Source organism: Notolepis coatsorum (genome assembly GCF_963971535.1).
Source record: "Notolepis coatsorum genome assembly, chromosome: 1".
NCBI classification, from domain to species: domain Eukaryota; kingdom Metazoa; phylum Chordata; class Actinopteri; order Aulopiformes; family Paralepididae; genus Notolepis; species Notolepis coatsorum.
In genome coordinates this window covers 234,173,333-234,245,421 of record NC_140165.1, presented here as the reverse complement: position 1 = coordinate 234,245,421, position 72,089 = coordinate 234,173,333, and the positions used below count along the sequence as shown (strand labels likewise).

Here is a 72,089-nt window from a genome sequence, read left to right as displayed (position 1 = left end):
ACAAAATAAAATGCTCAGGGAGCCGCACAACCTATTTACCCTTAAAATGAAGATAACAGTGTATAACGTTTTATATATCCCCAAGCATACCCCACATTTAGCATAAAACGCCTGACAATTGCATACCCAAAGTAATTTGCGATTTATTATACTTTATTAGGCCTGCCGCGATAAGCAATAAATCGATTAATTGCCGCGATAATTAAAATTAATGCAATGATTTTGACGGGCGCGATTAATTGCTATTTGCGCGTTTGTTTTAATGAGGCGGAACCAGTGCCCATTGTCAGTCACTGTCCGTGTTGGGAGGCGGGCCGCTGGCTTTACTACAGAGCAGAGAGCACAGCACAGGAGCTCCGTGGGGCAACACCACATAGCTTAACTACATTTCTCAATAGTGTTGCTCCTTTTAACCAAGTAGCGTTATTTGTAGTGTAACGTTAGCGTTTTAACGTTAGTAGCTAACGTTAAAACTAACTTAAAGTTAGTTGTTCACCAACAATCTCAACATTTGTTTTATCATTAGCTCATGTCGATCTACTAGTAGCATCAGCAAGCTAACGTTAGCTGGCCCCAGTCCACTAGCAGCATGTCGATCTACCAGCAGCATCAGCAAGCTAACGTTAGCTGGCCCCAGTCCACTAGCAGCATGTCGATCTACCAGCAGCATCAGCAAGCTAACGTTAGCTGGCCCCAGCCCATTAGCAGCATGTCGAAGTAGTAGTAGCATCAGCAAGCTAACGTTAGCTGGCCCCAGTCCACCAGCAGCATCAGCAAGCTAGGATAATAACAACAATACTTCCGGTCCGGTCGGTGGGCTTCAAAATAAAAGTCTAAAACACCGGAAAAGACGGAGCGGTGGGCTTCAAAATAAAAGTTTGGGGAAATAAATTTCTCAAAAAAAAATTCTCTAACCGGTCGCAATAATATCGCTTATCGCGATATTTTCGGGGGCAATTAATCGCCCAGCAAAATTTGTTATCGTGGCAGGCCTATACTTTATATACTTATAGCACACAGTATGTTGCATTAATGGAATTATAAAGCAACAAAAAGAAAATTTGAGTTTTTACCTGTTATAACAAAGGAAAACCTCAAACTCTTATGAAGAGGAGAAAAAAGACTGGCTGTGTAGACCTATTTTTAAATAAAACACAGAGACAAAACACTGGTGTCTGTAGACCGACTTTGAAATAAAACCCTGAACTATGCAGGTATATTTGAGTCCTTCCCTTATTTGTTGAACATTTATAAAATAAAAAGTAGTCCACTTTGAAAAAAGACTACCATGTGTAGACCTACTTTGAAATAAAACACAGAAAAGGAGAAAAACACTGGCATCTGTACTTTGAAATAAAACCCTGAACTATGCAGCTCTATTTTTGAGTCCTTCCCTTATTTGTGGATAATCTATTAAATAAAAAGTCAATTTTTCGTTGTTCGCAAATTTGGCACCACATATCAGGCATAGAGGTAAGCCTGCATCGTTAGTCGTGAAAGCAAATTAATCTGTCCACGCTGAATTAACCCCTGTATTTTCCTCAGACTTTTTTTTTTTTTTTTTTTTTAATATAAATGTATCCATGGTTAGCTTACTGGGGGGTTGGAAAATCAAGATTAGCCACTTGCAGACAGCAGGGAGAGGCGCGGGGTGTGACGTACTGTAGATTTTAGTTGATGAAATATTTTTGTTGACTAAATATTTTAGTTGATATCTTTTTTCATTTCAGTGTCACAGTATGACATCGATCTCCAAAATAAGAGAACAAAAAAGAAATTAATAAAAAAAAAAAAAAAAAAAAAAGGCTCTGGAGCCGCAGGTTGCCGACCCCTGCTCTAGGTGTTGACGCTCACCCTCTAGCAGCGTTTCCGTTAGCCGGTAATTACCGGTATTTGACCGGCAAAATCTGTTGAAGTCCGACATATTTAATCTCTCCGGTCATAATGTCCGGTGAAAATAATTCCCTCTAAACACAATTAGATTATTTGAATTGTATTAAAATAGGCTAAAATTAAATAGCCTATGCGATGAACGAAACAAACAATCATTACATTTGTTTCATCGTTGCTTCACCAAGCAGCCGGTCTAATAATGACATCCTGTTGTCAGCGCGAGCTGGCTGCTGATATATTTGCGAGAAGCATCCATCTGCCGGCCGGCAGGGTGCAGTACTCCAATTCAGCCATTGGCAATTCAGCTGTTGGGTGGGGGCGCTGCTGAGCGGTTTCCAGACCGGACCTAAAAACACTGCTGCTCCATGCTTCACGTAAATATATCAGCAGCCAGCTCGCACTGACAACAGGATGTCATTATTGGACCGGCTGCTTGGTGAAGCAACGATGAAACAAATGATTGTTTCGTTCATCGCATAGGCTATTTAATTTTAGCCTATTTTAATACAATTCAAATAATCAAATTGTGTTTAGAGGGAATTATTTTCACCGACATTATGACCAGCACCAAGTCGTTGACAACATACATCACGCAAACCCACGATAATGTTGCTGTCTCTCTCTGCCAAATTTCTCAGTTCTTCGCTTGATATAATTAATACAAATGTCCAATATAACGGAATTCGTTAGCTCATAAAAATGTGATTATAACAGACTGCTGTTTATTAAGGTCGGGCAGGCTGCCCACCGACACCTCAAGTCGGCAGCAGCACGAAGTCTCGAGGGACTTATTTTATTCGGAATATATTAATGACTGTATATACGCAAAAGTAGCCTAGTTTTAAGTTAAAATATTATAAATGCCTTGATGATGTCATTCTTTATATAGGCCTATCAATTGTTTTTAAGCTCAATAAACTCTGACCGGAATTTATCCCATTTGTCCGGTAGATTGAAATCTACCGGACACTCAGACCTGCAAAAAAAAATTCTAACGGAAACCCTGCCCTCTAGGTGTTGACGCTCATCCTCTAGGTGTTGACGCTCATCCTCCAGGTGTTGACTCTCACCCTCCAGGTGTTGACGCTCATCCTCCAGGTGTTGACGCTCATCCTCTAGGTGTTGACGCTCATCCTCCAGGTGTTGACTCTCACCCTCCAGGTGTTGACGCTCATCCTCTAGGTGTTGACGCTCATCCTCCAGGTGTTGACGCTCATCCTCTAGGTGTTGACGCTCATCCTCCAGGTGTTGACTCTCACCCTCCAGGTGTTGACGCTCATCCTCTAGGTGTTGACGCTCATCCTCTAGGTGTTGACGCTCATCCTCAAGGTGTTGACGCTCATCCTCTAGGTGTTGACGCTCATCCTCAAGGTGTTGACGCTCATCCTCAAGGTGTTGACGCTGACTCTTCCCTCATCCCTTCATGTTCTCTTCGCGGCCGTTGCTTCCTTCTCAGCGGGGATCCAGGGAGGGGGAGAATCGAGACTGAATCTAAATATTTCCACTGTGATGTTTTGTGAGGGGGAGGCTGGACGAGGAGGGGAGGATACTGAGGAGAGAGACACGGGGCTGCTTTGTTCTAGAACTCCTTTCTAGTTTGAATAACATTTTGAACGGTTAGACGCACAAGTATCAGCCGCAGCTCTGTGCCGATCGTATTTGTATTAAGAGGGACGTCTGCTTTTATTTCATGTGTTGAACTGTATTAGAACTAGGGATGGCCGTCTTCCATGTTTGTTCAGAGGTAGTAATGGTGTGAATTTTAGAATGGAGTCACGTACTTGAACATGACTTAGTGTATTTTTTGGGATGCCCAGTACGGCCTGTAGTAGAATGGGCTGACACCAACATTATACAGACAATAATAGGCTAAGTCTACTAATCATGATCAATCATTTAGGTATAGTTATAGGTATAATAAGTTTCATTAGGCCTATGTTTCGCATTAGAAACAATAACAAGTGCTTTTTGGGATTCTTCTATTAAAACTTTAACACTGTCCCGGCCAACCACGTATATACGTTATTGGGCTCCATGCTTAAAGGGCCAACAACGTATATACGTTATTGACTCGTTTTTGCTTTTATTCCATTTTAATATCCTACTCAATGTCACAGAGCTGTATGTTGGCTGGAAACTGCTTCAACCGATCGCTTGGAATAATTATTGCGACGCCGAATTCAGTATGCAGTAAAGGAATATAGCATCAGCCAATGGACATATCGATCTACCAGATGGCGATCAATAACTGGGAAATTCTTTTTGGAATCCAACCGGCCACAGGTAAGATCGATTTGACGTCAATTTCAGCCTGATCGGGCCTTGTTATCATAGCCAACCCCCCGATCAGCGCATGTTGTTGTAATAACGAATGCCGTTATTGGTAATCAATAATCCGAAACGACTCCCCCCCCCCCCCCCCCTTTGTGGACCATGATACCGATCATATGCATTTAGATTTTTAACTGTAGCTTGTGTAGGGCCGAAACGCCAAATCGATTTAACGTTATTAGCTTAGCGCCCTATAACTAGCTTTGCAGGAATTACCCTAGACCAATGCGGTATAACGTTCATATTCACGACGCTATAAAATGGGAATGTATTGATGTAAAATTTCTTTATGGCATATTGAAGGGAAGGTTTATACTGTCAATTGACAATGGACACATAGCAATAATATAAAATATTGATTTAGCTCTACAAACAACCTCACGCACAGTGAAACGTTGTTATGAGAAGCTGGCCTCATAGAGTGAGATTAGATGGATCCCAATGGCCGGGAATGTGTTAAAGGGATAGTTCAATTATTTTTATTTTTTTTTTCTAAAGTGGTTTGAAATACTTAGCAGACAGTAGAGTAAATGATGCATGGTTAACCTTCTGTATTGTCGCAGTGAAAGGGTTAACCCACTGCCACACTACAACATACAAAAGAAACAGAAAACATACATCCACAGCAGAATACAGAACTCCTTTTGTGTTCCCGATACTTAATTGTTCTCTCAGACCAATGCAATTATTCTTGGAGAAGCCAGTGTATTACTCCACACACTGGGACTATCATGGCTAGATAGTTCCAAGATATGGCGTCGATCTGAGAGATTCCATGCCACTGGCCCTTGTCTGGTGTCAGGTTGTTGGAATCTTTCACCTTGTACTGCCCCTTAGCCTCCTTCACTGCTCTCCGTAGGTCGTAGGATGACGTTTTATCATCAAAGCGAAGCAGGCTATTCTCTGTCCTCGCTCCACAATGGTGGAACAAACTTCCCACCACAGGCAGGACAGCTGAAACTCGCAGAATCTTCTGCCGTCGACTAAAAACACACTTCTTCAATCAATATCTGAAATGAAGTAGAAAGAAAAACGACTAACCTTCGTACTGTCTTTTACTATTATGCTACTAAGTAATCTACCATGCCTATATTACTACCTACTGTGCCAATATGTCTAGACTACTACTCAAGACTGTAGCACTCAAGTTTAACACTGTTTGACGAGCAAGGTTACTTACCCTTAGCCAGAGTTGTACAGCTGCTGACGATGAGCTCTGGAGCGAGGCTTGTTTAGGAGGACTGGACGTTACACTGGGGAGAGGTGGACGGTGAGCTCTGGAGCAAGGCTTGTTTAGGAGGACTGGACGTTACACTGGAGACAGGTGGATGGTGAGCTCTGGAGCGAGGCTTGTTTAGGAGGACTGGACGTTACACTGGAGACAGGTGGATGGTGAGCTCTGGAGCGAGGCTTGTTTAGGAGGACTGGACGTTACACTGGAGACAGGTGGATGGTGAGCTCTGGAGCGAGGCTTGTTTAGGAGGACTGGACGTTACACTGGAGACAGGTGGATGGTGAGCTCTGGAGCGAGGCTTGTTTAGGAGGACTGTACATTGGTTACACTGGGGAGACGAGAGGTGGACGTGAGCTCTGGAGCGAGGCTTGTTTAGGAGGACTGTACATTGGTTACACTGGGGAGAGGTGGACGGTGAGCTCTGGAGCGAGGCTTGTTTAGGAGGACTGGACGTTACACTGGGGACAGGTGGACGATGAGCTCTGGAGCGAGGCTTGTTTAGGAGGACTGTACATTGGTTACACTGGGGAGAGGTGGACGTGAGCTCTGGAGCGAGGCTTGTTTAGGAGGACTGGACGTTACACTGGGGAGAGGTGGACGTGAGCTCTGGAGCGAGGCTTGTTTAGGAGGACTGGACGTTACACTGGGGAGAGGTGGACGTTAGTTCTGGAGCGAGGCTTGTTTAGGAGGACTGGACGTTACACTGGGGACAGGTGGATGATGAGCTCTGGAGCGAGGCTTGTTTAGGAGGACTGGACGTTACACTGGGGAGAGGTGGACGTGAGTTCTGGAGCGAGGCTTGCTTCAGTTGCCTGTGGTTTTCTTCAGTGTTTTTCACTTTAGTATCACAATTCTTCGTTGTGGCGATTTTGATATCGCCATGCTGCCTCCCCAATCGATGTTATACCTTACTAGACCGACACACACACACACACACACCACACACCACACACACACACACACACACACACACACACACACACACACACACACAATCTCCTCCTCCTGTGGAAACCTGTGGCTGCTAGTGAGTGGAGATATTTTTGTGGACCAACCAAATAACCGACAGATCGCAGCTAAACATGTTACAAAACAACAGAAGCTCAGTCCAGTCGGAGCCCACGGAATTTTATTATTTGACAAGTCAAGTCAAGAGTCACGGCATACATGCATACAGTGAAATGCGGGGGGTCTTGCCCGCAACGCAAGGTGTTATTTCACCTCATATCAATCATTTGATTTCAAATGCAAGTTTGATCGGCACAGAGAGGAAAAACAACCCATCTGAATACACTTCAGTGTCTCAACGGTGACTTAAGCCTCTTAACACTTTCATTGCCAGCCATGCGGTGCCACTTACCCCCCTTGAATGCCACTACCCACTTCAATGATAGAGCTCTCATATTTGCAAACGCATAAACTATGTCTTAAATGATGGCTGTGTCTAATCTGGCCATCGCTTATCAATGACTTGTTTGCAGTTGTCATTTTTCTGCCTATTTATGAATCGTTTTCAAATAAACGCTAGATTATCGATAGTATTATGTGTACTTATGCACGCTATAGAAGCTAGCTGAAAAATCAATTATCTCATTTCCTGATCAGCACACACACACACGCACACACACGCATATCTCTGTGAAAAAAGGTCTGATTATCCTAAGACTGGTATAATAGATTCCTTACCTCAGATCAGATGTTCTCCAAAAAGATTATTCCAATTCCTGATTGCCATTCCAAATATCGATTGCGTTTATTGATCCAACGCTGGGTACTGGAAATATGTATTTCACGCTGTTCTGGCCTGGGCTCGGTAATGAATCCGATCCTCTCGGGTGACTTGCCTGAGAAGTAAAATGAGGAAACATGATTTTTTCCCCCCCATGTGTTTCATTCAATCCATTCCAAAGGGGTGCAGTACCACAGGGAGAGACGATAGGGGGCGGTATTTTCCCAATGGAGCTCAGAGAGAGTTTGCAGCACTAACGTGAGGCTAGATTGATGAAATATGAATTAAAATCGCTAATAAAAAAAAACGAGATCTCTCGTCGTTGGCAATAAACGGTCGGCATGAACAAACGAGTATCTCGTCGTTGGCATTGAAAGTGTTAACGTGCAACGGCCCGGCCCCGGGCCCTCTTGAGGACGATTTGTCCGCCGACACCACTTTGGCGACCTCTAGCGGCTCGGGTGTGCATCTTTTTTAATACAATATATATATCGAATTAAAGCCCTATTTGTTGCCTGTCGATTGCCATTCAGCGGTTCTCGAGTTACATGCCGGTATGTGAGGTGTGCGTCTTTGTAGAGCCATATGAAATCCGCGTTCACGGAATCACGGACGGAATTGCGGAATTTACCAATAAAAATGGAATCAACTGCAAAACGTGGAATATTGCAGAATTTGGCCTAATCTGGACTGAAATTCCATTTTTGGGTGGAACGTTTGGTGCAAAGCAAACATGACCGGGGAGGCGGGGACCGCTGCGTGTTACACACAATTTCAGTAGTAGCTGTATCTATTGTTTACACTTGAAATGTGTATTTTTATTTTGTCACAATATTATTTGAAAAATATTGTGTAAAATTGAACTGTATTTCTGAGTTGCAGCACTTAAAAACATTAAATGGACTGTTATATCTTATTCAATTGTGGACATTTATTCATTCCCATTTATTAGACACAATTTCTGATGGTAAAATTAGCATAAAAAACAAAATACAGAATTCTGAAATATTAAAACTGAATTTGGGAAAAAATTTAACTTTTTTTTCGAATACCACTCCCGACTCCCTAACTCTGTCAATCATTTGGCAATCTCAAACATTATTGGATAGGGTTGTAACCAATGAGTGTGGCTTTCCAATAATACCCCACGTGGGGATGAGTGAATCAGGGATCTAGGTGAAAAGTCACGAGCGAAAACAGGAAGTAAAAAATTTGCTGAATGCATTGTAGTCTGAGAAAATGGAAACTTGCAGACCTTTTTTTTGACCAAAATCACTCATCATCACTCATTTCTGAATGAATTTTTATGAAATTTGGACATGTACTATACAAGACTTCAGGCTATGGACCCAGTGTGTTTTTTCGTGAGTACACAAGTTCAACTAAGTTCAGACCTATGTTATATTTCTCTCCGACTGTAAATCTTTCCCTGTGGCCAGATGTTTGATAGTACGGTGAGTGACTTATTGTGATGACTGCCTGTACAGTGGGATAATAACAGGCCCTGCAGCTGGAGCGTCACCTTGGCTTCGGGTTTATTCCACCGTTGCCGTCACCGTGTAATGATGGAGCTGTGGTGCGACCGTGCACCCGTGACCAGGCGGTGATTCATGCGCTCACCTCAGCCTAAATCGCGCGACGTGGTGTCGCTTTGATGTCCTACGTGAGCCTGGTATAAGAAAGGGTTCGTCGTTGTCGTGTTTATTTGACCGAGGCCCAACGTGTTTACTGTTTCGCAGAAGCAAGTGACTCCCGTTGTTGAAGTGCCGTTTGAGTCAGATTGAGCATGTTGTGTACGGCTTCATCATCACAGCAGTAACGTGCTGATGTTGCCACAGTGTGCTGCAAGTCCTCACTCCCCTCCCGTCCATTTCTTTATCTCCAAGAGGGCTGAGGGCTTTGAACTTTATTATCTCTGGCTATTGATTTGCTTCCATTGTGGAAATCCCTCTGGAGACGTCCTTGTCATCCTTGAACTTTTAGAAGATCGTGCCTGCCAGGCCCCTTCACTCCTGTGTGAACTTGGCGTGGAAGTTGGAGAGGGAGAGAGGGAGGGGAAGAGGGAGATAGAGAGAGACTGAGAGTGAATCTTGAAGCTGGATTAAACATACACCTTTTCCTGGAATGATCAAATAAACACTAATCTATAGTTTCACAGTTCAATTCAAATTAATTCAATTAAAATAATTACAATAGAAGTACACTGATAAACATTTCCAAAAACACCAAACCATCAATTATTCAGTCACTATGGCTGTAGATTATTTATATTATCTATATTATTAGACTAGAGAGAAAAAGGGAGAGAGAGATAGACTACTACTCTGCTACTCTGCTCAGTGCTCTCACTGCCTCCTTTATCATTGACCTTTCCACATTCCACAACCTGCTCCTGGAAGTGGGCCCTGATTGGCCCATGGCAGGCTTTGTTTGAACCCAGCCTCAGGATTGGCTACTTTTGCCTCTTTTCCACTGCATAGTACCTACTCGACTCTACTCTACTCGCTTTTGGTACCTGGTACTTGCGTTCGTTTTCCACTGCAGATAGTACCCCCCCCCCCCCCCCCCCCCCGTCAGTGTAGCTGGTCGTCATAGCGAGGGCACGTTAAGTCATATTCAACGCGACACACACACACAGCGAACTTCTTTGCCTCTCCAACGACACACACACACACGCACGCACAGACAATGGAGGATATTGAAGAAGGGATGATGTTATTGATGATTGGAATCTTGCTGTTTGTCACAACAAAGAGACACATTTTGCTTGAAGAGGCGGGAGGCTGCAAGACGAAAGACTGCTGAAAAAAACAGGAGAGTTTGGGAAATTATACAGCAGAACGCAGACGATGAGATGACTCGGAGAAGGTGACGCAAGATGGTAAGCTAACCTTAGTCAATAGTATATATATGAATAGTCCAGTATTATAAAGTATTTAATAAGCTAACAAAATTTGCAATCTTTTTACGAGACTAAACTATTTGTTCTTGGTGGTAACTTGTGTTGCTCAGTGCCTTATTAGCTAATGTACGCTAGCCGCATGCTAACACTTATAATGGGGTTTGCCAGTCACATAAGCTAACAAAATTACCGATCACCAAACTCTGTTATTGGTGGTTTTTTCTTTCATCAATAAATGAGGCAGAATACAGTGTGAATGTATCTTTTTTGTATATTTAATTATAAACTATTTAACTAACGTTAGCTACCAGCCTACCACTATTACATATTTAAATGGTATTCTGTGTGTGTGTATTTCAGATCGTTCACTTTTTGCAATGTCGCCGACTCGCCGCGAAACACCGGATGTTTGGGCATTCAACCGAGCTACCGAATGGTGGGATGTGATTGTTCCCGGCTTCACGAGCACCCATTGGCTGCAGAACTTCAGAATGTCCGAAGAAACATTTATTTACCTTTTGCAACAAACTGCGTCCAGTGATGGTGAGACCGGACACAACCTTCCGCAGGTGTGTACCTCTAAAGAAGCGAGTGGCCATCACACTGTTGAAGCTTGCGACCGGCTCAGAGTACAGAAGTGTTGGCCATCTTTTCGGAGTAAGCATAACCACTGTGTGCCGGTGTGTGCAAGAGTTCTGTGCTGCTGCAGAGACACTATTGGTACCAGAACAAATTATTTTCCCAGGCCGGGATAGGTTTGAAGAAATGGCTGCTTACACTGAGAACAGATGGGGGCTCACACAGTGTATCGGTGCTATTGATGGATCCCACATACCCATCTTGGCACCACCAGAGTACCACAAAGACTTTTTCAATCGTAAAGGTTGGCACTCCATCATCCTTCAAGGTGTTGTAGATGGAAAGGGACTTTTCTGGAATGTTCATGTAGGATCGGCTGGGAGCATGCATGATGCTCGGGTTTTGCCAGCCGTGGCAATCACTTTCCAGGTTACACCAGGAGCATTGGTGGGGTGAATGTTGGCTACTACATCCTAGGAGACTCTGCCTATCCCTTGGCTTCTAAAACCATTCCAGGACACTGGGCGGCTGACGGCAGAACAGCAGAGCTACAAGAAGAAGATCTGCAGAGTACGGGTAGTGGTTGAAAATGCTTTTGGTAGACTGAAGGGAAGATGGCGTTGCCTCATGAAAAGAAATGATTGTGATGTCAAACTGGTAGGATCTATGGTGGTGACTTGCTGTGCTCTGCACAACCTTTGCGAGAGTCATGGAGAGGCCTATGACAATGAGTGGGATGCACCTGCAGCTGCTGCTGCTGCAGAGCCTGTGGTGGCACTGGCAGAGGGTGTAGAAGAGGCGAGCAGGGATGTACGTGCTGGTCTGATGCGCTACTTGAATAGTTAAATATATTCAATTCCATATTAACTCCGACATTATGCTATTCTTACTATATCTAGTATAGTTTAGATATAGTAACAATAGCATAATGTCAAAGTTAAAATTGTATATTGTATAGTAGTGTACATAGGAACCGGTGCCTTCTCAGGAATTTTGCATGTCTATTTTTATCATACACATCTTATGTCTTACCTTTAAAAAAAAAATAAAAAATGTATGCCTATTTTACTACTGTATTATTGCACAATCGATGCGGGCATGGCCGCTTATAGCTTATCCGCAACAGTAAGTGACTTCCGGGGTAGGCCTGATTGGCCCCGACAGGCACGTGACGCGCAACTTTCTCTGCCGCGCGGCACGCTCCGCGGAGCGGAGCGGCAGAGCTTGCGGAATGATGTAACCGTCCAAATCCGCTATGACTTTCATTCGGCGCTTCAGCTCACCTGGCAGAGCAGCGGTCCTGCGGTCCTTTGTTGACGAGTTCGAATCCCATCAAATCTATTTTTTTAACGTGATTTTTTTTTTTAACGTGTATTCATTCGCCGGTTAAGGTTAGGCATGGTTAAGGTTAAGGTTAAGGTTAGGCATTGTTTCGGAGTTGGTTAAGGTTAGAACGGTTAAGTTTAGGCGCTGTTAAGGAGCTGGTTAAGGTTAGAGTTTGTGTTAGAGAATGGCAATAGACAGCCTATTTCCGCGCGACAGCTCTCAGCAGCCTCGTTGCGCGTCCTGAGTTTGCCGCGTCACGTGCCTGTCGGGGCCAATCAGGCCTACCCCGGAAGTCACTTACTGTTGCGGAACAGTTACAGGCGGCATGGCCAACCGCATTTCACTGTATGCCCTGGTATGTATGTGGCAAATAAACCTCTTGAATCTTGCATATTACCTGATCACCTTTAAACTCGCCTCTTCAGCCTGTAATGTAAGATATTGCATAGTAGTGTATATAAAAACCTGTTTCTCAGGAACCTAGCATGTATTATTTTTTACCATGCATATCTTGTGTCTTATCTATTTATTTATTTATTTTTTCGATGCCTATTTTATTCTATTTTATTATTGTATTTTGCACAATCAATGTGACAAATAAACCTCTTGATTCTTGATTATTGAACTAACACATTGTAAATTGTGTTGAACAAATAAATCTTTTGTAACATTTTCCACAAATGTCTCCTTTTCTTTTTACCAAACTTTAAGGTATCAGGATTTACTATTTGGTAAATCGCTAAAGCTCTTGAAATAGGAAAACCATTATGAAAATGCATGTGTAACAAAATTGTTTATTTAATATACAAATGTGCAAATACAGCAAACTGAATGGATGAATATGAGGCATATGTTGTAAAATACAAAAACTTTGGATAAAATCGCTAACTGCAGTCTATTTTCCTATTCTATAACTGCACATACATTATTATTTTTATAAAGTGATTACCAATGGTTACAGGCAGCCGTACTGGAAGAAAGAGTGCAAGGCCTCTATAATTTTGGATGTACCTGACATAAGGCCTAGTCCAGGGGCGGAGGAACTGGGTTATGCCGGCCACTGAATGCATCCACAAGCCGACTCAGCGTGTCAATGAACGCTTGATTGAACGCTCTGTTTTCAGTGTTCTCCTCCCTCCGCAAGGCTGCTTCCTGCTCCCTTGAATGTGCAGCATCTTCAAGGGCCACCCGGAGCTGCCCATCACGATGTGCGCGGTTTATCTCCTGCTGTTCCACATCTGATGCGTGCATGGTGTGCAGGAAAGCCAGACTATCCTCTTCCCTGGATCGCTTCCTCTTCCCTGGATAATGCAGAAAAAACAAAGGTGGTTATTAAACAAACCATTTCCTTTTTTGGTAAATACCTAAATTTGGCGCTTGACACCATTCACATTCAAAGCATTGTTATGCAAGTATATTATGTTCAATACAGTTTCTTACTTTTAGTGCAGAAAATAGATTTACAGACTAGAAGAGTGTACGTTTTTTCTTCCCCTCCTATTAACTGCATTGGAGTTGGGTCTGAGAACAGCCAATTGAGAAATGATGTATGATCACAATATCAATATAGTTTCTAAAGTATACCGTAATTCCTCTAATAGTAACCGGTATTCAAATACAAGCCGGGTCTCTATTAATGGCCGGGTGCGCTCTTGAGCTAAGCAATTATAAGCCGACCTCCTAATACAAGCCGGGTTACTAATATACTGAGCTGCATACTGAGCTAGTTACTTGATTTCACTTTGAAAACGTTGAAATGACCAGTGACCACCTGTAATTGCTCTGTTTACTATTTCATACAGTACTTGGTTTCAATAAATGAACCCAGTACATTTTACTGGGTTCAAACTGACACAAAATGTTGATTTATTCATTATGATCTGTTTGAAAATTAGAAATATAGGCCTCTCTCTTATACATGCCTCCTCCTAATACAAGCCTGGTACCCGCTACAGTTGAAACAAATACAAGCCGGGGTTACTATTAGAGGAATTACGGTAATAATCATATTATATACTATTCTGGTACAGAGTACATAATTATATTGTACAGGGAGGGTATACAGTTATATCTGAGTTTAATAGCTCTTTAATTGACCTTATCGTAAAAGTAAAATGGTACACTTCCAGTTGTTTTGCCATCTACCTGTGGATACACACTGCTGTGTTGAAACGTTGCTGGAGGTTGACTGTAGGGCTGCACGATTTTGGGAAATAATCTAATTGCGATTTTTCTGACAGATATTGCGATTGCGATTAAATTTGCCATTATAATTAAAAAAAAATTAAGCAGCCCCACAGAGGTTTATTGTAAAATGCGGCTTGCATCTGGCCTACGTGGTGGGTCTTTTCGGGACACCAAGCCTGAAAATGTTTCTTTTTACCTGGGAATCGATATCGGTACCCAACGGTATCTTTTTTTCTGTACTTTACTCTCCCTCTCTGACATCTAAACTTCACAACACACAATCTAAAACCCCTTACCTCCCTCTCCCAAACCGATCTTGTATCTCAATGGGACTTCCTGGTTAAACAAATAAAAAAATAAAAGTAAAAAAAAAAATTGTTTTTTTTTGTTGCGATTTGATAATTGCATCATTCCAAATTTTGATTAAAAATCGATTAATCGTGCAGCTACACATAGAATCGCGATCTTGAAAAAAGATATAGAAATGACCACAACTCGAGACATTTTAACGTAACGTGTAATGTTAAATAACACCAGCATCTGCTTGCTTGTGTGTTTGCGTGTTGATAACACGTGTTTTCAGATTCGAAATTCGGCTGAGGCTGGCGAAATACTAGATTTAAACGGTTGTTTGGCACCGGCATATCATTTTAAACCGGCATCTTTACTACAAACATCCCGGAGCAATAGCGATGGGTGAGATTACAGATGGGGGCTAACGTGCACTAGCATCTGCTTGTGTTTGCGTGTTACACGAAACGTGAGCTTTTTCCAATAGCCAGCCAACTAAAGAAAACGAAGCTTTCAAGCAGAGCACAGAGTTAACGTTAAAAAATAATAATAAATAACTTACCCTTACCATCCTCCATCAGGGACTCCAAAAGCGCTGCAGCGGTATCGATACAGCTCTCCCTCGGATTGCTCGCAGGTCTATGGCCATATATTGCATCCATCTGGTCGAACCACTTACAGCTCTTTCTGTTCAAACCACTTCGGCCGTTGTGGTCCTTAATAGTTTTATAATCACTTTTTAGTTTTTTTTTTAAACTTTTCCCTGCACTGCTGGAAAGACCTTTGGAAGCCGTGGTCGGCCATCAGTGTAGCTATTGCCTTAAAAACGTTCTCATTCCGCGTTGCTCCGTCTAGCTCTCGTTGGATCCTCTCCTCGGCAATCAAACCGAGGAACGTCTGCACCTCTTCAAATGACCACGGATTGATTTTGCGAGCTGCCATTTAATCGAGGAACTATACAATATGAAACTTTCAATTGTAGTAACGATAAAGTTCTTCTTCTTCTTCTTCTTCTTTATAGTTAATGCACGATAAGTAGATGCGAGGCAGTTTAAAGATGGCAGGTTTTTGTCCAGAACGCTCCAACGTGTGACTCTTCTCTCTTCTGACCAATCAGTGGTCTGCAGTGTTTCACGTCACTTTTTTTGGTATCACTTCTACCCGCTTGGAACCTCGAAAGCAGGTACTAAAAAAAAGTACCGGGTATCAGACAGGTACTATCCGCAAATTTTGGTAATGGTAAACCGAAAAGGCAGAGTAGAGTCGAGTATACGGGTACCATGCAGTGGAAAAGGGGCATGAGTGTAATCCTTGCTCCTCTGATGTCAAATGAAGTTGCTGTAGGCCTGTGTTTACTCTCAGCAGAATGTCAACAGGGCTTTCCTCACTGACACCTCCATTAGATATGATAAGATAAAGCCTTTACTGTGCTCAAGGGGGAAATTTAGTCGACGCCGCGACAGCACCACGTGACGAATAGGGGCAGGAAATAGAAAAAGGTAAGTAAGAATAGAAAATAGGATAGAAATAAAATGAACAATGGAAGGAAATGCACAAAATGATCTCAAAGTGTACAGAATGATGGCTACTGAGTTGTGAGTAATGTTTGAGAGACAACTTGCTGTGTGGCATCTAGCGACCAAAGTCTTCCTATAATGTGGTTTGGGTCATCAGGCCAAACCGTATCACTGCCAGATCTGGATCAGGCCAAACCGTATACCACTGCCAGATCTGGATCAGGCCAAACCATATCACTGCCAGATCTGAATCAGGCCAAACCGTATCACTGCCAGATCTGGATCAGGCCAAACCGGATCACTGCCAGATCACTCCGGCTGGAGGCAGGAAGTGATGTTACTTGTGAGGTCTTTGTCCCATTTTCACCAAACTAATAATAATACACTTTATTTGTATGGCACCTTTCATACAAGAATTGCTGCCCAAAGTGCATCACAGCAGTGATGTGCAGACACAAGATAGACATAGGCATAACATGAGCATAAAATTGGCATAATTATAGACAGGCATAAAATGAGAAGAGAATTTATATGAAATAATTTTACAAAAATAAAATTATTGTAATTGATTTCTGTCATTAAAATCTATTTAAAAAAATATATTGTAATAGATTTCTTATTGATTATGATTGATTTCAGACATTACAATCTCAATAGCAAGCAGGCCTGTGTAGTTTTGAGTCATTCGGGCACAAATTTTTTGTGATTTGTTTTCTTCTAGACCTAATCATCTACAGCAGTCAAATAGGAAAAGTAACTCAAAACAGCATCTAGAATCAAGTCTATGCATGTATTGAGAATCGATTTTTAATCGAATCGCGACCCCAATAATCGAATCATGATATTCCCAAATTGCTGCACCTCTGATTTGGCTTCATAGTGATCATCAGTCAGATCATGACATTTGAAATGTGTTTGTTGTGATATCCTGCTGTTGTTATCCTCATGTACTACTGTATTTTAAAACTGTAGGTCACACTGTGTTTACCGCCAGATTCAATCACATTTTGTAAATAAGCAAAGTAAACGGGAAGTGATGTGTCACTGATTTGTACCAAACTGGACAAATATGTTTGTCCTATATGACGGCAAGGACAGCTGTGAAGTTTTGATTAATTTCACACATTAACTGCTCTTGGCGACTTGTCCGATCGTGGTGAAATATGTAATGCGTTGTTACTCTGTCCTACGGTTGTTATTGTAAAGTAACACAACAATATGGCCACCATTTACATTTCACAAAAACAGCTTTTCTTTCCTACTTCTCCTGAGCCAATCAATCGGTAGGCCAAACTATTTGACCAGATTAGGGGCGTGGTCAAAAGGCATCATTGAGGATTCGGAATGCATTTCGACTCAAGTAGTCGGCGTAATTGTTTCTGTCTGTTTACATCTTTTTTGTTTGCGTGCAATCTATGAAATGTTATTTTGTATTGATGTTGGTTTTGGATTGGTTTGATTGAGAGATGGATGGATAGATAGATACTTTATTAATCCCCTTAATACACATTTAAAAAGTGAGCAACAATTTCCCTAGGTGTAGTCTGTGCAAATGGGCTGATTATTTACACATGATAGGTGCAGGTAATTATAGATTGTGTAAACCTATGGTGGACTATGTAAACTATCACACCAATAAAAACCTGTGCGGTATGTCCAGAGTATACAGATGGGGATGATTAGAACGTGCAAGTATCGATGCAGAATAAAACTATGCCCTCCACCCCCATCATTCTGTGTCTCCTCCATCGTCGCTCTGGTGACGAGACAAATATCTGTTTGTATTAGCAGTCACATATGGTATTTCACAACTCTGTCATGATAAGACTATATAAATAGCATTAATTTAAACACTGCTGTCAGGGTCAGCTGTGCCCAAGTTAGACTGACTCAGAGTAGTTGTAGTAATACTACTATAAAACAAAACACGCACGCGCACACACGCACACACACATATATACACACACACATACACACACATACACACACACACACACACATACACACACACACACACACACACACACACACACGCACACACACACACGTACACCCATAGCAAGCAAGCAAGCTGAGCCAGGGGCGTTCCGCGCGACACCCTCCTTCACTCTTTTATCCTTTCCTGGTGACGTCATGATACTGGGCCGCATTTGCTGAAACCATAGGAATGCGACACACTTTATGTCTCGAGCTCTTTTTACATTACAGTTTCTCCTTCGCCGTGACCGACAACTCTCGCATTTACATTTCAACCACATCACGTAAGAATAGAGCACTTTCTGTGATTTTATTGAGCGAAGTCGTTGTGCGGAAATAACTTTAGTTCGTTACTTTGTGGAGTCTCCTCTCGCACTCACAGCGCGAGGCAGCCCGGGATCTCGTGCGCGACATGAGCTCAGGTGGATTATTGTTCTGTTGTTGGAGAAAGAAGGAGAAGCTGTGATAATACACGTAAGTCACGTTAGTTCCGCTGCAAAGTTGTTGTTGGTTGTTGTCTCGAACTTTAGAAGTCGTTTGTTGTTGGACTTGGGGCTAACAGACGCCGAGTCTCTCTAATAATAACGTCTTCAACCGGGAGAAAACTAACCCTGGCACCGCCCGCTTGTTTCCTAAAATCTGTCACACAGCCACGATGAACTGTCTACATAATAACTTTATTGTTTGAGACCAAACAACGCATGTGAATGAAAGGGGGTTGTGTGTCCAGTACAGTACTGTCATTATTTCCTGACTTCCACTGTTCGAACCTGTTACTACAGTGACATATGTGGCCATGGCACAGGGACAGCTGTGGGGGGTTTAGCCAGTTCATCACTCACTCTACTGTGTAGTCAGTCCTTCCTCCAGTGTTGCTGTAGTGCTGACCTGCCTTCCCTGTTTGGTTTTCATGTTGAACTTGTGCGTAGGCGTGTGGTAACTGTTGTTTTCTTGTTTCTCCTGAAAGAAAATTAGTAATTTTGACTTCAACTCTTTGATTGATTGATTCAAAACTGTATTAACAGATTGCAGAATGGGTACAGTACAGCTCAATACATACAATTGTTAAGGGGATGCAGACCAGAGAGACTTTCGTCTTGTTTACATCAGGGTCCCCCATTTTCAATTCATCATAACATATGACACACACGACGACATACAGATAGACAGTACTGCTACATCTACTTCCCTTTTTGGTTTTCATGTTGAACTTGTGCGTAGGCGTGTGGTAACTGTTGTTTTCTTGTTTCTCCTGAAAGAAAATGGGTAGTTTTGACTTCAACTCTGAGGTGAAGGCTTAGTCAGATGCTTGATAATAACGTAAAACTAGGTTATGTTATATGGGTGATTATGCCACTTTTGATTCGGCTAAGCTCCTAAGAATATTTTGTATTTGAGTTATTTAGGCGCATTTGTAGGGTCGGTATTCACCGCCTTTGCCTTATCTTTTAGAGTGAGGTAGGAGATACATCTGCTGTGTATCATGGGAACTTGTAGGAAGTGAAGTAAGCAGGTCCCTATCTTAACTCCTCCATTTACTGTAATGGCTGACAGATGTAGCTCACTCAGGATAATATTGATGTTGACGCCCACGCGCGCGTACACACACACACGCACACACACACACAGGGGTGTGAATAGGCTGATTTGGCTAAAGCACAATAGGTAGCTGCAAGGTCACTCACTGTGTGTTTGCACAGCACTTTATAAATCTGGGAATCAGTGGGAGAAAGAGACTGTGTGTGTCTGTGTGTGTATTAGTGAGGGTTAGGCTAATAATGATCACTCCTGCAGCACAGCCAGCCAATGTAACAACAACGGTAACCTGCCTACTGTTAGTCTCCTCAACACTATTCATGGTATTCAATTGCAGACATCTTGCAGACAGGTGATTGTAATTAAATAGGCATAACAGGTAATTATCATGATATGACAACTGTGGCCAATGGGCTGTGGCATTGTCATGGGGAACCTCATGAGAAACCTCAGGAGAGATACTAGGATGAGGCCTATTGGCACGTAGTTTGGAGACTCAAAGCAACACTCACTCCACCAGAAAAAAGTGAAGCAGATTTATTGTGTCCATAATCTCATTCCTATCCCAAAACGAAATAGTTGGAACATGTGATGTCTTTATGATGTCACTTATTATGATACATTTAAATAAATATGAAGTCCTTTGCATATGCCTCTCCAGGAACTGGTAGTCTCTTGCTGACTGAGGTGTTTTTAATTAAACTTTTTTTTATTTTCATAGTTGCTAAAGGTCCTGGAAATAGGCCCATATGACATCACACATTGCAACTCAACAAATTTAATTAATTTGTACAAGAACGTTTGTAGTTTTGGAATATGTTATATTATGGGCATAATAAATCGTCTTTATTTTTGTGGTGAAGCGTTCCTTTAAGTTGAACTTCCATATCGATATTCTATATTTTTATTTGCCTTGTGCACACGGTATACAGGATCGCTTATTTGCCCAGTTAAGGAAAAAATAAACTGCAATAAGATACTGCAGCAAATGATTAATGGGGTACATTAACACATTGAGTGCCAATGACGAGCTAACTCGCCATGCGTTGAGTGCCAATGACTAGTTTTAATCGTTATTTCTTTTATTAGCGATATCCATTCATTTTCATCCATCCAGCCTGACGTTATCATTGTGAATGGGTCTGAGCTCGAAAAGGGCAAATACCGCCGCCTATCGTCTCCCGGATGGTAATGCACATCATTGGATTGGATTGGGTGGGCATGTGCATCAGAAAAAAAGTCCGGTCCGGGGGTTTCCCCATCTCTGGCATCGTGTTATCACATTCACTGGCGAGGCTCGGAGCAGCGTCGATTATGTGTTTTGGTGCTATAAAACGTTGGATCAATAAACGCGATCAATATTTGGAATGGCGAGGGGTGTTTTAGACCCATAGCCATAATTTAAGATATAATTTAAGCCTTCGCAAATTTCCCCGACCTCCCATTGACTTCAGTGCTGGCACTTTAGCCCATATATGGTCAAAGGGGCATGGCACTCAATGTGTTAAGGCGATGCAGTGACCATGGCAGAAGATACAGTAGGTTGTTCTATAGATACTGCCATGCAAAGGAACGGCAGTAACTGCTGTTCAACTTCTCTTCACTTTTTGTACCTGCTTCATTAATTACACTTTAATATAGTTAATTATTGGGTTTTTGGGTAATTTATTGTCTCACATTATAGCCTAATAGAAATGTAATATTTATTGTGATGTACATGACAGAATACAGTGCGATAGATCAGTCAGGGGTTCTCAACCTTTCTGCTGCCAAGACACCCCTGTGTTCAATAAAATATTCCAGGGCACCCCTACCTACGATAAAGACTTTTCCGGTCCTGTCTTTTTTGCTACAATGACAAAAGTGCTTGCTTTCAAAATAATGTTTATTTAAGAAACCGGGAAACACATTTGTGTGTATATGCAGGCTATATAATGCATTATTAACAGGTGTTTCATGTCTAACTGGCTTAGTACTGTTGACATTACACTGCTTGAAGTATTAAATCAAATAGCATATTTCTTTAAATAAAATTACAGAAAATGATCACTAAAGTGCTATCTGTTGCAGCTGCACACTTTTCCATAAAAATAGCATATTTGGATAAGTGTGACCATTTCTCAAACTCAAAATCATGTATATATTTTTTAAATACAGAAAAGGATCACTAAAGTGCTATATGTTGCAGCTGCACTGTTCTCTATAAAAATAGCATATTTGGATAAGTTTGACCATTTCTCAAACTGAAAATCATGTATTTTTTTTTAAATACAGAAAAGGATCACCAAGTTACCATTTCTCAAAAAATATAAATAAATACAGAAAATAAGCATGCGTTTCACTCAGTGGGCATTTCTAGCTCAATGCGAGGTCTGCTGCTGCTGGCTAATAATACGGTCAATACGTGGGGAGATCTTTGACACGGCAACACGCATGTCATCAAGGCTCAACTTGGCCCTATATTTTGTTTTCAGAGCTGTCATGGATGAAAAGCCAGCTTCACACAGATGTGGTGCTGAATGGTATCAACACCTTAACTGCTGCATCATGAGATACTTGGTACTCAGCACCACACTCTGAAACTAGCTCTCCAGGTGGTATCAGATGAGATTTCAATGAGTTCTTCCAAGAGTTTGGATGGAGATGTGTCTCAATGTTGTCTGTAAAGTATTTTTTTTATCCAGAGTAACTTGGTGATCCTTTTCTGTGTTTTATTAAATAATGATTTCAGATTTTGAGAAATGGAAACAGATAGCACTTTAGTGATAATTTTCTGTAATCCAAAAAGAATAATAATAATAAAAAAAAAAAATTAGCCCAAGGCACCCCTGGAAGCTCTCTGCGGCACCCCTGTTGAGAACCGCTGCGATAGATGACACATAGCATGCACACACTACTTGTGTTACTGACCGAGGATGAAGAGAAACGCCTTAAATGATCTTTGGCCAGTCAGTAGAGGCAGCCTATCTCCCCCTTACAGGCCTGTGACCTCTGGGCACTGGTCAGCTGACCAGGGGTAGGAGATGGATTATATAAGGTTCCGTCTAACTCATTAACTAACTAATTAGAGTGTTTCCTGGTGTCTGTCTCTGAGTTGGGAGCTTTCTGACTTCAGATAAGATTGTTTGAGAAGGGCCAGATGCCTTTAACAGAATCACATAACGGTCCGTCTAACCCACCTAATGACTTGTCTGTCTCTGTTTGAAATGAATGATGGTGTTTCTTTGAAATGGGTTTTAGCCATGTTTTTTAGCTTGTGTCTTTTCCGGGGAAATCAAGTTGTGTGTCGGGTCAAGTTGTGTGTCGGGTCATTATACATGAAAGTTGGTCTATGGGATTTGGTGACCAAAGTTGAGAGTTGATCCACATTAATTAGGCCTGGACCTCATGTTTTTTCTTTTTTACCGTAGCCCAAGATATTAGCTTATTAATAATGTTTAGCCTACCTACGTGTCGTTTTAGAAGAGCCGTTTCAATCGGACGAATTCTTCAAAGCAGTCTTTCCGAATTAACATTCCATTCTATGTAGATTTATTTTTCCTTTTTGAAGTGTGTTTACGTTACCCCTTTCAACCTTCAAGTGTGGCTACTGGCTAGTGTCTCGTGAGAAAGATATGCAGCAGGGCACTCCTCTCTTGCTACCCCAGACAGAAAATCATTAGGGCAGCGGGAAGCCATGTAGGAAGCAGGCAGTGTGTGTCATGGTGACCGACACTGATGAGGTGTTTTCTAGGTAATGGTTTCCCCGGCCACTAGGGACATTATGCACTGATTACTTGATTAGATACCGAATACCGATACTGGTATCCAATATCGGGGCGATACGTGACTAAATAGGGTATCCGTGTTGGGAGAATTTACCCGATATAAAAATCCAAAACCATGAGCCCTGTGTAACTTCGTCGTCATTCTTTACAAGAAGGAGGATGTCAGAATATCAATATAAATTATGCATGGAAACTAGGGCTGGGCGATATAACGATAACGATAAATATCGCGATATATTTTAATAATCGATATCGAATATCGAAATAATTTTTTTTTTTTTTGGCCTGCAACAGGGCAGTTTTAAACCCAGAGACAGTGGACAGACTTGTCTTTCTTGCCTGCAACTTAAAGTAATGGCTTTGCTTGTCCAAATGACAATACTGACCAAATTCAGATTTCTTTTTCTCTTGTCCATTTATTTTGTTTGCTTTCTAATTTAAAATACATTTTGAAACCGTCTGTACACAGTAGGCTATGTGTGCTAGCAGAACTAGACTCCAGTCACGAGTCACAGTGCACATGTGCGGTGGTTTGTCCACCAAAAAAGCGCCAAAAGATCGAAAATAAACTAGCAGAGCCAGAACTGTTCAACTCCTCTGGAGCCACAGCCAGCAGAGAAGCCGGTTTACTTTAGCTTTTAAACCAGCTGCAGCCTGAGAACTGGAGTGTGAGGGGATGTAACACTAAAGATGGCGGCAATGACAAAGAATTGCTGCAAAATAAACATACATCTGTTGTTAAAAAAAAAAAAAAAAAAATGTTTTTTTTTTTTTTTTTATACTTATAACAATTCGATAATTATCGATATCGAGAAATAAAATAAAATTATCATATCGTTATCGCGATATGATTTTTTTCCATATCGCCCAGCCCTAATGGAAACGCCACCTGCAATGTGAGATGAGCTGAATGAAATACTGTAGGATTTATTATTATTTATTTTTGTCAACAGACCACATGGGTCAAAAGCAACTTCCAATAAATTGACTCTTGAACCTAACTTGTTTGGCATAGCCCAGCAGAACATCAGGAAGCTCGATCGCACTGTATTCTGTCATGTACATTACAATAAATATTACATTTCTATTAGGCTATAAAGTACTTCTATTCTATAAGGCTCACCACCAGCACCAGGTTAGTTTTACAGGGACAGTGCACGTTGAAACTTGATAAACATTACTGTAAATGTGCCAGTTTAGCAAACTTGGTTAATTTTCAACTACAGTCCCTGTTGATCCATTAACAATATAAATGTTCTTGCATGCTCGCGGTCCTGCTGTGCAGTGTGCACTGTTCCACTGTCTTCTCTTCATTGACCCCTGTGGGGGAATTCAGGACACAGATCTTGCCCACTCTACCCTGCCAGATAACCTGAGAACCTGTGGGAAATGCAGCCTTTTAAAAAAAATTTTATCCAATGAATTGACTGATGAATCGGTTATCAACATAGTTGTTAGTTGCAGCCCTATTGTAGAGTAGGTTTCAGCGTTGACTTCAGGGCTTTGCTGGAGCGTGGCCCCATTGACTTTGCATTAGTTTGTGGCTAACTAGGCGGAGCTGCTGATATCCAGTGTGAAGAGAAGCGTAATGATTTTGGTGAGAATGGACTCTGCCCTTATTGACGAGGGTTAAAAGGATTCTGACCTTGCCCTTTAACCGCTTGGGCTACTCATTGGTGCTGGAAATAGAAGCAAAGTGTTGTTCTGTCTACTATTGCAACAGTGTAGTGTGTTGGTGGCTGTGTCTTTCCAAGTCTGGACCACCCACATACTTAACAACCGGCCCCATCCGGCCCGGGGGACAGTGGCTGTGTCCAGAGCTCATCAGCCTGTCTCTGGCCCGTGTACACGACAGTCTTTCTCACTGCTCACCCAGGCATACACAGGCCACTGTTGGAATGTGAGCAGAGCGAAGGAGAGGATGAGAGTGAATGAGGGTGAGAGAGAGGGAGTGAGGGAAATGCCATAACTGGGAACTGGAGTGTTTGTTGTGTTCCTGGAGAGATCGGCTGGCTTGTTTGCTGTTTGAGAGGAGGGGCCCTTCTTTTTAACTTCTGGTTTTGTGTGTGTGTTCACGAGTGTGCACGTGATTTAAAGTGGGTGGTAGGATAGGGCAGCATAGTTGTCTCTACTAAGCTTAGGCGTTTAATCCATGCTGTTAACAGAGAGCATGAACTGTAAGAATCATATAGTAATAGGTAGGGATGCACGATATTGATTTTGACACAGATACCGGTAACTTTATGCTCCTCAAGCCGATAACCGATATCGATAACCGATATTTATTGTATTATATATTTTTTTTAAATATATATATATATATATATTTTTTTTTGATTTTTTTTTTTTTTAGTATTTATAAGCTCCGACGTCATCGGTACTGCTATCGGTACTCGAGAAATTATGGATTTTTTTTTGAGGAATTTAAACGGCGCAAACTAATCTTGTTGGCCGTTTTCTATATCTCTCCTACCTCGGTGTCTCTGCCTGAGCGAGGAGCGGGCTGTGCTCACACACACACTCACTCACACACACACACACACACACACACACACACACACGGGTGCTGCCGAGTACAGACAGCTCTGCTCTCATCATGGCGGACAGAACGAAACGTTCAAAAGTCTGGGTCTATTTTACTAAAGTCGATGCTGACAACGCTCGTTGCCACAAGTGCAACAATACATTTGCCAGTAATGTATAAGCGCTGGTACTTGTCAATGTGGCTGGCGGGGAGCTAACGTTATTAGCCTGAGCTCCGAGTAGAATAATGGCCGACAATCCGGAGGTAAATAAACGAACGAGAGCTTCTGATTGGTGGTAAGAAGAAGAGGTGGGTGCAAGCGGTGGGACGTAATTGGCAGATCGACTGTCTGCCTCCGAATGTAACGTGACTACGTCACGTCACAGCCAAGAAAGGGAGCGCTGGATTTGTGAAAAACTCCCTGTTCCTAAACCACACGCTGTCAGTCGTACCACAGTACTGGCAAAACGGGAGGAGGCTATAATAAAAACAAGCGCCCTTCATCCAAATCCACCCACACCAGATTTCTTTTAACCAAAACATTTATTATATATTATCGGAGCTATCAATAACGTTATCGGGTTTATCGGGATGACGTCATAATTGCTGATATCGGCCCGATAATTATCGTGCATCCCTAGTAATAGGGTGCGTAGCGATACACACGTTTTCAGACCAGTAAGTCGCTTGGTGATAACTGGGTTGGGTAGTTTATTCCACCATTGTGGGGCAAGGACTGAGAATAGGCGTGTAGGTGGTGTATATGTGTTTGAGGATGATATCCTTCAAACAGGCAATAGTGATGATGATATAATTTGGGCAGTGCTGAGCTGGGTTACTTTCCTCCAGTGTATTTGTCCCCCGGCCCCACCCAATGGCCCCATGCACACACACACACGGAAGTAAAAAAATAAATAAAATAAAAAATTTGAAAAAAAAAAGTTTATTAATTTTTATTTATTTTTTTAACTTCGATTTTTTTTTAATGTTCGAAGCTTGTGCCATCGAACGAAGCTTCGAAGTATTTAAGACAGCCCTACCGTCTATGCTTCAAATTATACCGTGATATACATTTTAGACCATACCGTCCACCCCTAGTTTGAGCTGCATGTGAGCCGCGGTCTTTCCTCTCCTTTGGAAACTAATGGCGTTACGTTAGCTCGAAAAGCACAGAACCAGCCGACACAAGTTAAGCTGCTAGCAACAGACACTATAACACTTCCGGTCGGGGGTTTACAAACTTTACACGGGTGCGGGCGGGGCAAGGGAGGAGGAGGAGCGGCAGTTTGCAGGTCCTGTGTGTCTGAGACAGACAGCGAGTGATATCTCCGCTTGATCGGTTTCCGCGATCGGCGAATATGACTCATTATCGGAATTCACGATCACATATTTATACTGATTATCGGCCGATAACGATCAGTGGCCAATCGATCGGGGCATCCCTATTTTGAATAGCATCAATGCTAGCTGGCTGGCTACAACTTTATTTACTAAATTATGGAGGATTTGTCATGATCAACTGAAGGCGTATGCTTAGGGCTGTCGTGATCACCGCAATCCCGCGGTGTTGTCAAGTCACCCGCGGCGGGTGTAGAACAGACAACCGCGACAACTGCGGGTAAAATAAAAGGGGCGTCATAATTTTTTACTTAATTTAATGACGAAGCGTCCGTTTTCCAGTAGCATGAACTAACTTCACGTTTCCAATCCATACAGTTTACAACTCACAGATTAAATCAGGATTTATTTTCATATCCCGGACTCGAGCCCCCAATGTATACCTTTTCCTGTATTAATCTGAACCGTAGTAGAGTACAGGGGAGCAGGGCCGAAGTGCCGGTCATGTAACGTGCTTGTTATAACTAGGGGTGGGAATCACCAGTTTCATCATGATACGATACGATATCGATTCTTTGGACAACGATACGATATTTGCCGATATCACAAAGTCTCTCACGATACAATACGATACGATTAGATTCAGGTGCCTGCGATCGATATGAGATGATATCATATGCCCATTTAACACAATCAGTTATGAGACTCGCCACAGGATTTTCAAAATAAGAGTATCGATATGAATCGATCTTATTACATCGCATCGATCCGATTCGATCGTTGATAATTACATCGATGTATCGATCTGGATCGATGTATCGTCCCACCCCTAGTTATAACTAGCCGGACTTCGGGGTAATTCCCTCTGTAAAGTGGTGACAGTAAACCAGGAAACCGTTCTCTCAAGGACTGGGTGTTTATTTCCGTTTGCAGCTCTCTATTCTTCATGTTAGTGACTAACGTTACACGCAGATTGGGTGCTGCCTCTCTGCCATGGTCCAGACACTAGCTACTGGCTAGGCTAGCTATCTGTAGCATTGGCGTGGTACCGACGCTAGCTAGCTACTGGCTAGCCATCCACAACGCTGGCGTGGTACCGACGCTAGCTAGCTACTGGCTAGGCTAGCTATCTATTGTAGATGGCTAGCCAGTAGCTAGCTAGCGTCGGTACCACGCCAGTGTTGTGGATGGCTAGCCAGTAGCTAGCTAGCGTCGGTACCACACCAGCGTTGTCGCACCAGAACAATTATTTGCACTCGCACGAATGCTCCCAATTATATTTTGAGGTCGCACAGATACAATTTCGGTCGCAATTTCGAGCCCTGCTCAGGGTCGTGGGCTCAAGCCCCACGTTGGGCGCTTAGCGTTTTACGTGATCTCTGTGGCACAGTCGCTTAGTGCGTTAGGCTGTTAACCGAATGGTTGGTGGTTCGAGTCCACCCAAGGACGACTGTTTACTTATTTATTTACCTTGTACTGTACTTGTGCTGTATAATTATATAATACATTTTTTTATCTCAACAATTAATCACGTTACCCTTTTTGACCCCATCAGCCTCCCATAGTTACTTTGACTACCGGTTTTTCCCGGATGGCTGGTGATGTGTTTGTTTACATTCCTTAATCACATGCACCACAGGGAGAACAGTACCGTGACCAGACATCCTGAATCACATGCACCACAGTAGGGCTGCAACTAACAATTATTTTGGTAGTCGACTAATCTGTTGATTCTTTTTTCGATTAGTCGACTAATCTAACGATTATTTCTGTCACACCCTCCATCTCTGCTTCCTGTGGGCGCGGCTCCTTTTCTGGGCTCTTAGCAGATTTCCTAGCTTAACATAACAGACCGACAGTAAGTTTGGGGGAACTATTAAGGGATAACTGGGGTTGCAACAAAAGTGCAACTAGGGCTAAAAACACAATGAAGTAAAATACTAATAATAATAATAATAATAATAATAATAATAATAATAATAATAATAATAATAATAATAATAATAATAGTAAATAATATATCCTTCTTAGCAGACTTCTTGGGAACTAATGGGATAACTGGGGATGTTGTTTGCTCCTGACAAGAGTCTCAAAGTCTGGGGTGATGGTAGACAAAGCAACTCTGAGGTCATGCTCAATGTCCAATCTGTTCCTCTGCTTTGTCTTCAGCTGGACCAGAGCTGAGAAGCCACTTTCACAAAGATAGGTAGTGAAAAAAAATAAGATTTATAATAAAAAGATATAAGATTTTCTTGATATTTTTTTATTGTTTTTTTAATACGACGCATCGACGCAAAAATTCGATTATGTCGACTAATCGTTGCAGCCAGGGGAGGAAACTAACTTTTTGGCTTACCAGCCAACTGGCGGGTATCTGATTTTTTTTACCAGCCAAATAGATTTTTTACCAGACAAAAAAAATCGCTAATTGTGATAATTACTTCTTTGTACGTCTTCGTCTAAATTGATTTTCAATCATAGTAAATTAATCACACTGTCTCTACTCTTCAAAATATTACATCATTAAATCACATATTAACATGAAAGAGGGAACTATACTGGACTGGGTTGGGCTGAACTGGGCAGTGAAAGATGCTGGGTTGGGCTGGTCTAGGTTATACTGAATGATGAATTGAAAATGGGGGACCCTGATGTGGTCTGCATCCCCTTAACAATTGCATGTATTGAGCCGTACTGTACTGTACCCATTCTGCAATCTGTTAAATAAAGTTTTCATTCATCACAGCTCAACTACTAGGAATGTGTGTCTGACTCTTAAGTGCAGGAAATATTCATCAGAAAGGGGGGACATGATGGAGGGAATGGAAAGAGCAGGTTTGACAGGAGCAGGGTTGAAGGGATTGATTGATTGAAAAGTTTATTAACAGATTGCAGAATGGGTACAGTACAGTTCAATACATACAATTGTTAAGGGGATGCAGACCAGAGAAAGACTTTCGTCTTGTTTACATCAGGGTCCCCCATTTTCAATTCATCATAACATATTGGAGTGTGGAGGAAGTGGACAAGGCATTAAGCAAACAGGACTGAAATGGGGGACCCTGATGTAAACAAGACTAAAGTCCTTCTCTGGTCTGCATCCCCTTAACAATTGTGTGTATTGAGCTGTACTGTATTGTACCCATTCTGCAATCTGTTAATAAAGTTTTCCATCAATCAATCAATACTGGGTTGGGCAGTGAAAGAACCAAGCATTTCACTGTAATGTAATAGCTAAATAAAACAACTTGAACTTGACTTGTTACATTTGCACTCTGGTTGTATGCCAAATGTATTCTGGTTGTACTGTACTTGTGCTGTAAGATGACAATACATTGGAACCGAATCGACAACGCTAGGGGTTCAGCAGGTGTGTTCTGAATGCCAAATATGACAACATCACCGTTGTGAAGGGCATATGGGCGAGTGGTGATATGGGGGGAACCCCGGTAATAATAAAATGTCACTCGGCTGCATTTAAGCAAAGCCGCTCAGTATAGTCGTCCACTATGTTGAATGCGCGTTATGGTAGCTTGTTACATGCTAGGTAGCTAGCCGGCTAATGCTGGCCTGGTTGACTTGTCATTCTCATCCGACTCGAAGGAGACGCGTCGCATGCTGTTGTTCGCCCCCATGTCAGACCGCACCGATATCCGAAAGCGACGACTCTACATGCAATTATTTTCATCCACTCATGTGTTTTTGTAAGTTTGTCTACGTTGTCAAGCCGGCTGCCGGTGGCAGGAGTTTGTAGGTCTGCGCGCAGTGGTCTGTCCACTTCCCCTAGATGGGCGGCATCTTCTAGAAAACGAGTGTTCATTGGAGGAGCTTAGAGCGCATCTGTACAACGATGATGTTCATTGGTTATGGTCTGATTATTATGTGGCGCAAATGGGAGGAATCAAGGGGGGAGTCAGAGTTCGGTTTGTGCCAGTGAGCGAATCAGCAGATTGCAGAATGATTTTTTTGTTTTGTTTTGTAATTACTAGTACTCGCCAGACTGGCGAGTGCTCTTCATGAATTACTCGCCAAACGTAAAAAATACTCGCAATTGGCGAGTAAAGTGGCCTAATTTCCTCCCCTGGTTGCAGCCCTACACCACGGGGAGAACAGTACCGACCAGACATCCTGAATCACATGCACCACAGGGAGAACAGTACCGACCAGACATCCTGAATCACATGCACCACAGGGAGAACAGTAACGACCGCCTGAATGCCTTCTACAACAGAACTGCGTTTCCGCGTCTCTGATTGGCCAGGTCATTTCTGGTCATGTGACATGTACGCCCAATCGTGGGACCGCAAGTTTCTACACTGGTTAAGCTTAGGCGCTCGTTCGAAGTTGGTTAAGGTTAGAGTTTGTCTTAGAGCATGGCGATAGAACGCCAGGTAGTTTGCAGGCTGTTAGACCCGGAAATAGGCGCAGAACTTGCTGTCCCACGATTGGCGCACATGTCACATGACCTGGCCAATCAGAGCGCAAAACTCGAACGCAGAAACGCAGTTCCGTCGTAGAAGGCATACATGCGTCGCGTACCGACCAGACATCCTGAATCACATGCACCACAGGGTGAACAGTACCGACCATACATCCTGAATCACATGCACCACAGGGAGAACAGTAATGACCAGACATCCTGAATCACATGCATCACAGGGAGAACAGTAACGACCAGACATCCTCGAATCGCGCTACTGTGCATCCTACGAAATGTTCACGTGTGAATGAACGACCACATTTAGCTACGTATGGCCCACAGAAGAGAATTATTGGACGTAAATCTTCCCAAATCTTTTAGATTCTATATAGAGATCGCTGCATCCCTTTCACTACCTCGCCTAGTGTCCTATTGTCCTACCGACGAGTATCTCGTTCTCAACAATAATTATTTAGCATTACGATGCTATAACTGACAATCTGAGAAAATAACACGGTTGAATAGATCAGCTGAAAGAGAAGCAGCTAAGCCTATAATTCACAGCTATTAGACTGAAAGTCACCTGTTAAACACATAGCCTCAGTCCATCATATCATCAATCTCTGTCCGGTCGACATGTCGGCTGCTGATTTAGAGTCCAGTAGTCGGAACGCACACAGACACCTGTTGCTCGACCTCCCCCCTCTCGTCTTCCACGCTCCCCCCCGCTGCTCCCTCCTCGTGTTTCCTGCTCTGCGAGAGGAGGAGGAGGAGGAAGTGGCTGGTTGCTTGTGCCTCCAGCACTGTCTGGGTTAGAGGGTGGGGCCACACACACAGTCTGCAGCTGTCAATCACTCTCTCTTTCTGGAGCGCTGGAGCTCACCTGCTCTGCTAACACCTGTCTGCTTGTGGTGCTCTCACCAACTGCTTCAGCAGGTGCCACACAGGGCTGTACGCTAAGCTTTTTCACTAGGGGCACACTTGCCCCTAAATGAGAAATGTAGGGGCACAGAATATTTTTTAGGGGCACATTTTTAAATAACAATTTTACCATTATAGTGCAAAAAAATATGTTCCTCCTGCCTCATTACTGTGGTCCTTTTTATTTAACATTTAAGTGCGTTTGTTTTCAGGTTTGTATCTTTTATAATGAACCAACTGAGAAAGTGTGTAAATCACTAATAGAACAAGTGTAGTGTAGTGCTCCTTGAATGAGATCACCACAACACACACACACACACACACCATTGCATTAATCAGGAGGACAAGAAACTCTGCATACCTTTGTTTCACAATGAAAAGTGCTTTATAAATAAAATGAATTATTATTATTGTAAATAACCCCATGAAAGGTTTATTATTTTTATGGGTAATTACCCGCTTCATATTTGTGATGTTACTGGTTTCAGGGTGTGCCTAAAGTAATCAATGTGTTGGGCCGTTTATAGAGATCTATGCCAATTAATGTTTATGTATATCCGGGATTTTTTTTTATAAGAATTGAGAGCCCTACTATATGTGTATATGTGACCTTTATTTTGAAAACCGTGTTTGAGCTTTTGACAGTGAAATGATCAGTTCAACTTAGTTCGAAGGAAAGACTCTAATCAAAAAGGTTTAATTGACCCGTATGAGGCTCTTACGGTAGGACTTTGATTGTTTGAAGAGGAATGTAATACTATGCAAAACGAGAAATAAACAAGTTGCAAGCCACTTTCATACGGGGAACCGTGACAATTATTAGTATTATCGTATTTGCATATTGTCTAGGGCTGACCTTCGAATTTTTTTTGGCAATCGAAGCTTCGGGGCCGAGCTTCGATTTTAATTCGAAGCTTCGAATTAAAAAAAAATTAATTAATTTATTTTTTTTATATTTTTTTTTTTTTTTTTCATCTTATGTTGTGGGACTTGTACAGCACTTTGGTAAACGTTGTTGTTTTTAAATGTGCTCTATAAATAAAGTGGATTGGATTAATGAATTAAGTAGCCCCTTTCGTGACTGTGACACAGCCAACACGGCTGTGATTTAATTCAAGGTGGATCGCTGTTGTCGTTTGAACAACTTCAGATTTCATGGGAACTACCAATCCCCCAAATCAAGAATGTTTAAGATGAATGAAGTAAGATTTTGATTATTTGAAATATGGCCTGTGTAGACTAAACTATGCACAGAATTATGTCAGTCTACAAGGTCCGGCAATGTAGACTCCACTACAGACCAATTATCAGTGAATGTTCATGCATTTTTAAGAAGGGCTACTTCCACAAAAAAACAAAGAACTCACCAAAACATCTCAGTAGCACCTTATCTAAATGTTCTATTTCATATATGGAGATTCATATTTATTTATGTATTGCATGCATTTCTACATTTTATTTCCTATTTTGTTTATTCATCCCAGTATCTTTCTTTCTTATGTGTGGAATTCTACAAGGCATTTACATTCACATTTACATTTAGTCATTTAGCTGACGCTTTTATCCAAAGCGACTTATAAGTTCTGTACGACAGGTCATCAGGAAGGATACAACTCTTATCAGCTGAGTAACAATATTCATCAAAGTGTTGCGTGTTACAGTGTAGGTTAGTTTATTAGGACAAGTGCATGACAGTAAGGTTAGTTAGGGTTAGATTTTTTTTTAATTTTATTTCAGATAATGGTTGAAGAAGTGCGTCTTTAGTCGACGGCGAAAGATTGGACGGGATTCGGCTGTCCTAACTGGGGTGGGTAGTTCATTCCACCATTGTGGGGCAAGGACTGAGAATAGGCGTGTAGGTGGTAGGGGTGGGAATCACCAGTTTAATCACGATACGATACGATATCGATTCTTTGGACAACGATACGATATTATCCGATATCACAGTCTGCCACGATACGATACGATTCGATTCAGGTGCCTGCGATCGATATGAGACGATATTATGTGCCCATTTAATACAATCAGTAACATTTAAATCAACAAAAAAAAAGGCAATGGAAATATCATGACATTTTTATTTTTGAGCTCTTCCAGACATTTAAATGAAAAACAATCTATTGTTTTTAATACAAATAGACCTCCTGTTCACTGTTTTTGGTTCATTTCTTTTTTTTCTCGATATTAATATCCTATTCACTGAGCTGTATTTTGGCTGGAAAAGCATATTGGGAGTCCCAAGGTGCAGTACCGGCCAGATCCTGTTAGTGGGGCTATCCCCGAGAATGCACCCTCCCAGTCCCCACTTCTCTCTGCCTATGGCTCTGGGTTAGCTTGTTGGCTCACGCTAAAGTAACGTTATCTTCGATCTTTAACGCAACGTGGGCATAATGGAGTGACGAGGATTGCAAAGCAGGTTAGATGCATTGGACCCGTTGTGGAATAAAACAGCAGGGACATGTTTTGGGTCACAGAATAGGCACACTAGTCTTGCTCTAGTGACTCTCTAGATCAGTGGTTCTCAAACTGTGGTACGCGTACCACTAGTGGTACTTGGTGGTACTGCTGGTGGTACTTGAAAACATTTCCAAAAAAGCTAAAAAAAAAAGAAAAAAAAAAAAAAAAAAAAAAAAATTGCAGTCAGGCCACTGAACTTAGAAGCAGGCCAGGCCAGTGTTTCTGGTTGCGGCAGCGCGATAGTTAGATAATATAAGTGGGGAACAACCAGGAGATCACTGTGACCAAGAGTAATGCAGTCTAAACAGTCATACATCTTTTATTCAACTTCAGCCCTGATCATAACCATTTATTTTTAGATTTCTTGTAATGTCAGATAAAAAATGAAATACTCCCACTTTTCTGAAAAGAGTTGGTGTTAAATCTGACATTACAAAAAAATCCATATTATGTGTTGCTGCTAATCATTGACACATGCCTAGCCTGTAATAATCCCCCCCAGAAAAATGTACTTTGCATTTGATATATTGTAAATATTTTACTTTTTGTGTTTTTTTTAACAATAATTTGTGATGCCATCACACAAACTGGCATTTAAAGGGTAAACATTAAAAAATGTATTGAATGTGTTTTCTTTTCTTTTTTACAATAATTTGTGATGCCCATCACAAACACTGGTATTTAAAGGGTAAAAATGCAGGAAATTAAGTTTTTGTAACCAAATAATTGTGTGTGTGTGTGTGTGTGTGTGTGTGTGTGTGTGTGTGTGTGTGTGTGTGTGTGTGTGTGTGTGTGTGTGTGTGTGTGTGTGTGTGTGTGTGTGTGTGTGTGTGTGTGTGTGTGTGTGTGTGTGTGTGTGTGAATGAATAACGGACAATTGCTTGCTGTGTGATAGAGAGAGAATTAAGAAAATTTGCTGAAATACAGTTGTTCTTAATTTTCTCACTTGCTATGTGAGAATGTTAGTTAGTGATGCACCGATGTGAAAATTGTGGCCGATACCGATAACCGATATTAATATTGCTGTTCTGGCCGATACCGATATTTACCGATGTCGATATCTCTGTATAGAAAACACTTTTTTATGATAATCAAATAAAGAGCTATTTTCCAAAACGCATAATTTTTTTACTTTTGTAACTTATTTTCAGAAATGACTGATATTTTGAAACTATTTAAGGCCAAAACATGTAAAAAGAAAAAAAAAAGATAATTTTTTTATTTTTATTTTTTTTATATCGGATATCGGCCCTATCTTGATATCGGACCGATACCGATGTGTAAAAAAACGGCCATATCGGCCGATATAATTATAATATAATTATATCGGCGGCCGATATATCGTGCATCACTAATGTTAGTTATTATGTTCTCAATGCCCCTTGCATTGTATGAGTTGTGTGGAAGCGTTTGCTAGTTCTAGTGCTATCCCTTTGTACATTGTGGCTGTGTCTTGACAAAAGTTAACAATAAATAATGGTATTAGGAATACATTTGCCTCCTGCGTGAACTGTGCATAGCTGAATAGACTGTATTTTAACGCCGGTCATATGGTGGTACTTGGAGAGCCAGCTACGTTCTCAGGTGGTACTTGGTGTAAAAAGTTTGAGAACTACTGCTGTTGATGTTAAACGGAGTTTGAGTTTCACAACACTGGGCGCGGGGCGATGACGTCGCCGTCGCCGGATTTTCAAAATAAGAGTATCGCAATATGAATCGATCTTTTTACGTGGCATCGATCCTATTTGATTATTGATAATAGATCGATATATCGATCTGGATCGATGTATCGTCCCACCCCTAGTAGGTGGTGTATATGTGTTTGAGGATGATATCCTTCAAACAGGCAATAGTGATGATATAATTTGGGCAGTGCTGAGCTGGGTTACTTTCCTCCAGTGTATTTGTCCCCCGGCCACACCCAATGGCCCCATGCACACACACACACACACACACACACACACACACACTGAAAAAAAAAAAAAAAAAGTTGAGATTTTTTTTTTTTTTTAACTTCGATTTTTTTTTAAATGTTCGAAGCTTGTGCCATCGAACGAAGCTTCGAAGTATTTAAGACGGCCCTAATATTGTCTCATTATTAGATAGATAGATAGGTTGATACTTTATTGATCCCCGGAGGGAAATTTAAGTAGACAGTATTTCACGTCCTAATAGTGGGCTACTCACCTAATGCATGGCTGAACTGAACGTTAGAAGTGTGTCCCTGTCAATCATCACTGCCAGGTCCGACTTAATTTAATCAGCTATGGTCTCTTATCATCTCTCCACATCGGACGTGGTTGTCATAAGATGGACTGATATCCGCTCCGTTGTTCTTGCAGAGCAAAATTAGCGGCTTAAACTTATTGAAAGGAAGTTCACATTCAGTTTCGATTGTTCCCTAGGAATTATGGGATTTGGTGTTGGATGTATGGACTACGCAGGCGGGACATGGTATTTAATCGCACGATAGACTACAACTACCAAGTATATAGCGTGACCCAGATTCACTTCACACGCAAATCTTTTTTTCCCACACGGGCTATCGCAGTAAATTCATTCATTGCCGACAGATTTTTTCATAGCACCGGCGTGACATTATGTCGCACTGTAGCCCTGGTTATAGGCTAATGTTTTACTATTTTTTTTATTAATTTAGGAGTGAAATGTGAATGAAGGGTTGAAATCACTACTCGCAAGGTTGCCCCCAAATATTATTTACCACTTGCACGGGCCAAATTAAGGGGCAATTTGCATAATCTCGTCGCAGTGTACAGCCCTGCCACATGTCCCAGACTGGAGGATGTCTGTCTGCCTTTTTCTGCCTTCATTGCTTTTTGTCAAACTGGCCCCCATCAGCTGTGGTGGCTGTCTCTGTCACTCACTCACTCATAGCGGCACGGTGGTGTAGTGGTTAACATTGTCGCCTCGCCTCACAGCAAGAAGGTCCAGGGTTCGATTCCCGCTTGGGGACCAGGTTTCCGCGTTGCCAGGTACCCAGGTGGGGGTATCTCCTAGGGGTGGGGAAAAAAATCTATACGTAGTAGTATCACAATACTTTGCGTGGTGATACCTAGGATGGCTTAGAGTAGACGACAGAGTACAGCAACTTGCAATGGGCCTGGTCTACAAGATACACTATACGACCGGGGTGCCCATGTACATGTCAAAATACTTCCCAAAGGTCAGTGAATACCACAACCACTACACCAGAGGAAGCTCAACAAATCATGTTAAACCCAGATTCGGCTCAAACAAGGGACTAAACACGTTTCGCAATTATGCCACAACAATGTGGAACGCCCTACCCAAAGCTGTAAAGGAATGTGAATCCCTGCCCACATTCAAAACCGCCCTTAAAGAGCACCTACGGGAGGCTGCAATTCGAAACTGGCCACCGTAAATGCCCAAAACCCCCACCACCTCCTAATAGACAGTCTCCTCCCCACCGCATGTATATATTCCCTCCCCGCCGTATGTATATTCCCCTCCCACCCACCCACCCCCTCCTAATGTACAGCCCCCTCCCCATCATATGTATATACTCTGTCAGGATCTAGGGGTAACAGTACTGTATATTTGAATACCGCCTATGTCACAAATGTATCAGTACTAAATACCTATATGTCCCTATGCCATAAATGTCATGTATGTTATGTATGTCATAAATGTCTATATGAATTGAAAATGGGGGACCCTGATGGAAACAAGACAAACGTCTTTCTCAGGTCTGCATCCCCTTAACAATTGTATGTATTGAGCCGTACTGTATTGTACCCATTCTGCAATCTGTTAAATAAAGTTTTCATTCATTCATTCATTCATTCATTCATTCATTCATTCATTCATTCATTCATTCATACTGTATCGATACAGGGACGCCAAGTATCGATATTTAATTATTCATAAAAAAATAAAAATAAATTGTATAAGGAAGTTGCATTGTTAATTTCAATACCCAGGGTTTCCCATCAATGGCCCGCCACAGTCTAATTAGTCCCGCCACAGTTGTATAATGAACCAAAAAGAAAATTTTATAAATTTAATTTTGAATTTTTTTTATATTTTTTTTAAATATAAAGTTTGCCAATAGGGATGTATCAGTAGTATTGGCAGTGGTAGTAGTCGTAATAGTAATCCACTATTTTCTTATTTTCTAATTTCTATTTTTCTCGCAATACTCTGTGTATCGCGATATATTTAGCATCGCGATACTATCGTATCGTGACGCAAGTATCGCGATACTATCGTATCGTGAGGTCTCTGGCGATTCCAACCCCACTATCTCCCAGGCCTTTCTGTTTGGAGTTTGCATGTCCCCCCCCCCCCCCCCCCAGTGTGCTTTAATACACTCTGGCTGTGCAGCAATACAATGCCATATTAAGTCCGACCCAAGATTTCTGTATTTCAAAGCAAGCAGTTTAATTATTTATATATTTTTTTAACAATCACTTATGCACATGTTGGGCCGTGTGCAGATAATGTGCCTTGATGGCGTGCAAAAAGAGCGAGGCGAGCGCGGTCTCTCCGCCGTTTCCCTCTCTCTCTCCCCGCCTCTAAAGCAGCCAAGCCTGACATTGGTTGTTGCTTGCGGTTGTGTTCGTGTCTCGTGCAGAAAGGCGCGCCGCATGGCACGGGCAGCACGTCTGAAGCACCAGAGAGCAGCGTTCCATAGAAAACAATCTCTGTGCGTCTGAACGCCCCCCCCCCTCGACACATGTAGGCTTCACGTCTTCCATATCAAACATCAGTTTTGAGGTCAGATGTTTGTAATCGGTTTGCCTCGGCGTGCGTGACCTCTCGGAGATTCAAACCCCATCGTCCCTTGGCTTCAATAGCTGCAACGCAATCTTGTTTTCCACCAGAATCCTTCCAGTTTGGGAGTTTCGGATACTCAAGAGGAGCAGCAGACGCCTTTTAGTTTTAAAAGCTACAATCCCTTGATTCACATCCAGACCGCGATCCGTGAATTTGAGATGGGGCTAACATCTTTCCTAATCCCTGCTTGATTATCTTGTCATTCTGATTTACTATCTGTTATGCTCCTTGTTTTTTCAATAAGGCAGTCGGGTCATAAACAAACAACTCCAACTGCTCCCATCTTCCTAGTGTGTAGCTTAAACACTGGGTTCTACTGGTTTTATATTACAGTACCCTGAAGTCATTAATGAAATTAGCTAAATCACAAATATGCTCTTTTAATTTCTAATATCCTCATGTGTGCACTCAATAGCTATCTGTAGCCTGGAGCTATGCCCTCATCTCCACACTAATGACGGAGCTCTACATGATAATTGCATCCCTCTCTCTCTCGTCATCAATCTCTCAATGACGCCGGGAAAACAGTCTTTCATCATCTCTGGTATCCACGCTGCTCTGAGAGGATGCATTCTGCTGTTATTGATTATGAAAACCAGAGTTGGTAGTCAACAAGTACCGGAGTAGGGGTGGACGGTATAAACACGGTATACGGTATAAACGGTATGAATTTGCTCTATGGTATGGATTTTGACTATACCGTGTAACCGGTAGGGCAGCTCTAAAATAGCAATGACGTCATGTAACCACAGCGCGACTATTTCAATCGCATTTGCCCCTAAAAATAGATCGAATTAGTCATAGATAATAGATATGTGCAAACTAGAAAAAGTTATTTAGGAGGCTTCGCGCAGTGGGCGCACTGGGCGTGTCAACACGCAATTGTCATTTCATAATAAACACATATCACCGCGGCGCACAGCAAGTTTCAATTTCAGTTCCTGGCATTTTTAACCAGTGGAGAAAGGTAAGAGATCTTACCTATCGTTTTTCTTATATGAATTATTCTACGTTAATAAAACATACCTGGTGATCAACTACAGTTTGCTGTAAACATTATGATATGTGTGTAGTGTTATGATAACGACGGGAGGACGGCTGCAGCAGTGGATTTGCGAAATAGCATGCAGCTGCAGAGCCGCAGAGCCAGTGGCTCTTTCAGGTCTGGTCAACAGCGCCCCCCCACCAAACGGCTGAACGACCTGAAAGAGCCACTGGCTCTGCGGCTCTGCAGCTACATATGCTTCTAGCAAAATCCAGCCCCGCTGTTTGCAATGGGAGCAGCACGGAGTCTCGACTCTGGACTTATTTTATTTGGAATATAATGACTTTATACGCAAAAGTAGCCTAGTTTTAAATTAAAATATTATAAATCTACATGCCTTGAGGATGTCATTCTTTATATAGCCTGCCTATCAGGCAAAAAAAATTATTCTAACGGAAACACTGATACCGTGATATATACCGTTACCGTCTATGCTTCAAATTATACCGTGATATAAATTTTAGACCATACCGTCCACCCCTATACCGGAGTTGCTGTGCACCTAACTCAGGGGTCGGCAACATGCGGCTCCGAGGCTGCATGCGGCTCTTTAGCCAATCAGCTGCGGCTCCCTGGCAAAAAATAAATAAAAATGTTACTTTTTTTTACAAAAAAAATAAATAATGTCTCATTTTGGAGATCGATGTCATACTGTGACACTGAAATAAAAAATTATTTCATCAACTAAGATAGTCAACAAAAGGCTTACCCGTATGCCTGATATGTGGTGCGAAATTTGCGAACAACGGGACTCTAATAGAGCTGCATAGTTCAGGGTTTTATTTCAAAGTAGGTCTACAGACACCAGTGTTTTGTCTCCTCTTCTGTGTTTTATTTAAAAATAGGTCTACACAGCCAGTATTTTTTCTCCTCTTCATAAGAGTTTGAGGTTTTCCTTTGTTATAACAGGTCAAAACGGCAATAAAAAGTCAAAACATTTCTTTTTGTTGCTTTATAATCCCATTAATGCAACAAACTGTGTGCTATAAGTATAAAGTATAATAAATCGCAAATTACTTTGGGTATGCAATTGTCAGGCGTTTTATGCTAAATGTGGGGTATGCTTGGGGATATATAAAACGTTATACACTGTTATCTTCTGAGGGTAAATAGGTTGTGTGGCTCCCTGAGCATTTTATTTTGTGGGACGGGGGAAAAGTGGCTCTTTTGATAGTAAAGGTTGCTGACCCCTGACCTAACTGGACCTGATAATGTTGTGCTTTCTGAAAATCTTGACAAGAATGCCTTCATAATTTATGATTCAATTAGTCTTAACTTTTGGCTGTGTATAGGGCTGGGCAATATGAAGTATCTTTTCTTTCCGATATCGATGTATATATTGATATCGGTTTTCACAAAATCTCAAAATAAATAATCCAATTGCTGTTCATCACATTCAACTACTACCAAATGTTGAATATCTCATTTTGAGAGAAATTTGAGTCATGTGGTTGTTACAATTCATTTAGACGACGGTAGGGATGGGTACCTTTCACATTTGAACCGGTACCGGTACCTGTGAATCGATACCGGTACCCAACGGTACCTTTTTTCGGTACTTTAGTCTCAATAAATTTAATTTACCTACCTCAGTCGTAAAAAAAAAAATCCAAACTTCAAATAACTACAATTTCGACAGTTTTCGGCTCGTCATTGCTCCGACTGCTTTGTTGTTGAATCAAGTCAAATCCTAGGTAAGCATATATTGTGCGTGTGAACGTTGACATGAAAAGAAAAAAGAAAAAAAATGTATATATATATATTTTTTTATTTATTTTATTTTTTTCGGTTTCTCACTTGATTCGATACTCGGTAGTACCGACGTGTTTCGGTTCGGTACCTCAAAAGTACCGAATTCGGTACCCATCCCTAGACGACGGCATTGTCTGTGACAATATCACAATTAGGGCTGCAACGATTTAATAGTCGACATAATCGCCGACGTTGATTATAAAAAAATCGTCGACGAGGAATTGTTGCGTCGATTAGTCGTTTATAAAATATATATATATTATTATTATTTTTTTTTTTTTTTTTTTTTTTGCACTACCTATCTTTGTGAAAGTGGCTTCTCAGCTCTGGTCCAGCTGAAGACTTCTTAGCTTAACATAACAGACCGACAGTAAGTTTGGGGGAACTAATGGGATAACTGGGGATGTTGTTTGCTCCTGACAAGAGTCTCAAAGTCTGGGATGATGGTAGACAAAGCAACTCTTGTCATGCTCAATGTCCAATCTGTTCCTCTGCTCTGTCTTCAGCTGGACCAGAGCTGAGAAGCCACTTTCACAAAGATAGGTAGTGCAAAAAAAAAAAAAAAAAATATATATATATATATATATATATATATATATATATATATTTTTTTTTTTTATAATTTTTTTTCCGATTAGTCGACTAATCGAAAAAATTATCGACAGATTAGTCGACTACCAAAATAGTCATTAGTGCAGCGTTTCCGTTAGCCGGTAATTACCGGTATTTGACCGGCAAAATCTGTTGAAGTCCGACATATTTAATCTCTCCGGTCTTAATGTCCGGTGAAAATAATTCCCTCTAAGCACAATTAGATTATTTGAATTGTATTAAAATAGGCTAAAATTAAATAGCCTATGCGATGAACGAAACAATCATTACATTTGTTTCATCGTTGCTTCTAATAATGACAACGACGTTGTCAGCGAGAGCTTAGTGCTGGGTTTGCGAATGCATGTGTACTCCAATTCAGCCATTGGCAATTCAGCTGTTGGGTGGGGGGCGCTGCTGAGCGGTCCCCAGATAGAGCCAGAAAAGAGCCAGAAAACAGCTGAATCTGCTGCTCTGCATCGACATACTCTCGCAAATAAGTCATTGGGAGGTGGAGAGAGAGAGAGTCGTCACGCAAACCCACGATAATGTTGCCGTCTCTCTCTGCCAAATTTCTCAGTTCTTCGCTTGATATAATTAATACAAATGTCCAATATAATGGAATTCGTTAGCTCATAAAAATGTGATTATAACAGACTGCTGTTTATTAATGTCGGGCGACTGCCTACAGACACCTATTTGATTTAAAGTCTGCAGCAGCACGGAGTCTCTGGACTTATTTTATTTGGAATATAATGACTATACGCCAAAGTAGCCTAGTTTTAAGTAAAAATATTATAAATCTACATGCCTTGATGATGTCATTCTTTTGTTTTGTTGTCATTCTTTTGCCTATCAATTGTTTTTAAGCTCAATAACAATAAACTCTGACCGGAATTTCTCTCATTTGAAATCTACCGGACACTGAGGCCGGCAACAATTTTTTCTAACGGAAACCCTGAGTTGCAGCCCTAATCACAATATCATATATAGGCCTATTCAATAACAGGCCTATGATCTCCGATACGATAAATTGTCATACAGAATTATCACCTAACCCTAGCCATGTTTTGCGAATGTGAAATAGTTCTTCCGTTTGTCAATAGCAGCAGAACGGCCGTGTTGCTGGCTGTGGACCTCTTGTTTGTCAGTGTGTCACTGGGTGTGGATCTGGTCACACGTCAGACTGCATTAGCGCTGTGGCTCTGTGGGCTGCTTGGCACAGACGTGACTCATCCCATCCTCTAGTTTACACTCCTCATCCCTCCTCCAGGGCCGTGTTAGTGGACTAATAGGCGGGCATGTTGGAGGCCTGTTCTCCTCCCACCACCCTTCATCCTGCCCCCCCCCCCTCTCCGCCACTCTCTGCCTCAGGTCTCTCTTCCCTGCTGTACGGAAGAAATGTGTCACATGTATCACTGACAGACTATTTGACTACAGGGATTGTGTCCTTTGATTCCTACCGGCAGAGCAAGGGGAGAGAGAATATTGTGTGTAGAGAGAGAGAGAGAGAGAGAGAGAGAGAGAGAGAGAGAGGGCATTTGTTGCACCGTATGGAGCTAGAGGGACATTAACTGTCTGTGTGCAGTGGACCTAGGGTTGATATCAGGTTAGCAGTAGACCTAGGGTTGATATCAGGTTAGCAGTAGACCTAGGGTTGATATCAGGTTAGCAGTAGACCTAGGGTTGATATCAGGTTAGCAGTAGACCTAGGGTTGATATCAGGTTAAGAGCCAACCGCCCCAACAGGTCCACGGAGGACGCCATAGCCCATGTGCTGCACACAGCAGCATCACACCTGGACAAGAGGCAGGGGAACTATGTGAGAATGCTATTCATCGACTACAGCTCGGCATTCAATACCATAGTCCCCTCCATACTCATAGCCAAGCTCAGGGACCTGGGCTTGAACTATGACCTCTGCCAGTGGGTCTTGGACTTCCTGACTGGCAGACCCCAGGTGGTGAGAGCAGGCAACTGCACCTCCTCATCCATCACCCTCAACATAGGGGCCCCCCAGGGCTGTGTTCTGAGTCCCCTCCTCTACTCCCTGTACACACACGACTGTGTGGCTCAGCGGAGTAGCAATACAATCATCAAATTTGCTGACGACACAGTGGTGGTGGGCCTGATCTCTGCCAACGACGAGAGGGCCTACCTGGAAGAGGTCAAGGTCCTGGCGGGATGGTGCCAGGAAAACAGCCTCTCCCTGAACGTCAGCAAAACAAAGGAGATGATTGTGGACTTCAGGAGGTCGGGGGTCAAGGACTACAGCCCCCTCAGCATCGACGGGGCACCGGTTGAGAGAGTCAACAGCTTTAAGTACCTCGGAGCCTACATATCCGAGGACTTGACATGGACCACACACATTGACAGTGTTGTGAAGAAGGCACGACAACGCCTCTACTTCCTCAGGCGCCTAAGGAAGTTCCAAGTCAGTCAGAAGATCCTTAAGAACTTCTACTCATGTACAATAGAGAGCATCTTGACTGGCAACATCACCTCCTGGTTTGGGAATAGCACTGCACAAGACCGAAGCAGACTACAAAGAGGCTCCCCACCCTCCAGAACATTTACAACAAGCGTTGCAAGTAGAGCTGCCGCGATTACCGCATTACCGCGGTATCGCTGTTACATCACGGCCACCGCAGAGTAGGCTGAATACCGCGTCACCGCTGTTTTTTATAATAATAATAATAAATTATCCTCCTCTCGTTGGGCTTGCGGCTCTGCAGATATACCCTACTCATCTATCGAGGTTCCAAGCGACCCTATTGGGTACCAGAAAAGTCACGTGAAACATTGCAGACCACTGATTGGTCAGAAGAGAGACGCGTCACACGTTGTAGCGTCATGCAGTGTGTTACCACCAATCGGCAAGCGCGTGCCGCGTATTAGGTTTTTACTTCCTGAATGTCAGATCATCACAACACGGCTAATAACGTTAGCTTTAACTCTCCGCCGGAGTGGACTACGATCGCTCCTAAGGAGTACTAAACGAGACATAATGATTTTACTGTCTGCAACGAATGTTATAATAAAAGCCCTTCGTTCTATACACTTGTCTGATTGAAAACTTTATTAACAGACCGCAGAATGGGACAACTCGGCAAGCTCTGAGCAAAGAAAGGAACTGAGATATGAATAGAGTATTGCTTGCCTTGCTATTGTCCGGTAAATACGCTGATGTTATTGAACGTATAACTATATAATGTTAATGCCACAAAACGAATGCCTTTATTATAAAGTAGTAACTTTATAGTAATAATAATAAGAAAGGGTCGGGGGGGTTAGGGGTAACCACCCCTGCCCGCGACACCGAGTGAACGGCGCACGACCAGAGGGGAAACGTCGAATCCGTGTTTCACTTTCAATAACTAATGCGTGCTTGCCGAATCCCAAACAATATTCATGCTGCAAAGTCATCCTCTAAAAATAGACATTTAGACTAGAGGCAGGCTATATGCTATAAAGAGTAGACTACTACTACTAAAAAAAAAATGCATTCAAACTTTATTTTTTATTTTTTTGTGTGCATGCGGTAATAACCGCGGCGGTAGGAAATATTTTGCAAATGTGTGCGGTAAGGAAATAATCAATACCGCGGCAGCTCTAGTTGCAAGGGCAAGGCTAAGATAATCATTAAAGACTCCAGTTAGGGCTGGGCGATATGACGATATTATATAAATATCGGGTACAGTTCATTAACGATACACTTTTTTAACGTATCGTGGATATCGTGATGTTTTGCCCAAGAGGATTGTGTCGCGTCAATCTGGTCCACCCCGTTCAAACTTTTGAACAACGCCGCTCCCACACACACATTACTGCATCAAAGTTAGTACTTATGATTAACAAAGGCATTCGTTTTGTGGCATCAACATTATATAGTTACACGTTATATAGTTACACATCAGCGTATTTACCCAAACATAGCAACGTCCGATGACGACACATAGATAGCAAGCGTTACTGTTCATATCTCAGTCCGTGCCGAGTTGTGCGTGCCCATTCTGCTGTCTGTTAATAAAGTTTTCAATCAGACAGATGTATGGAATGGCTTTTATTATAACATTTGTTGCAGTAAAATCATTATGCCTCGTTGTTATGCTGCGGTGCGCTAGTAATCACTCGTCGGCTGCGGTGAGCTGTTGTTGTCGTCGTTGAGCTGAGCTCTCGTTAAAATCAAAGGAGGGCATTCAGGAATGTAAAAAAAGAATAGCGCTGCTTGCCGATTGGTGCTAAGAACAGCAGGGCGGGTACAAGCGGTGTGACGTAATTGGCAGACTCGACTGTCAATCAAAATTATTCTGTTTCCGGCTGAATTATTGAATGAATGAACGTTATTAACGATTGCAGAATGGGTACAATACAGTACAGCTCAATACAACAACAGTGGACTGACTGGAGGATGAAGACCAGAAAAAGACTTTCGGCTTTTTTACATAAGGGTCCTCCATTTTCAATTCATCAAAACATTTAGAGACATACAAATATACAGTAGTTTCATAAAAATGCTAAAATCCTATTGATTGATTGATTGATTGATTGATTTAAAACTTTATTAACATATTGCAGAATGGGTACAGTACAGCTCAATACATACAATTGTTAAGGGGATGCAGACCAGAGAAAGACTTTCGTCTTGTTTACATCAGGGTCCCCCATTTTCAATTCATCATATTTCATATCTAAATCATATAATATCTCATTGCTAAATATATGCAATATATAATCTAATAATCCAATAATCTAAATCTAATATAAAAATGCTAAATGCATGGGTATTTTATTTTGTCTTTAATGTTAGCTTGCAAACTCAAATACTGTCTTGGTAAGCCTCATAATGAATTGTTTGGGGAAAAAAAGAAAAACATCGTGATGCGTATCGTGTATCGCCGAAAGGTCAGAAAATATCGTGATATCATATTTAGGCCATATCGCCCAGCCCTAACTCCAGTCACCCAAACAACTGCCTCTTTGAACTGCTGCGGTCAGGCAAGCGATACCGGAGTCTCAAGGCGAGCACAGAAAGACTCAGAAGAAGCTTCTATCCCCAGGCCATCAGGCTGCTAAACGAACAATGAACACTACACAACAACAACCACCAAACGCACATAGCACACACATCCACACGCACACACTCACTTTAAACAAACACACTGTAGCACCCACTCCACACACTTTATAGCACACACCCACTTTAAACAAACACACTGTAGCACCCACTCCAGGGTTAGAAATTAAAAAAAAAATTCAAGGGCTTTTTTTGCCCCCCTTAATTGCTTTTCGGGGGCTTTTTTTTGTATTTCGGGGGCACAACATTTTTATAATGAAAATTAACATAAAGATTATAAAACATTGTTGACAATTTTTTTTACAGTCTTCGTCCCTATGTTTGATAACGTAATGTTAATGTCTCCATATATAGGGCTCTACGCTAACCTTTTTCCCAAGGAGCACATGTGCTCCTAAATAAAATGTTAATAAATAAAATCTAAATACAAATTTAGGAGCACACAGAAATTTAGGAGCACAGTGACAATTGTTCAAGTAACACACACACGCACACGATGTGTGACATCATGGCTTGGTTTCATGTTTTGAGGTACCTTCAATTATCTGTAAATAATACATACATACTCTATCTAAATAGATTAAATATTATTGTCCCTGAGTGAGGGCAAGTTGTGTTGTTGTCTTGATATAATAACCGGTTGCCTCTGGATCAACGAATGTCTAATATTGAATAATATTATTAGATATTTTATTTTTAACATCCCTAATTCCAACAGTCAAGAAGCTTGTTTCAAATGGATGAAAAACCCCACACACGCAACGTTTGTGAGTATAGGCTCTGGCCAGATCGATCAATGAAATACGTTGCGCGCTCAGCGCTGTGGAATGAAGGAAATGCGCATCGGGATCGGATTTGGATGTTATTCTTTTGGAGTTGTGTTACAAATGGAATGGTCTTTCCCCGCCGAACACAAGTTACTTAACGTTACACAGAACACAGGTTGCGCTATGCAGATGCTTAGCTTGCTAACGTTAAGATAGCAGTGTAATGCTTGATGAGAGCAGAGCGCTCTCTCTGTGTTCGCAGGAATCGCAGCACCTCTCAAGTGCCTGTAACACGCAGCGGGCCCTGCCTCCCTCCTCCTTGGAACAAACATTCCACCCAAAAACTGAATTTCAGTCCAGTTTCAATCTGAACTATTAACAGCGGAGCTGTTTTGTAATCTTCACAATCACTCGTCTGTCTCGCACACTGCAAGTAAATGATTTTTCCGGTTTGCACACACACATATTATTAGGGGCAATACGAGGGAAATGCTCGCACTGTAGAGCATATATATAATTATATATATAATTAGTAAACTGTCGGGGGCTTTTTTTGCCCCCCTTAACTGATGTTCGAGGGCATTTGGTAAATTTTCGAGGGCATTTTGCCCCAAGCCCCCGTTAATTTCGAACCCTGACCCACTCCCCACACTTTATATTTATTGATGAAGGATTGCACTACAACTCGTACACCTTACTGTAAATTGTACCTAAATTGTACCTCATCCCATTTCTGCTTTGCACTATATAGTACTGTACATTAGTACACTGCATAGTATTGTATATTATATGGTAACTCAGTTACGTCTATTCTGCATCGAACATTGTACATATGTCTATACCGAACACTGTGACCTCATTTTCTTCTTCTAAATTACATGCTATACTATGTTATTTGATACTATCTTGTCTAGCACAGTCTCTGGAGCGTAACTGTACTAGTATTCTGTACTTCTGTATGACAACTATTAAAGAAACTTGAAGGTTAGCAGCTTGGGTCTAGGGTTGATATCAGGTTAGCAGTGGGTCTAGGGTTGATATCAGGTTAGCAGCTTGGGTCTAGGGTTGATATCAGGTTAGCAGTGGGTCTAGGGTTGATATCAGGTTAGCAGCTTGGGTCTAGGGTTGATATGAGGTTAGCAGCTTGGGTCTAGGGTTGATATCAGGTTAGCAGCTTGGGCATAGGGTTGATATATCAGCAGTGATATTGCTTTGATGTCATAGAAGTTAAACCATTACTTTTTACGAGTTCTTCCTCTATACGTCTATAGATGCCCCCCCCCCCCCGGCTAGGTTTTCTGTCTCACTGATATTAAGCCCAGGGCTGTCATTAGGCCACATTGGACCAGTGTTAGTAATGGCAGCCCAGTATCGAGTCCATTGTAGCCTGATGTTTGACCTTCAGCTAAAGGTCATTCAGTTGTTTTAATGCCGCTCGGTTGCTGAGGCCCAGTGGACTGAAGCCATTTGGATTGTAACTGCCGTGCTGCTGCCATTGTAACCGTGTTAGTGTTCCTGCCTGCTTGTTTACTGGGTTGAATTCTGTGTGGTTATTGAGTGATGCCGAAGGCATTTGTAGTCGTCACTGCACTCTGTCGATCCCTTCCTCTCTCTCTTTCTCTGGGTCTCTTCCCCTTTCTTTCCGTCTCTTCCTCTCCGCCACATTTTAATGGTCCTCCCTCCCTCCCTCCTCCCCTCCAGGTCTGATGCTCGGCTGTAGCCACCTCAGCCGCCGTCATGTTTACCAAAAAGAAGAAGTCTCGCATCCAGATCTCGGCTCCGTCTAACTTCGAGCACCGTGTCCACACCGACTTTGACGAGCAGGAGCAGAAGTTTGTGGGGTTGCCGCGGCAATGGCAGTCTCTGATCGAGGACACGGCCAAGAGGCCCAAGCCCTTCATCGACGCCACAGTCATCACCACCGTGGAGCCACGCAAGGTAGGGCTGGCCGATTACTCAAGTTTCAATCTCGATTACCAATTTGTCTTCCCACGATCATGAAGACAAGATGATCAACATAAAACGATTATTGTGCCACATGCCGCGTTGCTCTCATTTAGTCTCATGTTGGAAATGCAGCGTACCCTTCCTTCACAGCGGTGCGCTCCCCCTACCAAAGCCCAAACGGTAGTTTCAGCTCGTTTCGAGAGGGAGGATAAAAACCCTTTATTTTGAAGCGTCTTTGGTCACTTGTAGAAGGTGACAGAAAGGTCGAGAAGAAACGTAAAACAAATTCAGTCGTCTGTAGGGATGGGTATCGTTAGGATTTTATCGATACTACTACTCCTATCGATACTGCTTAACGGTTCGGTACTTTATCGATACTCTTATCGGTTCTTTTTGATAATTTTTTTATGATTTTTATATTTGCAGTTGAGAGCATTGGTCATCTCCCTACAGTAAAGATTAGAAATGATTGAATTATTGTAAATTTGTGTGGAGTGGTGGGAATAGCTGCTTCAATAATAACTTATAACAACAACAGACAAGTTAGACAACTATGTATACAAAAAAAACGATATACACTGAATGATTAGTTGTTACCTAAAGTCCTTGGACTCCACTGTAGAGAACGGGTGCAGGCCTTTGACAACAAACTTTGTCACAGCCCTGTGACACTCGTTCACCCTATCCTCTGTCATCTTTCCTCTAGCTGCTAGGGAGAAAGGACTTTGGGTGGTGGAGGTAGAGGGAGGATGTGTGGTGGGCTCACTGGGACACATTGGTGGCTGACCTCAGCTTGACGATCTATAAAAAGTTTTTAGATTGTAGTATTTGTAGCTAAACAATTATTTTGTTTATTAGCCTATTTGTAATAATTCGTTATTAGCCTAGGAAACTCCGTATCTTGGCTTACCGGCTGCAGTGGACGTGGATGCAGATGGACCACTGCGCGCAAGGCAGTCGAATACGGCGCATTTCTGCAAACTAATATAGTGTTTTGCAAACAAATGTTTTGATAGATTGCTCGTATTGCCACCCTTACTGGCAAATGTTTTGTTGCACTTGTGAACGCTTCGCTCTATCCGCCATCACGACTCAGTCCATGCAGAGCTGTCTGTGTCTGTGTGCAGCGCGCGTCAGCACGGAGACAGCGCTGAGATGCTTCCAGCTGCAGCACATCAGGTGTGCGGGGCTTGTATGTGCGGGGCTTGTAAGCGCTGCGGTCTGACGTGCTGCAGCTGCATACTATTGACAGCGCTTTCATTAAGGAGTACCCGTATGTATGTGTAGCGCGACTCGCGAGGAGTGTGTGTAATAATGACTCGCTGCGACTCGCTTCTCGTGCAGAGACAGAGAGAGGAGAGATCGTTCGCAACTTTTAAATAATAATAATAATAATAATAATAATTTCTCTAGAGTATCGATAGCAGTACCGAGGACGTCGGAGCTTATAAATACTCCGGTATTTTCTAATATAGTACCGGTTCCCGTTTAAAACCGGGGTCCGGGGGGCATCCCTAGTCGTCTGCATACGATGTTCTCAAATCAACGAGTAATCATTTTTAATCATCGTGATTTCAATATCAATCAAAGTAATAGTAAGTTAAGATTTTCACCATAATGGAGCTCAGCCCTAAGGCAGGGTCAGCCTCCTGGCAGGGAACGCAACCTTCCTCGTGTAAAGGACACAGTAGACACACAAATCATTAGATTCACAGGCCACCTCCACTATTTCACTAAACAAATAGTTCTTTACAATAGAAAAAAAGAAAGCTCAGAGTGATTGTTGGCTCCCTGCCAAACTGGCTGGTTGAGTAGAGGAGCTTAGCAGCCACAGTCCAATGTGCCGGCGTGGCATGGCTGGTGTTAACCCCCCCCCCAGGCTCCAGGACCAGGGGATCAGCTAGGGCTGGAAGATATACCCAGTATGAAGGTATACGTCATGCATGCATGGTATGGATTTTCACTATGCCGTTGTCCACGATATACACATAAATACATAACGTAAAAATATACATACTGACTGTATACTTTTAAGTTAAATCAAAAGAAGATTCATTGCAGCAGTATTTAAAAAGTAAAATAAAATGGACCACTTTGAATAGTATTACAAGACATAAAAAAAGATAAAATCTAAGAGTTCACGCCCCTGTTCAGACTGGTGCTACTCTGACTTGGACCATATAGTCAATAAGGAAGGTACTGGAGACACGGATCATCTTTAGAAACATATTTAATGGTGCAAAACAGTGTCAAAGTGATACATGGCATTAGAAACGCAGACTATTTGAACTCTTCCCACAATTGGAAGCATGTTGCTTATAGGCTAAAGAAAGGGAGGAGTCAGACAAATTATAATTACCTCTTCAATTGTCTGTGTAACTGCATTGTTTATGTGGGTTCATTGTGTTTTTAACATGCATAGTTAATCTGTCATCTTCTATTTATGCAGATGACACGTTACTGATCTCTATTTATGAATGTGGTAAAGGGCATTGTTATAGACATAAAAGGATATCCTATCACATTGTGATTTGTTCTGGGAAAACTATACCGTGGCATGGATTTCTTACTATACCGTCGTCCACGATATACACATGAACACATATCGTAGAAATATACATACTGTATACTTTTAAGTTAAATCAATAGAAGATTCATTGCAGCAGTATTTAAAAAGTAAAATAAAATAGACCACTTTGAATGAAATAGGACCATGATATAATATGAAGAAAGTGAAACGAACCCATAATATAGGAATAAAAGACTGTATCTGGGACTGGGACCATCCGGAAGGTCTTCTTGACCATCATCCTCCAAACTAAGTTTGGACATTTGTCCTGGTTTCAGGTTTAGGAGTGTGGCTCTCATTGTTTATATATATATTGTTAAAAGCAGAAGGAAATGGATCAAACAAGCGTTGTCTTGCACAGATAGAAAAGCGGCAGACACAGGAATTTGTGTCTTGACTTGTGAAAAGTTTGAAGTTGTGTGGAATGTTTATATGATGGGGATGCATACCTTCCTTTGTTCCCCATGTAGACTACAGTTGTAGGCGGACGGGAAATTCCTCCACTACCCTAAAGAAATAAATAACACTTTTTTGTGATAATGAAAGATCTTTCAGTTAGCGATAACCGCTGGCTTCAAAGGGTAATGCTAACATGACATTTATTAATACTATGCATGGTGAAATAACACACTTTACGTTTCTCTCTGCTGTTCCAACTCCCGTTTTAAGATTTCAGAGGAACAATGTTTTCAAACGTTATCTAAAGAGTGTTGTGTTCATTCATTGTTAAAGACGGTAGAGGTTGAGTACTTTCTGGTGATATATCACATTCACACTGCAAATACATGGGCTGTCCAAAACCTTTTAAAACTGACTTATATGGTTGTTCAGTGCAAGGGTTCGGTTATTGAGCATGACAGTATAATGTAAGGTTGCATCATTGAGTCCATTAATTGATCTGTTTGGTCTTAACACTTTCAGTGCCACTCACGAGATTTCTCGGAATTATTATTATTATTATTATTTTTTTGCGATCTGAAAAATTATTGCATCACCCGAGCCTACCCGAGTATAGCCGAGGGGCGCCGGCGATCACTGTGGAAAAAAGCGCCCCCTGTCGTCTCCCAGATGACATAAGTGATTTTGGAATGGACTCAATGAAAATGAATGGGGAAAAAAATCCGGTACTCCACATTTTCCAGTTCACTGATCCAGCCGGGGTTACTAGAGTTCATTCTGGAGCCTCAGATCCCTGCGGATCATGGAGTTCTACTGTATCGCGTTGGATCCATACACGTATCGATTTTTTCGAATGGTGATCAGGAATTGGAATATACCAGTTGGATACCATCTGATGTCAGGTAAGGTACTCTATGTTATCAGTGGTAGGATAATCAGAGTAAGTTTGATGAAGTTATAAGCTGTTTTGTGAAATGTCTTCTTTCGGTTTCACTGTAAAAGTCCGTGAGGAAATCAACGGAGCGATTATCAGTGCGCGGCCGTAATGTGCGTGCGTGCACGTATAATATTGATCATCTAGCGTTTATTTGAAAACGATTCATAAAAAGGCCGACGAATATCAACGTTGTGGAATATTCCACTAAAAGACGATTTTCATAGAATGCTCCAGAATGAGCTGTTTTTTATATCAAAACGGGGGCTTTTCTAACTGCTCTGAAACGGCAACGACGCGATAAAAAAACAATCTGCCTTCACAGCACTGACTGGAAAATAGTCTTTGATAATGCGATGGGCAGATTAGACACATAGCCATAATTTAAAACATATATTAGGCGATATTAACGTTAACATTGGCGCCGATGGTGGCATTCAAGCGGTAAAACGGAAAACCAGGCGTGGCGCTGAAAGTGTTAATAGTCAACTAACATTTAGTCTGTCGATTAGATGTTTTTTTTATGCCTTTTCCCTCAAAAATGTATTTGTTAGTTCCTGAAGATAAGCGGGTCCCTTTATAAGCACTGGACATGTGGGAAATAAAATGTTATGAATAAATCAACAAATCGATTAGTCAACAAAGTCTTGTGACTGAGAGTCGACTGAGAGCTTCTTTGGTTGACGACAGCCCTAGTAAAATGTGTTGCTTATTTCCCTATTTCTCTTATATATCTTTATACCATCCTGTGGGATAGTTTAATTGATTTCTTTGTCTTGTATATCTTTATACCATCCTGTGGGATAGTTTAATTGATTTGTTTGTCTTGTAATATCTTTATACCATCCTGTGGGATCGTGTAATTGATTTGTTTGTCTTCTTTATACCATCCTGTGGGATCGTTTAATTGATTTGTTTGTCTTATATATCTTTATACCGTCCTGTGGGATCGTTTAATTTATGTGTTTTTGTCTTATATATCTTTATACCGTCCTGTGGGATAGTTTAATTGATTTGTTTCTCTTGTATCCAGACCATCGTCCGTGGCAGCAAGCTTGGAGTGGATGGCTCCCTGACATGGCTTCTGGATGAATTCGAGACCATGTCCGTGACGCGCTCCAACTCCCTCAGAAGAGGCAGTCCCCCCATCCAGACCCGCCGGGACTCTGGCTCCTCAGGAGGAGGAGGAGGGGGAGGAGGAGGAGGGGGAGGAGGGGGAGGAGGAGGGGGAGGGGGAGGAGGGGGAGGAGGAGGGGGAGGGGGAGGAGGGGGAGGAGGAGGAGGGGGAGGAGGAGGAGGAGGAGGAGGAGGAGGAGGAGGAGGGCACGAGAACGGAGATCCTCACCACAGACACTACCCACCACACACTGACCGACACGACAGGTATGATCAGTATGAAAGTTGCTATTTGCTGCTTACTAAACGTTTCTGCATGCTCAGTTTAATAACTCACAAATGTTATTCCCATGGTTATTTGTAAACATGAATGACTCAAAAAAGAGAAAAAAGTCTCCAACTACTTTCTATGGATAGATTCCAGATGTCTCATCTTGATGACATCACCAGGTCAAGTCTTAGGTCTCCCGTCTGCGTCTATTCTTTTACCAACGGATTTCCAGTTCCACGTTCGCGTTCTGCGATCTGATTGGCCACTGACGTTTCTGGTGCGATCTGATTGGCCACGGACGTTTCTGGTCATGTGACATGTGCGCCCAATCGCATGACGCGCCCATTTCCGCCTCGAACAGCAGCAAACGGCTAACGCCTAGTTTATCACTGGTTAAGCTTAGGCGACTCTTTCGAAGTTCGTTAAGGTTAGAGTTTGGAATCAGAGCTGGTGTTCTATCGCCCTGCTCTAAGACAAACTCTAACCTTAACCAACTTCGAAAGAGTCGCCTAAGCTTAACCGGTGGCAGAACTTGCCGTCACACGATTGGCGCGACCAGAAACGTCAGTGGCCAATCAGCACAGAACGCGAACGCGGAACTGGAAATCCGCTGGTAAAAGTATTCAGGCCTCCCGTCTCCTTGTTTAATCCACGTCAGTCAATCAGATCTTATTGGTCAATGCTGCAAAGCTCTCGGGGCACTCAACCTTGATCTGTAGCTCGTCCGTTCCCTCTGTAACGAGCCGGTACTAATTCCACCATTCGTCTCTGCCGCTCCTTCAGGGATCGACCCAGGCCGGACCACCCAGCGGGAGGGGACCCCCGCCACGGTCAGCGCGCTGTCCGCCCCCCGCAGAGAGACGAGGGCGGCCCGGGGCGGCCCCAGCAGCAGCCCCGCGGCCAGGAGCCCGGCAGGCCCCACCGGGAGCGCGAGAGAGACCGGGAGAGACCGGCCTCTGGCCCCCCTCCTCCCCCTCACAGAGACCGAGAGCCACGGGAACACCCCCAGGTAGGAGCGAAGGAGACGCGGCATGTGATGGAAGCTCTACTGAAAGTCGACCGGATGTCTTCTGAAAGTCGACTGGATGTCTTCTGAAAGTCGACCGGATGTCTTCTGAAAGTCGACTGGATGTCTTCTGAAAGTCGACTGGATGTCTTCTGAAAGTCGACTGGATGTCTTCTGAAAGTCGACTGGATGTCTTCTGAAAGTCGACTGGAAGTGTAACTACAGAAAGTGTAGAATCTTGCTATTTTTTGCATCCACAGCTGAAGTAACAAATCTGAAGCTTTCCAGTTAGTATTAGACTAATCAACATAATTTCCACATCGACTCTCCATCTTCCCTGCTATACCCCTCCTCTTGCTCCACCCTCCCCTCCCCCTCCCCTCCCTTCCTCCCTCCGCCGGTTCATCCATCCAATCCCGCTTCTCTCATCCCTCCGTCCCTCACTCTATCCATCTAACTCCCTCTCACCGTCCACCCAACCCTCCATCCATCCACCGCTCCCTTCCTCCATCATCCATCTAACTCTCCCTTCCTCCAATCATCCATCTAACTCCCTCCCCCCCAGGACCCGGTGGTGCGTAGGGACCAGCCTGCTGAGCGCAGGCCCAAGTCCAGCTACACGGGACGGGATGGCAGCCCCCAGTCTCCCCGGGACAAGAGGCCCCTCTCCGGACCCAACATCAGAACCCCCAACCTGCCGGTGACGGACGCAGTGATCAAGACAGCTCAGCAGACGGCGCGGCCGTTCAACACCTACCCCAGGACGGACAGCGACGGGGGGCGCAGCCCGACCGCACAGGTACAGGTGGACAGGTGGACGTGTGGACGGATAGACATGCGGACAGACTGCTGTTAGAAAATGTATCCGGACACACAGATGGACGGGACAGACGAGGATAGGTGTACCTCTATAGAACGAAGGATGGACAGACAGACAGACAGACAGACTGTTGTTAAAAACCTGACCTATGTCATATACATCTCCAAAGGACAGGGAAAGAGTAATTGTATGGACTCGGTAATGGGACCTTTACTCTTCCCAATTTAATTAAATGAATGAATGTGTTGATGGACGTCCCAACAGATTACTAACCGTGTCTCCTCCCTCCAGCCGGGCCGACACCACGAGTCCCCGCCGCACAACGGCCCCAGCGCCGGCTCCACCCGGGGTTCCTCGGGCTCCAAACCCCCCCAGAGCCACCCCCACCCCCTGCACACCTCCCACCCCGCGCTGGGCCCAGAGCCCGGCCAGTACCCGCACACCCCGCACCCCACCACCCCGGCCCCCAGGGCCCCCGGGCCCCCGGTCCCGGCCTCGGTCCCCGCTCCTCCCCAGGCCCGCTCCCCGCAGCGGGAGCCCCAGCGGGAACCCCAGAGGGTGTCCCACGAGCAGTTCCGGGCGGCGCTGCAGATGGTGGTGGACCCTGGAGACCCGCGGACCTACCTGGACCACTACATCAAGATCGGGGAGGGCTCCACGGGCATCGTCTGCATCGCCACGGTGAAGAGCACCGGCAAGCTGGTCGCCGTGAAGAAGATGGACCTGAGGAAGCAGCAGCGGAGAGAACTCCTCTTCAACGAGGTGAGAAGAACCTCCAACCTATACGTCCCATTGGATGAGCTGACCTCAAACCCCGCCCTCTTTTCTTGATCCTCCAATCACAACTGTTGCTTTTGATATTGCCCATGAGAAGTAGTTGACCTTTCTAGTGGCATACAGCATAGAACGATGCATATAGACCTTTTCAGAAGGTTGCACCAGGAAATATAAAGGAGCCTATTTGTGTATGTTTAGTCTATAAACTACAGCATCCTGTTTTAAACACAGTGGCAGTTCCTCTGTCATAGATTTACATGCATGCAAACAAAGGCTGTAAATGCTATTTGCAAGTGTAATAGGTAAACAAAAAGTTATTATCTCACAGTAATATATTTATAAATTAAATGGATGAACACACACTCATTTCAGTTCATTCTGACGATCAATTTTACAGATCGACGTGGCAAGATTTGTAGATTCTTGCTTATGTGTCAAATTTACACCCAAAACACCAGACGGTGGCTCAAAAAGTAGAGCGGTTGTCTGCTAATCGGAAGGTTCCCGGTTAGATTCCGGTGTCCTTGAACAAGACACTTGACCCCTAACTGCTCCCGATGTGCAGGTCACCTCCACCGTCGGTGTGTGAATGTGAAACACAAGTTGTAAAGCACTTTGGATAAAGGAGCTCTATAAATGCAGTCCAAATGCAGTCCATTTCTTATCACCTAGTCAGCCGCGGAGTGATGTAATAATGCCGTGTCTGCCGTCTGTCTCTATGGTAACCGCAGGTGGTGATCATGCGGGACTATCACCATGACAACGTGGTGGAGATGTACAACAGCTACCTGGTGGGAGACGAGCTCTGGGTCGTCATGGAGTTCCTGGAAGGAGGGGCCCTTACCGACATTGTTACACACACCAGGTGAGGAGAGCAAAGGCCAGCTTTTTATACGTCTGTGTCCTCTGTGGGGGGTGTAGATAACATTCCATGCTGCTGTAGTTACTGTACACAACTCCCATTCATTTAGAACGGAGACCACATTACCCTGACTTTCTCACCGTTATGTTTTTTTTTGTGGGGACTTGATCACATCCCTCATCCACTCAGAACCGGTTTGCTTCCACAAGAGGGCAGTATTGCTCTGTGCCTCTGGCTTCCAGCTGCTAGTAATGATCTCTGTCTCTGTCTCCGTCTCTCAACCTCTCTCTCGCTCTCTCTCCATCTCCTAGGATGAATGAAGAACAGATCGCCACGGTGTGTCTGTCTGTCCTCAAGGCCTTGTCCGTCCTCCACACCCAGGGGGTGATCCACAGAGACATCAAGAGTGACTCCATCCTGCTCACTCACGATGGGAGGGTAGGTGCTGCACTCCACCCTGAACTGCCCACACGTTCTACCAAGGCTCCCCGAGCCCAACACTATACACCCCCACAGACCTCTGAAACACTGTCTCTCTACTGAAACAAATAATAACGTTATTTTTAAAGGTGCACTATGCAGTTTGGGGAGAGTTTTGTTTACATTCACGGAGGCAGCAATTAGTTAACGAAAAACATGTTTTTACTATACATGTAATTAACACTTTAATCGCCGGAGACGCCGAAACTCGTCTTTCCCCGCCATGCTCATTCTGCCGAAGACGCCGTAACACGTCTTTGATATCAATATTTAAAAAATCTGTGATCGAAATCATATTTCTCCCCCGGGGACCTGAGATATACTGCTGAGCTCCACTCAACTATCTAACGGTTCAAGAGCGCCATCTGGTGGCCGATCGGAGGATCGCCCAGGGGAGAAATAGGATGTAGAAGCTGGTGCTCATTTCAATTCGGTCCGATCACTCGCTATAGGTCCCGGGACTCGAGCTCGACACAATACATAGCGATCCGTTGCCAATAACTCGATAAACAACATGATTTGGACGTATATACTATTATACAACCTGGAAATGGATCGGGTATTTCTCCATCCCATAATAGAAAAAAATCTGTTCCACGCTCATCTGCCAACGGCGCAAGGAAGCTACGTTGAGTTTCAGCGTTATTTTCTAATGTCCTCTATACTAACTGCTCTAATGATCATATCACCCACACTAGATGAATGATATAACGTTGCCCACGGAATTATAAACGACCCCCCGCCCATCCGGTCAACATCAGATCATACGTAGTAACTTCTAGAACTACGTGCAGTTGACATTTTTTATCTGGCACCGATCGCTATCAAACTGTATTTGATCATCAATATAATGCATTTAGGGCTATAAATCAAGTTCTGGAGAAAGCTGCAGAAAACGATAAAAACATACTTATACTTTAGACCGTATTTTAGTATGAATATGTGAATGAAAAAGTATAACGTTGCTACACCCTGAACAATAGATATAGGACATTGAATGGGCCATAATAATGTCAATTTAGCAATACAATTTAAAAAGTTATAGCCCTGCAAAGAAGGGGAACTTCTCCATAGACAAATAGAGCTGGCTAGGGATGGTAAATTATGAATTTAACCATGGCGATCAAAGTGTTAAAATAAGTACTTTTTATGTTGTCGTAAAAGAAAATACTTTTTTGGGACTTAGTACCACATGCATGTGGCTCCTCGGCACTGCACCGTGCAGGAGCACGAAAGACATCTTTACCGTAACAACTAGGAAGTATGACATTCTGCTCTATTGACAAACAAGTTTCTCCTTTCTGCAGAAAACAAAACTAAATGTTGGCTTAGAGAGCGGGGGAAGAGGAACTGAGCTACTGTTGCCATGTGGTAGGGCTGGGGCGATTTGGCCAAAAATGATATCGCGATAACGATATCGATAACAATATCATATCACTCGATATTTAAAAAAATCAAGTATAATTTTTTTTATTTTATTTTTTTATTTTTTTTAAATTAAACAGATGTATGTTTATTTTGCAGCAATTCTTTGTCGTTGCCGCCATCTTTAGTGTTACAGCCCTTCACACTCCAGTTCTCAGGCTGCAGCTGGTTTGAAAGCGAAAGTAAACCGGCTTCTGTGCTGGCTGTGGCTCCAGGGGAGTTGAACAGTTCTGGCTCTGCTAGTTTCTTTTCTATCTTTTGGCGCTTTTTTGGTGGACAAACCGTGACTCGTGACTGGAGTCTAGCTCTTCTAGCACACATAGCCTACTGTGTACAGACGGTTTCAAACTGTATTTTAAATTAGAAAGCAAACAAAATAAATGGACAAGAAAAAAATAAAATAAAAAATTCGATATTTTTTCTTCTATATAGATTATTAAAATATATCGCGATAATTATCGTTATCGTTATATCGCCCAGCTCTACCATGTGGACTCACACACACACACACACACACACACACACACACACACACACACACACACACACACACACACACAGCGTCATTTTAATTTGTAATGCAGTGTTCACAATGTGACTCAGATGAGATGACAGCAGTGCCACACGGCTGTGAGCTCAGATGCTGTGTTCATGTTGGTTCTTCCTGTGCTACACGTAGGAACTAGTGCTGTCAATCGATTAAAATATTTAATCTGATTAATCGCATGATTGTCCATAGTTAACAAAAATTATATTCTATATTGTAATATACTAAATTATGTAAATTCTAGTAATATTAATGGAAGAACAAATACAAATGTAAGGGGGTAGGGATCAATAAGCTAAGCTTCCCTCTACTCCTTTTTTTGGACATGTCTGCCAACCAAACACATTGCTCTTTTGTTTATAATTCCTGTTTTTTCTTTTTTTTTTTTTTTTTTAAAGGATTTTTTAAATTTGTTGTTATGATTGTTTGGTCTGACGGATCAAGACACTGTGAGTTGTTTGAAGAAATAAGAATAACATGTCCAAGAAATAAACTTCATTCATTCATTCAACTCGCGATTAATCGCAATTAATCGTTTTTTTTTTTTTTTTTTTTTTTATCTACCTTAAACGGATCCTAGTTTTAATACTCTTATCAACATGAGGGTCAACAAATGCTTGCTTTATGCAGCCATTTAACACAAAAGGATGACCCTCATGCATTTCAAATTTGCATCAAATTCGAAAGAGTGATGCACAAAATAACTTAAACGGAAATAATAATTTTAAACAATGAATAAAGTGTGCATGAAATAATAGGGGAAAGAAAACGTTAGGAACTTGTTACATTCACCCACACAAGGGCTGAGTAATCACCCCCCCTCTCTCTCACACACACACTCTCCCAGCTCTCTTTCTCTCTTGCCCCTTCCTCATCTCTCACCCCCCCCCCCTCTCTCTCTCTCTCTCTCTCTCTCTCTCTCTCTCTCTCTCTCTCTCTCTCTCTCTCTCTCTCTCTCTCTCTCTCTCTCTCACACTCACACTCACACACACACTTCAGAAACAAACATAGTATCAATGAGAGCATCAATAATATACACCTGAGTGAAGTCTAGTAAAAATCTGAAAAGTTAATCGTGAGTTTAAAAAAAAATTGTGCCGTTAATAGAATCGGGCGTTAACGCGTTAATACTGTGTTAACTTTGACAGCCTTAGTAGGGACACATGCTGTGAAGTTCTGCTGACGAACATCGGTTCCCATTGTGTTGCAACTGCTAGATTAAAGGCCAGCGTCGCCCAAATGAACAATCTGTTCCACCTTCCATGTTGTAGTAAGTGGGGTGGGACAGTGGCTCAGGAGGTAGAGCAGTCGTCTGGTAGTCGGAAGGTTACCGGTTCGATTCCCACTCCTCCCAGGCAGCGTGTCGAAGTGTCCATGAGCAAGACACTTAACCCTTAATTGCTCCCGATAAGCAAGTTGGCTCGCCTCCGCCATCAATGTGTGAGTGAATGGGTGATTGTGGGGAACAAAATTGTAAAGTGCTTTGGATCAAATCTGATATATAAATGCACCATTTACCATTTAAGACTCAAACATCTGATGTCATCAGGTATAAAGTCTGAAGATGCTCCATTGTCGATGAATGGGAGACTGATTTTGTGGACCCACAGAACGTTTGTGCTGGAACAAAAAATGTATCCCTTTACTCCCTGTATCATCTAGAACAGTGGTTCTCAACTGATCTAGCCTCGGGACCCAACATTTTCCTTAGTCATTAAGTCGCGACCCAAATTTTGTAACGACTATGATTTACAAAAAAAAAGAAAATTTGCAGTAATACACAATCTTTCATGCACTGTTAAAAACATGAAATAAACACAAAAAAGTGCAACTAGGCCTAAAAACCCAATGAAATAAAATAATAATAAATAATATATGCTTCTTAGCAGATTTCTTAGCTTAACATAACAGACCTAAGTTTGGGGGAACTAATGGGATAACTGGGGTTGCAACAAATGTACAACTAGGGCTAAAAACACAATGAAATAAAATAATAATAATAATAAATAATATATCCTTCTTAGCAGACTTCTTAGCTTAAACATCCCAGGGAACTAATGGGATAACTGGGGATGTTCTGCTCCTGACAAGAGTCTCAAAGTCTGGGGTGATGGTAGACAAAGCAACTCTGAGGTCATGCTCAATGTCCAATCTGTTCCTCTGCTTTGTCTTCAGCTGGACCAGAGCTGAGAAGCCACTTTCACAAAGATAGCTAGTGCAAAAAATGTTTTAAACTTTTTTTTTCTCTTTTTTTTTTACACACACATTTGCGACCCACTCAAAATGGCCCTGCGACCCACTTTTGGGTCGCGACCCGCCAGTTGAGAAACACTGATCTAGAACATATTTTCCAATTCATTGTTCATGAAGCAGCTTCAGACTTTACCCTTTATAACTTATGAGTTTGAGAAACTTTCAGCACCTCTAGTCGTTGGTATTTGGAAGAGATTTATTCATGTTCAGTATTTTCCTACTGTCTGAATTCTTAACCCTTTCACTGCCACACTACAGAAGGTTAACCCTTTACTGTCACATTACAGACGGTTATAACCTGCCCTTGTGTGGCAGTGAAAGGGTTAACCTTCTGTGTATTGTCGCAGTGAAAGGGTTAACCGTTTGGTAGTGCGGCAGTGAAAGGGTTAAAGTGGGTGGAGTTCCCCTTCTTCCGTCGTCTCCCACTCGGTGGTTTAGAGACCTGTAGCGTAGATGTGACGCTCTGTCGAGGTCTAAACTAGTAAGCCAGCTTTAACGTGTCGTAGACTTTGAGGAAGACGCGTGTCGAAACGTCAGTCACACCCAGTAGTTGTGGGTTGTGCTTGGGCCATTCAGGCTGCTTTAATACATTTCTACAAAGCTATATGCAGATGCTAACCTCCGCATCCTCTGGGACAGTCAGGGACCAGTGGCTAGACGGCTGCTCCACGGGGCACCAGAGTGATCTCACTGAGGGCTGACTGGCTGCTCCGCGGGGCACCAGAGTGATCTCACTGAGGGCTGACTGGCTGCTCCGCGGGGCACCAGAGTGATCTCACTGAGGGCTGACTGGCTGCTCCGCGGGGCACCAGAGTGATCTCACTGAGGGCTGACTGGCTGCTCCGCGGGGCACCAGAGTGATCTCACTGAGGGCTGACTGGCTGCTCCGCGGGGCACCAGAGTGATCTCACTGAGGGCTGACTGGCTGCTCCGCGGGGCACCAGAGTGATCTCACTGAGGGCTGACTGGCTGCTCCGCGGGGCACCAGAGTGATCTCACTGGAGAGGGTGTGTGTGTGTGTGTGTGTGTGTGTGTGTGTGTGTGTGTGTGTGTGTGTGTGTGTGTGTGTGTGTGTGTGTGTGTGTGTGTGTGTGTGTGTGTGTGTGTGTGTGTGTGTGTGTGTGTGTGTGTGTGTGTGTGTGTGTGTGTGTGTGTGTGTGTGTGTGTGTGTGTGTGTGTGTGTGTGTGTGTGTGTGTGTGTGTGTGTGTGTGTGTGTGTGTGTGTGTGTGTGTGTGTGTGTGTGTGTGTGTGTGTGTGTGTGTGTGTGTGTGTGTGTGTGTGTGTGTGTGTGTGTGTGTGTGTGTGTGTGTGTGTGTGTGTGTGTGTGTGTGTGTGTGTGTGTGTGTGTGTGTGTGTGTGTGTGTGTGTGTGTGTGTGTGTGTGTGTGTGTGTGTGTGTGTGTGTGTGTGTGTGTGTGTGTGTGTGTGTGTGTGTGTGTGTGTGTGTGTGTGTGTGTGCGCGCGCGCGCGTGCCCACACAGTCTGGAAAAGTTGTGAGCATGATTGAGAGTCAGTCAGTGACCTGACTGCAGTGTCGGGGTGTTTCAGTGTCTCTTTCTGCACCGTTTCTCTTCGCTGGGTGTGTTTCCTTTCCCTTTCCGAGTAATCAGAGGTTTAGTGGCAGCAGGCGCTGAAATGTTGGTGGCATCAAAGTAAGCAGTAAGTTAGCTAATGTGTCTTGCCACCATGGGAATAAACACAATGGTGGATAAAATAGTAGGGGAAACACTGATTTTAATAGCAGAGTAGAACTAGTGTCTGTAGTATTGAGAGATTATATATACCATGGTGCTATGCCCTTAGAAGTCTTTATTTGTCATGCAGCAACACACACATGTAAGATGGGCTCCACACAGAAAGCCCCAGGAGATACCCCACCTGGGTACCTGGCAAGTTCAACCTGGTCCCCAAGCGGGAATCGAACCCAGGACCTTCTTGCTGTGAGGCGACAGTGTCGCTGTGCTTAGTAGTGACATTGCTGTAATTATAGATGTGAAAAATCTCTCTGATGTTCTTCTCTCTATCTCTCTCCCTCCCTCCCTCCATCCCTCTCCCCAGGTGAAGTTATCAGATTTTGGGTTCTGTGCCCAGGTGTCTAAAGAGGTTCATAGGAGAAAGTCCCTGGTTGGCACCCCCTACTGGATGGCACCAGAACTGATATCTAGGCTGCCCTATGGACCAGAGGTAACATACAGTTCACGCACATTGCACACACAGAACTAGTTTCACGTCAGGATCTTTGTGTACTTTCGAAGCATGCCTGAAGCACGCTGGTCGAATCAAATTGAGCGTCACATTTTCCTCTTTGTCTCCAGGTGGATATCTGGTCCCTGGGCGTCATGGTGATAGAGATGGTGGATGGGGAGCCCCCGTACTTCAACGAGCCTCCGCTCAAAGCCATGAAGATGATCAGGGATAACCTGCCGCCCAAACTAAAGAACCTGCACAAGGTACAACAACACAGACAGTAACTGGTATCACTGACTGCACACGGTACAACAAAAAAAGCCCTAGATTACAGTAGTTAATCAGTAAAAACAAGCGCTAAACTAGTTTCTCCACCTCTCTCCCAGGTCTCTCCCCTCAAGCGCCTCTAAACTAGTCTCCACCTCTCTCCCCTCCTCAAGTGCCTCTAACATAGTCTCTCCACCTCTCTCCCAGGTCTCTCCACCTCTCTCCCAGGTCTCTCCCTTCCTCAAGCGCCTCTAAACTAGTCTCTCCACCTCTCTCCCAGGTCTCGCCCCTCCTGAAGGGCTTCCTGGACAGGATGCTGGTGAGAGACCCCACCCAGAGGGCCACGGCCAGCGAGCTTCTCAAACACCCCTGCCTGGCCAAGGCGGGGCCCCCCTCCTGCATCGTGCCCCTGATGAGACAGAACAGGATGAGATGAGACGCTGCTGCACGTCGATGCAAAGGCCTCCGGACACTGGGGGGTGGGGGGGGGGAGCGACGTCTACAGGTTCAGCTGGAGGAGAATACTCCTGCACACATGGGAGTGGTTTAGGCTGACTCTGCGGCGAGGCAGAGGGAGAAGACGGTGTGGATTATTCCCGTGTGCGTCGGACAAACACTCGCAGAGTGCTGTGAGCTCCGAGGTGCAGATGTGAAGGATGTGTGCAGAAGTATTCTTCTTACGTGAATCACTGAACTATGGGGAGCTGATCCCCTGTATGAGAGGCAATCGGCTGGTGTGTGTTTGTGTGCGTGCACATTGCTAACACTGTTCATGACAGTGTTTTGTGGACTCTTAACCCCCCAAAGCTCACATGCTTGTGTGGACTCTCACAGCGAGCCATGAGGGGGGAGGGAGGGGGGAGGGGAGCAAACAGAGAAGCAAACAGAGAAGCCACTGCCTGCCTGTCCGACTGATTTCAGCTGATAATCTGGTCAACGCGTTTTTTACGTTACGAGAACTTTTCCGGAAAGAAAAGGAAACTTTTATCGACCTCGCCTCGTCTTGACCCGGCTTGGATTTGAAGTCGATTCGCGCATCGGTTCGATGCTCTTAAACGACCCGAGGTCCCATAAACTAGGGAGGGGGGGGGCAATTTAGTGAGACGGAGCGACATTTTAAGCGTTCCCGTTAGACCGACTCGACTCCCCCACTACGACATCGTCTGGAATACCGGATCCCAAACTCAACACTATTCTCCACGACGACCAGAACTTTACTACTGAAGGAGGACTTATTTTGTTCCAGACCCACATGGACCTTTTCCTATCCTTATTAACACTTAGCACCCTGTTACAAAACAAAACAAAACACCAAGTCAAAACAGGTAAACACTGGAGGTGTGTTTTATTTTCTAGATTATTTCGTTCTCTTTTATTTCCTCTTTATTTTCCTGTGTAAGTATGGTGAACATGGAGAGATATATCATGGTATGATGTTTTATTATCTCTATTTTGTGATTTATTATTATTATTATTTTCCTGGTATATATCTATATACACAGTGAGACCTGGTGATTTTGAAGCACTGTTGACGAGATAGAAGCTGCACTCCCAGTTAATCCCAACACATGGAAATAGACTAGATATGTTACTTTGATTTTAAAAGGAGGACAGAACAAAGGTTTAACTTAACGTGACCGTGATGCGTTGACACAGGATGATTGGTTGATTGTTTGATTTTATTTAGCACCCAGAAAAAGGTCAATGTAAATTAAGTTTGGGGCGTGTGCAGAGGTGTCCCAGGTGGACCACAGGGGCTTCTTCTCTGGGACCCTCATGGCCATCAAATATGTCCCAAACAAACAAGAGAATAACAGATAAATAATAATTAAAAAAAAAAGGGAAATGTCATAAGGTTAAAGCATATTTCTGCTTATTTTCAAGCTAGCCGTTAGTTTTTCTATCATCTCTAACATACTAATCGATTCCAACCAGAATCGTTCCAGAAAATTTTATTCAGAGATGATACAAACAAATAGTCTAGGTTGGAAATAACCAGAAATATCCTTTAACCTGTATGTGTGCATGTGTATGTGTGTTGATGCATCACGGATAAGAGTTTTAAAAGATGGCTAGGTTTTACTGTAGTGTTTTTAGAGAAGTAGGTTGGGACCCTCCCTCTTCACCGCTTACTGACATGAGCTGTTAGTCACACACACAAGACTGAGTGTTCCAAATCTAGCAGATAAGTGGCTTTCTCAAGAACATTTCTTCTTCTTAGGTAGCCTTACTTACGTGTGTGTGTGTGTGTGTGTGTGTGTGTGTGTGTGTGTGTGTGTGTGTGTGTGTGTGTGTGTGTGTGTGTGTGTGTGTGTGTGTGTGTGTGTGTGTGTGTGTGGAATTGAGAGAGAGAAGTAACATGGGTTCATTCACTCATCCGTGTTTGATTGTGTGCATGTGAACTATGTGAATGTAGAGCTGAGCCTTGAGACAGACTCTGTGTTTTTAAAGGGCTTATTAGGACTGTACAGGAAATGCTACAGCTTAAATCCATTCAGAATTCCAGTGAGCAACAGCTGCTAGTACCACACACGCACACACATACCCCTCCATGTCATGTGACCAAAATCTATAGAGGGGGGTATTGGAGTTGGGGTATTTTGATTATGAAGCAACTTCTGCTCCGACAGAAAGGCATCATTGCCGTGTGACAAGGATCTCTACTTACATGCTGACAGGAATGGACACAGACATTTACATAGGAAATTACTATTGCTCTTTCACAATCCATTACACACACAGTCTGCTTCCACATCTTCCTTGGGGTTAAGGCTGTAGTTTCCATTTCTCCTCGCGCGTCTTCCAGCTCTGCTCCTCGTCGCACCCTGCGCTGCTAGAACGCGGCACTGTCTCGTCTCGAGAGGCTTTGCGTTTCATCACTCACCCACCCAGAAGTTTCACTTTGATTTCCCAGAAAAGGCTGTGCAGGTGACTGACTGTGCAGCCAAGCAAAGCAAGGGGACTGCCGATAGGTTCTGAGATAATGAGATACATGTTAAGAAAAAGAGAAGTAGCAGACGTAATGTACTTTAGTATGTCCTACTGTAGCAGACTCTACTGCAGATACGTAGAGGACATCGCGTGTTGTCCGTGTGCATCGAGAGCAACCAAAGACAACGAGGCCTTGGACCAAGACTGAGCAGCAGCACCTAACTATATGGTGTAAGAGAGAGAGAGAGAGTGGTGACCCACTAGAAACAGACAACGGTGCTTTATGAAAACGGTCAGAGAAATATGTACAGCAGGGTTGGAAAATCAAACCAGTGAAATATTTAATAGAACACTAACATTTGCATTGAGGAGTATTTGTACTCGTAGCACACTGTTTTAAATGTTTTTTTTCTTTTTTTTATGCTGTTTCCCCTTAGAACCTATGTGTTGGGGGGAAGGAGGGGGGTCTGCATATGGTTTAAAACCCTCTCACTGTACCATTTCAAAGCCAGTTGCAGTACGACAACACATGATTCTCTGCCACTGTCACTGATGAGTCTTCAGATAAGACCGTTTTGGACCAAGTGCTCTAACATGTGAACGCATTCCCCCTTATGTCTGTCGCCTATATCCCTGTGTTAAAGCCTATAATCAAATATCAGATGGCTAACTTGAATGAAATGGTGCAGTGAATGACAATCAAGAATAGTTGCAGTTATAGAACGATGTTCCTAATTGGACACTTTAATTTCCTCCATTTTTGTTTTGTTTTGAAAGAACGATTTCTTACAAGCTAGCTGTCAAAGTTGAAAATTGATTATATTTTAATGATTCCAATTGAACCTGTATTTAGGCTGCGCATTTTACAACAACACTAATGTGATTCATTCTACTAAATGATGGCACATGAGTTCTCCCAAACTGTTGTGTAGGATTTGTAATCTGTTGTAAGTGATGTAAACTCAACCCCGGAGTTATTGTTCAATTACTGGTGTGAAAATGACGACTTTCTTTACTGTTGTCTGGTTGACATTCCTGTTGATTTGACTTAATTTGATGTTTATGGAACAGCTTCTAACATAGTGTTATCACTACCGTGTGTGCACACCTCTGTGTGTGTGTTTGTGTGTGTATTGTACATGTGTACAAGTTTATGCCTTAACATCCAGATTAGAAACTTGATTGATACTAATTCCATTAATATTGTGACTGTTAAGTGATGACAAAAGACGATTTTGTTAACGGTTTACTCATCTCCAACAGACCTGGACATAAATCTGAAGGTGTCTCAAATATTTTCAAAAGATCTTGAGGGTGTACCGCGTGTTGTTGTTTGCCCTTTGACCTGTTAGGCTTCTTTTTTTTTTTTTTGCGCCTGACTAGTTTCGGCGAACCTTACCTCGGCTTTTTGAGATGGTTGAAACCACTTCAGATGCATAACTTCCCCAGGTCTCGTCTCCTCCGCGCAGGTCACCCGAGTGCCTCAAAGATCACTTCCCGTCGAAAACCACCTGTGACCCCTGTGGGGGTTCCGTGTTCCACGCAGACCGAGCCCAGTCCAGGACTTAACGTGGAGTTCGACCGGGACCCGTGGTTGTCGAGGCTGGTTTCTGTTGAGAGGCTCCAACTCCAATGGGAACTATGACCACTACTGACTGACCAGCCTACTCTGAAAATATTATTTATGTGAAAAGTGAAATGAATTCTTCCATCTTGAACAGTTATGATTTTTGATTTCCACTCTGCTCTTGTGTTATTGCTGATTTGTTGGTCTGTAGCAGTATTTGGCAAAGCCTTGTCAGACATCGTCTTTCCAGCGACTACGACACCAACAACATTTTCTGTTTTGTTTGATTTCTTTTGTAAATTTCATGTGATATTGTACAAAAAAAAGACTTCACTTTGCAAATTTTACATATTTTTTTTTGGCAAATACAGTTTTTCTAAAACTTCACAATTGTCTCATGTGATTGTTGCATTGTTGTCAACCATTTCAGATCCGATAGTTATATTTGATGCAACACTATTTTCACGTATACTAATGTGGAATGAACTAAATATAAGCAGTGCATACATAAAAGGAGTGCAATAATGAAAATAGACAGAATAATATAGCTGTCATTTACAGTGCAGTAATAGTGTGGATGAGAGTATTAAAAGGCTACGGTGAAGAGGTAACTTGACATGGAGGGCCAACGTAATGCTGGTGGTGGGCTGTTCAAACAATGTGATAATTTCACAAATAACATTTCAGTAAATAACGGTTCAATTTCAGTGTGTGTGCCTTGTACAACCTTGTATAGGTAAGTTTGTTTCAAA

At 42.9% G+C, this 72,089-nt stretch overlaps 1 protein-coding gene across 1 annotated transcript; it reads left to right on the top strand.

Moving 5' to 3' along the window:
* The first annotated feature begins 18,166 nt into the window (after positions 1-18,166).
* On the top strand, positions 18,167-67,673 carry pak4 (p21 protein (Cdc42/Rac)-activated kinase 4). The gene is made up of 12 exons (XM_084330960.1): positions 18,167-18,440; positions 50,681-50,917; positions 55,862-55,997; positions 56,139-56,211; positions 56,999-57,224; positions 57,787-58,020; positions 58,333-58,803; positions 59,550-59,683; positions 59,992-60,118; positions 66,444-66,569; positions 66,701-66,835; positions 67,120-67,673. Exons 2-12 carry the CDS (start codon positions 50,717-50,719, stop codon positions 67,273-67,275), a joined length of 2,019 nt encoding a protein of 672 aa, XP_084187086.1. The 5' UTR covers positions 18,167-18,440; positions 50,681-50,716; the 3' UTR covers positions 67,276-67,673.
* The last annotated feature ends 4,416 nt before the right edge of the window (positions 67,674-72,089 follow it).

Coding starts and splice junctions, on each gene's coding strand:
- pak4 (XM_084330960.1), top strand. CDS start 50,717: ATGTTTACCAAAAAGAAGAAGTCTCGCATCCAGATCTCGGCTCCGTCT. Junction 56,212..56,998: donor CACACTGACCGACACGACAG/GTATGATCAGTA, acceptor CCGCTCCTTCAG/GGATCGACCCAGGCCGGACC. Junction 58,804..59,549: donor GAGAACTCCTCTTCAACGAG/GTGAGAAGAACC, acceptor TGGTAACCGCAG/GTGGTGATCATGCGGGACTA.